Below are 72,089 nucleotides of genomic sequence, written 5' to 3'. Positions count from 1 at the left end.
GACGAAAATTGAGGAGGACGGGGAAACGTATATCACCCTCCGAGAGACTGTGCAAGACGAACAAGAAAGGAAAAAGAGTCCTCTCTTTTTCATTACTCAATTCGGGATCCATCATCTCCCCAAAATCATCCAGAGACATCAAGCCTTCGTTGAAAAGTATCAGAAAGAGGATGATGGTGATGGTGATGATGATGATGATGATGATGATCATGATGATGATGATGCGCTATGGTCTCCAGTTGCTTAAGGAAGGGGAAACGTTCTCCGCTTTCCCTATACCATAGACTGGAGAGTTGAATCAGGAGACCAAAAAAATGGGTCTTGGAAGGAATGAATGCATTTCAAAATGCATTCGATTCCTTCCGAGACCCATTTTTTTGGGCCACTCTCTCCTCCAATATTGGGAGAGAGAGAAAAGAAATTTATCATCTCCTGTCCACCCAAAAAGAAACTATGTATTTTTGTTTTTCTGGATGCGGCCGAATTTGTAGAGGAATCGTCCAGAAACCAGCCCTCAAGCCCATTTTCAGACTATTTCTATACATATTCGGTCATCAAGATGGTCCGGGGACGACTTTGTTTGGACATCATCTCTATATAGATGGTGAAATTTGTATAGCCATTTCTAAAGAATCTCAGAGAAAACTAAAAGCGAGATTGCAAAAAAAGAAATAGCCTCCAGTGAACACAATTCCAACGACAGTGGATAGGAAAAGTGAAGAGTTGAAAGTGAAAGTCGAAAAACGAAATGGGATCGGCTAGGAAAAATTTCTCAGAGCTCAGAAAAAAATTCTGAGATAAAAAGAAAAAAAAAAAAAACTTTTTGTTAATTTTTATCATGTCTTCTAGACATGATAAAAATTAACTCACCCCCCTTTTGTCTGGGAATGTTGTCTCCCACTTTCTAAAAATAGACCATGACTCATCCTTTTAAAGAATAGAATTCAAAGAAAAGAGGGGACGACTTTGTCCGGAGACGACTCTGTCCGGGGACGACTCTGTTTGGACTCAACCATAACGTCATTTTAATATAGTGGAATGTGTGTAGAAATCGTCGGAAAAAGGACTCGAACGCCCGTTTTCAGTATCTTCCAATACAAAATTGATTGTCCACAACATAAAAAAGACATTTTTTTCTTGGATAGAGCTCCATTTGTATTGGAATATACTGAAAACCGACTCGAACGCCCGTTTTCAGTATATTCCAATACAAAATACGGCAGTCCACAACATAAAAAAAAGACATCATTTTTTTCTTGGATGGAGCTCCATTTGTATTGAAATATACTGAAAACCAACGTGAACGCCCGTTTTCAGTATATTCCAATACAAAATTGGCTGTCCAGTAAATAAAAAAAAGACATCATTTTTTTCTTGGATGGAGCTCCACTTGTATTGAAATATACTGAAAACCAACGTGAACGCCCGTTTTCAGTATATTCCAATACAAAATTGGCAGTCCACAAAATAAAAAAAAGACATCATTTTTTTCTTGGATGGAGCTCCACTTGTATTGAAATATACTGAAAACCAACGTGAACGCCCGTTTTCAGTATATTCCAATACAAAATTGGCAGTCCACAAAATAAAAAAAAGACATCAATTTTTTTCTTGGATCGAGCTCCACTTGTATCGGAATATACTGAAAACCGACGTGAACGCCCGTTTTCAGTATATTCCAATACAAAATTGGCAGTCCACAAAATAAAAAAAAGACATCATTTTTTTCTTGGATCGAGCTCCATTTTATTGAAATATACTGAAAACCGACGTGAACGCCCGTTTTCAGTATATTCCAATACAAATTGGCAGTCCATAAAATAAAAAAAAGACATCATTTCTTTCTTGGATCGAGCTCTATTTGTATTGAAATATACTGAAAACCGAATCAAACACCCGTTTTCAGTATATTTCAATACAAATTGGCAGTCCACAAAATAAAAAAAAAAGACATCATTTCTTTCTTGGATCGAGCTCTATTTATATTGAAATATACTGAAAACCGACTCAAACACCCGTTTTCAGTATATTCCAATACAAATTGGCAGTCCACAAAATAAAAAAAAAGACATCATTGCTTTCTTGGATCGAGCTCTATTTGTATCGAAATATACTGAAAACCGACTCAAACACCCGTTTTCAGTATATTCCAATACAAATTGGCAGACCACAAAATAAAAAAAAGACATCATTTCTTTCTTGGATCGAGCTCCATTTGTATAGAAATAGCCTAGAAATCAGTTCGAACGCCCGTTTTCAGTATATTGTAATACAAATAAAATGACATGAAAAATGCAAAAAGAGGAAAAGTAGCCTACCTTGACGGAAATTCTATTCCAAAAGGGGAAAACTTGTATCCAGGTGGGCCCACAGCACGGCCGGAACTCAAGCGAAACTCGATAGGTTGAAATCGATCCATTAAATAACATTCTTAACAAACAGTAAAGTTTTATTCACATCGAGTCGGCTGGGAAAAGTTTCTGAAAAATAAATTACCCCCCTTTTTAGTCTGAAAATTTGAAAATTGAAGACATCAATTTTCAGACTAAAAGGGTTTTTTTTTTTTTTTAAATTTTTCCGCACTCGACTGGATGAATAAAACATCCCCGTTTCTTTAAGAATGGGCTCACTGTTAACTATTTCAGCATTCGACGTTTCGCGTCCAATAATAACTGCCGGGTGTTCAAGAATGCAGATGCACCTACTAGATTTTCTACAGAGAAGCTTGACTGGATGGAGAGTGGATGACGTTTTCCAAGATTCTCGACTTTGGACGTCAAGAGGTAAAGGATCTTTTTGTTTTTTTTTTCTTTTAAGAAAATTTATGGATAGATTCATTTCTTTTTGAATGGACCTAGAAAAATAGGACAAAGTTCTTTTCCAAGATTGGATGAGAGAGGGACCCAAAAAAATAGGTCTCGGAAGGAATCGAATGCATTTGCACTCATTCCTTCCAAGACCCATTTTTTTGGTCTCCTGATTCGTCTCTCTCTCTCTCTCTTCTCAGTCCATTTCCATAAATATAGGGAAAGCGGAGAACCTTTCCCTACTTATTTCTAAAAATCTTTTCTTTTTTTTTCTCCTGAGTTTATGTATATATCAATTCAAATACTTTTGAGAACGGTCATCCCAATTCTCTGTCGTCTTTTCGGTTTCATCGTCCCAACACTCAGTGGACATAGTCTCAGTAGATTTTGGAGCATGGGTCGTCAGTTCATTGTCCCAACACTCAGTGGACATAGTCTCAGTAGATTTTGGAGCATGAGTCGTCCGTTCATTGTCCCAACACTCAGTGGACATAGTCTTAGTGGATTTTGGAGCATGAGTCGTCCGTTCATCGTCCCAACACTCAGTGGATTTTGTCTTTGGATCCTCTGAAGATATTTTGGGGGTCTCATGAGAATCTTTGGAAGGTTCGTCCCAACAGGCTGCTGGATCGAATGGGGAATATTTTCAGGTATGTCTCCCCAACCCTCCGTCTTCCTCGAGTTATTGGAGGAAGTTGACGACAAAGAAGAAGAAGAAGAACCCATCAAGTTTAAAGGCGTATGCTCATCCGGATGTTCCATCACTTGGAAACAGGACAGATTATCCCATTTCTGGATGAGGTTATCGTACGCTTTTGGGGACGGATCCTTCTCTAACTGATCGTAGGCTTTATCAAATGCTTGCAGAGGATTGTCTGCTTCCTCCTGAATCCTCTCCTCTTTCTCCGTTCCGTCTGGATAGACGTGATTGATATGAAAATCTCCTTCCATAATATGCCATCGATAGTTGCGCACTTTGTTTTCGGCACAATGGAAATATTTCCTCCTTTGATGATGTCGGGCACATTTTTCCCGATACTTCCAAATGATTCCATCTGGCACATAAATTTCCGTCACGGGCTTTTGATAATCCAAGGCTTTAGCAAAGAATTTAGCTTTCTGGCATCCCACCACATAAATCGTGGAGAAGCTGTGAGTGAGCGATTGGAGAATGCGTCCTAAATGGTTGTAGGGAATATGACCCTCGTTCCAATGAAGTCCGTGCCGGTTTCTCGTCAGCCAGGCATTCGTCTTTTGGTTTTTTTCACTCAGTTGGTGGAAGGGGTGAGGAGGAGCAAACGTCAACGATCCCACGGTCAAAAAATCTTTTGTCGCATAGCCCAATTCTTTTAAAACGTAGGTAAATTCACCCTTCTTGTGGTTGTAGGACTGGAAACCCTCTAGATCGAGCACGATAAAGTTTTCTGAACACGCCATGGCGATGAATACGGTGATGTCTTCCACAAACAGGAGCAAAAAAAGAATCAAAAAGGTATATATGTATAACAGGGAAGATCTAGAAAGGAAAAAAACAATAAAACGTTTTAGAGTCGTCGTCTTGAAAGAGACATTTTTCTTTTCAAAGGGTTAAGAAGTTTCAAAGTTTCAAAGGTCTTTTTAAATGAAGTTATGATTAAACCATATTCATAGGACCAAAGGGACTTACCAGCTCAGTTCACGTCTTCTTCTGTTCTCTGAAGAAATCTCGCGGAGGATACACACTTTTATACTCGCGCGACATCTGTCGGGATCGCGACCCCATCTAAATGTCAGGGTCATTCCAACCTCTTAAAAGGATCGGGATGAAAGAAACACTTTGTTAAAAAATATATTTATGAAAAGATATCTGAGGGTCGTGAGAACATTTTCTCTCTCCCCCCGCCTATTTCAAAAAAAAAATAAAAAGTCTTTCTTGGATCGCGTCAAGATTACAAAACAACTCACAGGACTTGTTTATCTCGATCTCGTCAGGGTCACCGTTTCACATAAGAAGATGGATGGACCCTGAACTTTAGACATGATAAAAATTAACTCTACCCGCCTTTTGTCTGGTAATAGGGTCTCACGGTTTCTAAAAATAGACCAGATCCCATTCTTGGAATTCTATTCTTTAGGAAAGGAGGAGTGATGGTCTATTTTTAGAAAGTGTGAGACAACATTCCCAGACAAAAGGGGGGGTAGAGTTAATTTTTATCATATCTAAGACATGATAAAAATTAACCAAAAGTTTTTTTTTTTTTTTAAGGCTGAAAAATTTTTCTGAGAGAGCTGAGAAAGATTTTTCCTCCCAATCTTTTTCGACGATGAAAAGGGAAAAACTACTGATCCGATCTCCCTATGCTTTAGGGAAAAAAACAAAAAAAAATACTTATGAAATATTCATGTGTTGAAATTGGCTATTCAAATAAGTGACATTTTGTTTCTCATTGGAACTGTGCAACGGCGAGTCCATTCGTCTCATTCTTTGGGGTAGGGGATGAAAGTACAGCGGTTTGTTGAAATCGATGATAGTTTCCTCTTTAGTCGGCGGAACTGTAAATCTATCCCGTCTTAACTCTTCTAATCTCTTTGAAAGTCTTTCCACTTGCTCTGCTAAGGTTTCCTCGGTACTCATGATCTCTCTTAGTTTAGGGAAGTCTGGACGTATTGGCTAGAGAACAGAGGGTCTTTTTCTCTCTATACATATATCATGTGGGAGCGTGTAATTTATAAATCCTTGTGAAATCTTTCTACGTCTTGTGTAACTTGGAAGATTCGTCTTGTGTAACTTGGAAAATTCTTCTTCTTCTCGTCGATTGGGCTGGAGTTATGGAAATGAAATGGGATTGGAAAGAAATCAACATATTACAAAAAAAAAAGAACTTTTTTTTATTTTTTTTCCTCTAGGGATTTACATACCATTTTATTCATGAACATTCAAGGGTTCTCTCCAAGACCAAATTTTAGAAGAGGACCACAAAGAGTACACTTGAGGATCCTCTTTCAGGTCTAGGTGAGATAAGGGTTGAGACCAATATTCTTGGGTCTCTAAAGCATCCCAACTTAGACATTTATTATTATTATTATTAGAAAGTTCATCCTCCTCCTCCTCCTCCTCCTCATCGTCGCACGAGTTCTCCTGGGGAGATTCTTCCGCCTCCTCTTCGTCCTTGACTGCTTTGCTTTCGGAGGGGTAACAATGTAATTTCCGGAAAACGTAACTACCCTCCATCAAATGGTATCGAAAATTTCTCACCTTGTTCTGGGCACAATGAATCATCTTTTGGAAATATTGGTGTCGCGTGCATTTTGACTTGTTCCGCCACTCGGTTTTCCCTGGGATGTAAAACTCGTAAACGGATCGCTGGCAGAGCTTGCTGAAAAATTCGGCTTTATCGTATCCATTGACGTAGATCACCTCCACATTTTCGGTCAGTATTTTCAGGATCGTAGGAAGATGCTCGTAGGAAAGACGACCCTCGGTCCATTGCAGGCCGTGTCGGTTGTTTGTAGTCTGGTTGACCACAGCTTGATTGCGGGACGATAAGTCATCGTAATGGACAGGAGGGAGAAAAATCATGGATCCGCATAAGGTTAAATCGCAAGTGATGTAGCCCAGTTCTTTCAAGATGAAACATATATCTCCCGTCTTTGGATCATAACAGTGAAAGTATTCCATGTCCAGAACAATGTAGGAATCTTTGAGAGGTTTGGCACTCAAAATGTCCATCTTCTTCAATTGAGGAAAAAAAGAAAACAAAATTCTCTCTCTCTCTCTCGCTGTGCGTCCTGAAGGAAAAAATGGATAGCGTTCTCTCGCCGTCTCCTCTTTTATATATAGAGAGAGAAGGTTGCACGTGACAGGTCGTATGAATTCTGGGAAAGGTCACATTCGTATATATATTTGATTTTTGAATAATATCGTGCGTATCTCAATACACATCCATCATCATAATAATAAAGGTCACCTTGGAAAGAAAAAGAAATAAAAAACATGGAACTCGTGCTCGACTTTGAAGGTTTCTACGATTCTCAAGGAGCCTTTATTGTGAAAGAATTGGCTTACGTCACATTGGACGGTACTTCTCGAGGGGTATTTGTTTTTAAACCCCCGTTTCCATGGCAAATGCTCACCGAGAAAGAAAAACGAACCGCTGTGTGGGCGGGTGATTATTATCACGGCTTGTCGTGGTACGAAGGAGAAATTCCGTATAGTTATTTTCCATGGGTGTTAACGATGTTGACGGGACCCTTTTCCAAGATTTGGGTGCGAGGAGAAATGAAACGGCGGTTTTTAGAGAAATGGTTGCAAAGATCTATTTATTGCATTTCGGCATCGACGCAAGAGATTCTCAAATACAATGGGATCGAACACATGAATTGTCCTAACCATACAAAAGGTTTTTTCCATTGCGCTCTACAAAAAGCGGTTCGGTATCATTATTATTTAAAGACACAGAGAAGAAATTCGCAAGGTCGATCCTGCACAATTCAATCTTGACAGAACTCATTAAAAAAAATACATATATCACGTTACTTCTTCAACAGCACAGATGGTTCTGAAGCGAAACTTGGAGTTTTGAAATAATAGATCAGGGAGAAATCATTCTTAAAAACAAATGGTAAAGTCTCGAATCGGCTGGGAGAAAAAAAAAATTCTCAGAGCTGAAATAAAATTCTCTAATGAAAAAAAAAAAAAAAAAACTTTTGGTTAATTTTTATCATGTCTTAGACATGATAAAAATTAATGACCCTCCCTTTTTGTCTGGGAAGGATGTCTCACCCTTTCTAAAAATAGACCATGACTCATCCTTTCTCTAATAGCAATCATTCCATGAATGAATCACGATTTGTTTTTCAAAAGAGTGAGACAACATTCCCAGACGAAAAGGGAAGGGGGTCGTTAATTTTTATCATGTCTAAGACATGATAAAAATTAACAAAAAGTTTTTTTTTTTTTTTTTTTTGAGTTGAAGAATTTTTCTCAGCTCTGAAAATTTTTTTCTAGCCGACTCGAGACTTTACCATTTATATTTACGAATAGTCTTTGGATTATTTATTTATTTTCTTTTAAAAAGAAAAATTCTGAGCTAGACCTATCTATTGGCTTAACATTCTGGTCATAGAAACAGTCTAGAATCTCATTTTTTTTTCGAGGCTAATGCACGGGTTCTCCAATCAAAAGGGTTACTATAAAGGGATTGGTTTGAATGCATTTATCTTCAAATGTTGTAGGATTCTGTTGTTGAGAAGGGGGTATATTATTATTATGATGATGATGATGATGATTGTGGCAGATTCGTTTTCTACATGGAAGTCTAATCTCCTCCGAAGATCTTTTCTGGGGATCGTCGATAGATGGTTTTTCAATAGGAATCGTTTCCCTCGGATCCTCAAGAGATAGAGGGGGGTCCTGTCTTGAGACATGAAGCGGTCTCTCCTCCTCCTCCTCCTCGAGAAATCTTGAGAAAGGGAGAGGATTTTCGGTTCCCTTATTCTCGAGGGGTCTTGACAAATTGAGAGGTCCCTCCTCTTCGAAAGAGAGAGAAGTTTTTGTTCCCTTATCCTCGAGGGTTCTTGACAAATCGAGAGGTCCCTCATTTTCGAGGGGTCTTGATAAATGGAGAGGTTTTTCATCTTCGAGGGGGTTTGATAAAGGAAGAGGTCCCTCCTTCTCGAGGGGTCTTGAGAAAGGGAGAGGTTTTTCATCTTCAAGGAGGTTTGACAATGGGAGAGATCTCTCCTTCTCGAGGGGTCTCTCTTCCTCAAGGAGTCTTGAGGAAGGGAGAGGTTTTTCATCCTCGACGGGTTTTGATAAACGGAGAGGAATCTGAACAGGCTTCTCCTCATCCCCATCATTATCGAGGAGGATGAGGATAGGCTTTTGGAAAGGTTTTTTCTTTTTCTTCTGAACAGGCTTCTCTTGATGCTCGGGGAGAGGGATGGGGTAGTTGTTCCACCATTCTATTTTTTCTTGCTCGAGGATTTTTTCAAAAGTCGTAGCCTCTCTAAGATGAGACGAAGGAGGAGAGTCCTCGAGAAGAATATAATAGGTATTCTTCCCAGTCTTCTCGATCGAGAGAGGTTCGTGCAGACATTTATGCAACCATTCACTAAAATGAACGAGAATCCCTTTTGTCTTCTCAAGACGATCCATAATCCTATTCATTTGCGAGACGGTTAGAAAGTGGGACGTGTAAAAATATTTGGCTCGTTTCATTAACAAAATTTGTGCATCCAAAGGTGGAATGTCACGAGCCATCAACACGTTTTCGTCGGATAAAAATTCGTCCCGCATCTTTTGATAACTCCCCATGGTATGATAACCCGCACATTTTGAAAAATCGGAGGCTTTCAGGTAAACGACTCCTTGGATGATATAAAAGGAAAGATCAACATATTTATATTTGAAAGGAATACACGTAGTGAGCTGGGGATGCCTCCTCATGATTCACTTGGACAAAAATACGACTTTGGGGCTCTCCCCTTTTATTTATAGAGAGAAAGAGAGTGTGACCTTCCCTTCCCTCCTCCTCCTCTCTCCCTGCTTCCTCTATCTCTGGACGTCCTTGGATTGGAAAGGGTGACTTTGAAAAAAAAAAAAAGAAGGTCATGGTTGGATAATTTTTTGTTTATTAAATTATTACTTTCACTTCCTCATTCCCACACACATTCATGTTTTTAAGAAAAGAAAAAGAGGTCATGGAGATGAGATTTCTTGGAAAGAAGAGAGAGAGAGAGAAACCAAAAAAAAAACAAATAAAACGGCCGTCATAGAGCCTCTATGTGTGTCTGTGTGTGTCTATATATATAAAAAGACGAGAGTACTGGGCGAGATCATTTCTTTTCCATTGGGAGCCATGTCGCTATTAGATGTTTTTCCAGCTCAACGGATTTCGAACGGGGAGGATATGAAGACGCTAAAGTAAATCTCCAACTTGAAAATTTTTTTGGCCTGTCATTGTGCGACATTTATTCCGCATTTACCACCTCATCAAGCGATCGTTTCTTTCAACCAAGATGTCGAATCCTCCAACCTGCTCGTTCAGAATATATACAGAAATTTATTCGAATCGCAACAAACGAAAGAGGAATCTCCCTTCTCTTGGAATCGGATGGATCGAGCTTTGAGACGGCCCATTCAAACAGACCGGCGATATACGGATCCGCGCACGAGTTTTCGGTGGAAGAATATTTTTCTCACGAAACGATATTTTACGTTTGGAGTGAGAACGACGGCTGAGGACGAAGTTCATATTGTTCAGACCACAGCCGCTCCTCTCGCCTATTACGAATCATCGTCCCCCAATCTGAAGGAAAGAAGTTTTAAAGTCAGCGACAGGATGAAATATAAGAAATATATTCTAAGACCTTTTCAAAACTATGTCGTTCCCCCGAAAACGCAATATCTCATCGTCACAACCCAGAAGAGTCTCTTTCTCGTCGATCGGTGCTCGTACTCGCTTTGGAAACAATTGAAAGAGGAGATTTCTTTCCAATCGCCGATGATGTTTCAAGAAAAAGAAGAAGAAAACCCTCCGCCACCTTTACACATCCCTTCCTTAGATGATAAGAGGAGCTGGACCAAACCGTTATTTCCCGAAACAAAATCGACCCGGCAACGGAATGAAATTGAAGTCATCACAATTGAAGATGAGGAGGAAGAAAAAAAATTACCTCTTAAAAAACGGTCGACTTACCGGAACCTACCTGGCGTGCAAGATCCGCTTCAGAACCCAGAAGCTTCTTCTTCTTCTTCTTCCCCGACTTGTTCAAACAGGCAACCTCTTTTGGACTCCTCACAGACAGAACCTCTTCCAGTATCCTCTTCTTCTTCTCCTCCAACCTGTCCCGACATCGTAGAGGTAGAATGTCAGACGGGTCCACAAGCTTCAATAAGTCCCGACATCGTAGTAGAATGTCAGCCGGGTAAACAAGTTCCAACGGGTCCAGAAATCATGGAGGTAGAATCGCAGCCGGGTCCAGACATCCTAGATCCCTCCACTCATCCCAAAGAGACTCCAAGTGTTTCAAGACAGCCTTGTGAGGATCCAGCCCTTCCCGTATGGAATGATTATATGGACTTACAAAATTTGGTGCAACAGGAAGGAGAAGAAAATAATCATACGGATGGGTGGGTCAAAGACTGTTTAGATCATTTAACCTCGAATGAAATTGAACTGTTATGGAATTCCATTTCTGAAATCACATCGGAAATGGGATAAAAACCAAAACAAAAAAAAAAAAACAATTTTTTAATAACAAATTGGAGGAGGGTCATGATGTCAATTAAAAAAATTATTATATAGAGTCCAATCTTGGTGGTTCACTTCAGTTTTCCAGCATGAGGTGATCCACGTTTCCCGAAATATGGATCCCATTCCAAGAGAGATTGTGTAGAGCCTTCACTTCAGTTCTTTTTTTTCCTACCAAGAGGAGAGGGTCCCCAAAGGGCTACCCATGTCCAAAGAGAGAAAGTTTAGAGCGTTCATTTCAGTTTTTTTTTCCAAGTTTAGGGGAGGGAGGTCTCAAAATAACACCCCCCCATTTTGAAAGAGAGATGGTGTAGAGCGTTCATTTCTGTTTTTTTCCAAAGTTAGGGAGTTTTCAAATGACTACCCATTTCAGAGAAAGAGAGAGAAGGTGTAGAGCGTTCATTTCAGTTTTCCAAGGTTAGGATGGTGGTGGAGAATCCTCCAAAATGGCTACTCATGTCAAAGAGAGAGAGAGAAAAAGCGTAGAGCGTTCATTTCAGTTTTCCAACATTAGAAGGTTCCAAAATACTTTCTGAATTCAAAGAGAGATCGTGTAGAGCGTTCATTTCCAGTTCTCCAAGATCAGAAGAAGAGGGTCCGCTTTTCCCAAAAGGGCTTTCCGCATTCAGAGACAGCGAAATTCAGACTTCAGTTTTCTCCCTCCCCAAGAATAGAGGGTCCCAAAATGGCTTTCCATTTCAAAGAGAGAGGGAGAGGCGTTCATTTCCATTCTCCAAAATAGGGTCGTCTGCTTTTTCCCAAAATGGCTTCCCAATTCAAAGAGAGAGAGAGAGAGTGAAGGGGTGTGTAGAGCGGTCATGTTCATTCTCCAAGATAGGGTCGTCAGCTTTTTCTCAAAATGGCATCTCCCCATTCAAAAAGAGATCGTAACCAATTTTTTCCAGTTTTTTCCAAGATGGGGGGAGAAGAAAACCTAGGATGGAATAACACGACACACAGAGAGAAAGAGAAAAAAAAACGCCATCTTGTCATTTTCTGATAGGGTACCGGTGTTCGAATACTTTTGTGACCGACTGTACATGATTTGCCACTTAACCCAGATACCCCATCAAATGAGTTTTCATCTGATATCACCACTTCAGCACAGCCTGCAACAAAGGTGCAACCTAGGACTACACGTTCTGGGCGTCATGTTCATTTCCCTGTACGATATCGTTGACACTGGGAGGGGAGTATGCAGCAACCATGCAACGAACTTTTAAATTAAATGTTAACTTTGTTTTTTTCTTGTATAGTAGTGCTGCAACTAAACTCTGTACTTTTCTCTCAAGTGAAGTGAACTGATTTGTTGTAGTTAGTTCTTCCTCGTGCTTGTGCCGTTATCGCTAGCGTGCATATACGCTGCATGATATGTTTTTGTAGAATGTTCTTTTTTTTCACTATGTAAATTAAAAATAAATGTGATTGATTGAATAAGTAGCTTATTTGTGAATACACAGAACGCAACCTTGCCGTAAAGGCGTTAGTTTTATATCATTATGCACAATGGCAAATGGTATGAGAGCGACTAAATGGTTAGTAAATAAGACTGTGATTATTTCTAGTGCTTTTTATTAAATAAGATCTGTAGCTTTCATAAGTATAATAAAATCTGAGATAGAGTTAGTAATTCACCACGAATCAACTTGACTGCTTTATGTCAGGGATAAATAGAAGGGCTAGGTCATTCCTTTGTTCGACTCCTCGCCGACGTGAGCCTCATGGAGGGGGGGAACCAGAAGTAATCTGACGTGTCTCTGTTGCACCTGCTCTGATCTCGCGCCTTTAAAACTGTAGCTTCATTCATTTGCGAGACGATTTTCTGGAGATCGCATATCCCAAATTAATGTTAATCATACATATTTGTTTTCTAATAATGCAAATATTTAAAATAAATTGTGTTTGCATATATATATATATATAGTTTTAGTCAGTTTTCCTTTTAAATTCTATATTTAAAGTATCCTTTATGTAATATGGCTTTTTGTGCTGTAGCAACGTGCCGTAACACTTATAGAAATACGAAAGAAAGAGATATTGTATTTCATTCTTTCCCAAAGGATAATTTGCTTTTGACGAAAGAATGGATACATAAATGTCGAAGACAAGATTCTATTAACGTGAAAAACGCAAGAATTTGCAGCGAACATTTTCTGTGCAGTGATTATGAAGATGACATGAGAAATCGCTTGCTTGGATTGCCGCAAAAGAAACTGTTGAAATGCAATGCTGTGCCGAAAGTAAATTTATCGTGTGCAGTAAACGAAATAACACAAAGGAATCGGAGACATTTGAAAAGAAAACTAATGCAGAGTGCTTTTGAAAGACTACACGAATTAAGCCCAAAGAAAATTTATTTTGAGGCCGAGAACGAAATTGAAGCTGACAATAATAAATCAAATGTGAATGATTTTGAAATAAAACTCACAAGTGACAATGGCCTATGTGACAATATCCCTGAGTGCCCTAAGTGTAAAGATAAACAAGAATGTATTGATAATTTGAAGAACAAAATAATATCCTTAGAAAATTGTAATAAAATATTGAAAAATAGAGAAAAGAAAAATTTTAGAATGTTTGCTCAGCGACAAAGAAGGTGGACGACATCTAGAAAGAAATTTGTATCGGAAATTCAGAAATTAAAATCCCAAACAGCGAAATTTAGGAAAAAACAGAACAGATCGGAGAATTTGGAAAAACGTCTAAAGCATATTTTTACAAAGACGCAGATTAACGCATTGCTAGAAAAGAAGGAAAAAACAGGTGGACTAGTGAAGATATTTCACGTTGCATTGTCATAAGAGCTCTGTCATCTAAAAGCTACGATTTTTGGAAAGAAAAAATGGGAATTCCTTTACCTAGCACTAGCATATTAAAGAGATGGTGCGCTAAATTTTCATGTAGTCCAGGAATTCAGAGTGATGTTCTAGCTGTAATGAAGGAAAGATGCCAATATTTGAATTCTGTAGAAAAAATATGCGTTCTCAGTTTCGACGAAATGCACATAGATTCTAAACTCTGCTATGACTCTAAACTGGACCAAATTCTCGGTCCTTTTCAAAAAGTGCAGTTTGTTTTAATCAGAGGTCTCATTTCGCAGTGGAAACAACCAATATTTTTTTATTTTAACACTCCAATGAAGAAAGAACTTCTTTTTTCACTCATAAGACATATTCAATCATCTGGAGTAGAAGTGAAAGCAATAGTGTCTGATTTAAGAGGATCTACTACTTTGTGGAAAGAGTTACAGATTTCGATAAATAGTTCTCAGTTTCCAAATCCAGTATTCCAAACGAAAAAAATATGGGTTTTTTCAGATTTAGCGCACTGCCTCAAATTACTGAGAAACCACTTTTTAGATAAAGGATTTGTTTTAGAAGATGGAACTGTTTTAAATGTTGATATTATTAAAGAGGTTTTAAATAAAGATTCAGGAGAAATTAAATTGTGTCACAAACTAAAACCAAATTATTTAATGGTCAAGGGAAACGAGAGACAAAAAGTCGCTCTAGCTTTTATTGTATCCTCTGTTATTATTGATTCGATTTTGTGTTAGCTTAGCATTCTAGATAAAATATATATAAAGTATGATATTAAAGTAATTGGCATAAGAAGACCTGCCCCTAACCCCCACTTTTGAAAAATTAAATAATTATTTTAGGTACTGTGAGTAAAGTTGTTTTGTCTAAATTAAGATAAGAATCTTACATGTATTTATTTAAATGAAATATTGATGTAAGCCTAAGTTACAAAATTATTTAAAAAAAATATATGTTATTATATTTAATCGGGATAAAAATATGCCAATGTAAAATTTACAATTAGGCTGAAACTCAAACTTAGATTAGCAGAAATTTTGCCATATATAACCATACATGTTTAAAACTATGCCAATTTAAGGTTGTTTTTTGATTAATTTTAAAAAGCTGTTATTATAGTTATCTTAGAAGCAGTAGTACAGTTCTCTTAGTTAACATGCAGATAAAGAAATGATTAGAAACAAACAGGCATTTAAAGAAAAAAAAAATCCCTGCAAATAAAAACAGGAACTTTATGCTAAGAGTAGCGCACTTTATGTCTTATTTTAAAATTGAGTAAGTACTATTAAATTTTGTAATGTTCAGTGTAAAATGCATACTGCAGTAACATTTTCTCTTCCAAATTATAGCTATCTTTCACACACAGCTCATTTTAAACGCTGGTTCTTCAAATTTAAAACGCTAATTTCTATGTTGTCAATTGCATCTCCGCGCTCGGTGGCATCATTGCTACGTCATCACTCCTCACTGCATGTTTCAGGGGGAAACGCTCTATGAGCTAGCCCTTCTCTTTAGTCCTGGCTTTATGTAATCTTAAACAATGCCTGAGACCTATGGAAAAGCCACTTTAATAAGGAAGTGTACCAAGTGTCTTTCTAAATTTACAGCTGACATCACTCAAAACAGTTTTATGTATCTTATTATGCACATAAAGTATGTCATAATGCAAAATATTTTCCCCAACATTATGATAATGTAAGTCAAGCCTCCAGCTATGGACACTTAAGATATCCCTGCCACTATGATAATGAAAAACTGCAGTTGCTTATCATAGTGTCAAACTTAATTTTTCATGCGTTAAAATATTAATTTGATCCAAGACACTCTGATATTTATTAGTAACAAAGTGTCATGCACATATTATGCGAATATAATTGTTTTTGGCTTTGTATATATTGTTAATGTTTACTCCATGACAGTCTGTTGTAATTATAAGTCACTTTGTTTTTTATTTGCAATGTACTGGTGGATGGGAAAAGTATAAAAGAAAATCATCCATATGAATGTGTTGTCAATTCCATTGATAGCTGCATGAAGTCTTTAGGAGCTATCTATCCTGCATCAATAATTTTTTACACAGAAAAATGTAATAGTTTTATAAACTATGGAAAGTACTTACTCTTGAAGTCTCTTAGATAACTTACTCTTAACTCTTAGATAACTGTCAATCAATAATACACTAATAGCCATTAAAATTGCTACAGTATTAAAGAAAGCTAATAAAAAATATTTGTTGTACATAAATAGTATGACATGAAGACAAAATGATTAAATTTGTAAGCAGTTTGGGGGTTAACAAGGGTGCGAAATCAGTCGAAACAACTGCCCCACCTGTAAGCTAAAACGGCCCTTATTCAGCTAGACATTGAGTAGAATTTCGCTTGAATGACAGAAATCGGCATCTCATTCCCTTCTGATTCAAGTCTATGCCACACTTCATCAATCATATCAGGAGAGGATTGCTAGGCCAGTCCTCAGCAAACCATGAGCAGGTTTTTTTCAATGGGTGACAGATCTGGAGACCGTACAGGCCAGGGCAGCAATCAAATACACTGTGTATCGAGGAAGGTCAGAACATAATGTGCAACATGTGGTCTTGTATTATCCTGTTGGGATTGCGTTTGGCAGGCCTAAAGGATAGGGCACAACCAGCGATGTAAGATGTCAGAAATGTACCAATCTGGCATTCAAATTACTGTCGATCCGAACTAGAGATGTGTGTGCCATGTGCTCAGTGGCTGCCCATACCATCACACTAGGGTTCGTATGCCGATACTGAATGCAACCAGGCGATGTGCGGTCTCCTTGGAGCCTTTAGACACTTATACGGCCATCAGACTAATGCACACAGAAACGAGACTCGTCTGAAAAGATGACATTGTGCCCCTCCTATATCCTCCTATGTTGTTGGACACACCACAGTAGCCGTCTCTCTCTGTGCTGCATTGTCAGGGAAAGCTAAAGTTATGGACACCGTACCGATAGTCCATGCTGATGCAAACGTTGACACACCGTACGAGTAGATACTGGGCATGCTGCAAACATGCCCATTTTCTGACTAATGGTCTGTGATGTGGTTGTAAATTTTGCAGGGCTGACCTCACAATATGCCTGTCCTCTCGGGTATTAATCATAGGACAGCATTGAGATCCTATATGCCGCTCAGTACAATCCTCAGCATTCCGTACATGCCATATTTGCATAACAGTGGTTGGATGTCGACTAGTGCAACGGGCGATATCACAGAACGATAATCCACACTCTCTATAGGCAACAATCCTGGCTCTATCGAATTCTGACCCTTGCTGGTAAGCATTTCTTCTTATATTATTGAAGGCATACCATGATATTCTGAGCACATTCCAACCTTACAACGTGCTTTCCGAATGATAAATCCACTACACAACTTTTTGAAATTATCAATTCATCATGCCAAACTATGCCTAGAAATACCATAATGACTGTTTCCAAGTTTTTGAATGTTTATTTTTTTTCTTGTTATTCACATAACTTAGTAGTATGCAATTGAATACCCACATCCAAAACTCAAACAATGTTTTTTGGTAAATTATTGGTGACAATGACAAAGTAGTGTTCTAGTTTGCCTTTTTGTACCATTTTAAAAAACAGACATCATCAGAAGTTTCTCTATATTTTTAAATAATCGAAAACAATATTCTTTTTCAGAATATCGGTTATTACTGCGAATATTAACAGTCCTCCATTTTTTTAATTTTAGTTCCAGAAAATATTAACATACCAATGAAATATTAAAAGATTAAACTGTTCTTCTGTCAAAAATTTTCAAAAATACAAAACCAATCTTGTTTTATTGAAAAATAAATAAAAAATCCCTTCATGCCAAGCTCCAACTCCCTCAAAATTGAATCTCTAATGTTAAATCAAAATTCTCTTACATTATATCACAACCTCTGATATTTGAAAATCTAAAGTACAATAATAAATACTTTTATGCTCCGGTAACGAAATTTCTTTTGCATAATTATATATTTTGTTTGCCGAAATTTGTCTTCCTAGTAAACATATCTTATGCCGTCCAAATAAAATACTTCAAGCGTGTTGTCTGAAGAGGTTAGTGTTCTATATTCTTTACCAGCTGTACCTTTTAATGGTTTATTATTAATTCAGAATTGTATATGCATACAAAATTTATTACGTTTTATCCAGCAAACTACAAATTACATTTTACAGCGGTTCCACAACACTTCAGAATTCATGCAATCGGCTTGTCACGTGACCAAACAAGTGACGTCTTTACGCAGCAAGTCGATCAGCCAATAGTGATTCAGCATTTTCACAGCAGGGGGCACGGCGAGTACGTTTTAGGAACATGCGTGCTGCCGTAGGTCTCCGCGAAGTAGTAGATATCAAACACTGCTCCGCGTGCATGTTCCTAAAACGTTCTCGCCGTACCCCCTGCTGTGACAATGCTGAATGACTATTGGCTGACCGACTTGCTGCGTAAAAAACGTCACTTGTTTGGTCACGTGACAAGCCGATTGCATGGATTCTGAACTGTTGTGGAACCGCTGTAAAATGTAATTTGTAGTTTGCTGGATAAAACGTAATAAATTTTGTATGCATATACAATTCTGAATTAATAATAAACCATTAAAAGGTACAGCTGGTAAAGAATATAGAACACTAACCTCTTCAGACAACACGCTTGAAGTATTTTATTTGGACGGCATAAGATATGTTTACTAGGAAGACAAATTTCGGCAAACAAAATATATAATTATGCAAAAGAAATTTCGTTACCGGAGCATAAAAGTATTTATTATTGTACTTTAGATTTTCAAATATCAGAGGTTGTGATATAATGTAAGAGAATTTTGATTTAACATTAGAGATTCAATTTTGAGGGAGTTGGAGCTTGGCATGAAGGGATTTTTTATTTATTTTTCAATAAAACAAGATTGGTTTTGTATTTTTGAAAATTTTTGACAGAAGAACAGTTTAATCTTTTAATATTTCATTGGTATGTTAATATTTTCTGGAACTAAAATTAAAAAAATGGAGGACTGTTAATATTTGCAGTAATAACCGATATTCTGAAAAAGAATATTGTTTTCGATTATTTAAAAATATAGAGAAACTTCTGATGATGTCTGTCTTTTAAAAAGGTACAAAAAGGCAAACTAGAACACTACTTTGTCATTGTCACAAGTAATGTATCAAAAAACATTGTTTCAGTTTTGGATGTGGGTATTCAGTTGCATACTAATTTATGTGAATCACAGGAAAGAAATAAGCATTCCAAAACTTGGAAACAGTCATTATGGTATTTCTAGGCAAAGTTTGGCATGGTGAATTAATAATTTCAAAAAGTTGTGTAGTGGATTTGTCATTCGGAAAGCACTTTGCAAGGTTGTATATCATGGTATGCCTTGAATAATAAGAAGAAATGCTTACCAGCAAGGGTCAGAATTCAATAGAGCCAGGATTGTTGCCTATAGAGTGTGTGGATTATCGTTCTGTGATATCGCCCGTTGCACTAGTCGACATCCAACCACTGTTAAGCGAATATGGCATGTATGGAATGCTGAGGATTATACTGAACGGCATGCAGGACCTCATTGCCGTCCCATGATTAATACCCGAAAGGACAGGCATATTGTGAGGTCAGCCCTCCAAATTTACAACCACATCACAGACCATTAGTCAGAAAACGGGCATATTTGCAGCATGCCCAGTATCTGCTCGTACGGTGTGTCAACGTTTGCATCAGCATGGACTATCAGCACAGTGTCCATTACTTTAGCTTTCCTTAACAATGCAGCACAGAGAAAGATGGCTACTGTGGTGTGTCCAACAACAAAGCTGGATATAGGAGGGGTACAATGTCGTCTTTTCAGACGAGTCCCGTTTCTGTGTGCATTATTCTGATGGTCGTATAAGTGTCTAGAGGCTCCAATGAGACCGCAAATCGCCTGGTTGTATTCAGTATCAGCATAGGAAGGAACCCTAATGTGATGGTATAGGCAGCCACTGAGCACATGGCACACACATCTTTAGTTCGGATCGATGGTAATTTGAATGCCAGATCGGTACATTTGTGACATCTTACATCCAGGAGTTGTGCCCTATCTTTGAGGCCTGCCAAATGCAATCTTCCAACAGGATAATTCAAGACCACATGTTGCACATTGTGTTCTGACCTTCATCGGTATGCTGTGCATTTGATTGCTGCCCTGGCCTGTACGGTCTCCAGATCTGTCACCCATTGAAAATACCTGCTCGTGGTTTGCTGAGGACTGGCCTAGCAACCCTCTCCATCTCATATGATTGATGAAGTTTGGCATGGACTTGAATCAGAATGGAATGAGATGCCGATTTCTGTCATTCAAGTGAAATGTCTACGTAGACGATACTTTTACCCTGTTTGAAGGTAATAAAGATGATTTAAATAAAGTTCTTTCAACAATGAATTCTATTGATCCTGCTATTCAGTTCACTTTTGAACTTGAGACTTGCAATTCTCTTCCGTTTCTCAACATTCTGGTCACACGTAACACATCCAACTTCAGTACTACAGTTTACCGTAAACCTTCATCGGTTTGCCTTCCACCACACTTTAAATCATGTCATCCGACTAAACAAAAGTTAGCTTCATTTTATTCCTATTCATTTATTTCCGTGCTCTTCAAGTTTGCTCCTCCAAACTAGCCCTTGATGAAGAACTAAATTATTTAAAAGCAATAGCTATTGACAGGGGCTTTTCACCCAACATTATTAATCAAGCAGTTAAAAAATTTTCATCTCAACATACTAAAAGCCACACTCTTATTTTAGGAGATTATAAAAATTCTGTTGTCATTCCCTTCTTTCCATCAATTAGCTATAAAGTTGCACATATTTTGCAGAAATTTAACTTTCGGGTTGTTTATTCTCCCATCAATAAAATTCCAACTTCTATACTCAAGGACCCCATTCCGGATATGAATTCCTGGGGTATATATAGGATTCCTTGCTAGTGTGGTTTAATTTACATTGGCGAAACTAAGAGAGCCTTAAAATTTCGCGTCAAAGAACATGAGGCATATGTTAGAATAAAGGAAACACAGAAGTCTTCTGTTGCTCAACATTGTTGGTCCGAAAATCACACTTTCAATTTTTCTGCTGTCAACATTATTCAAAAAACATCTTCCATTGGAGAACTGGATTTTCTAGAAGCATTTCACATTCATAAAAATCTTTCTGTTCTAGTTAACGATCCTAATTCCAATCCAAATTTGCCTTCGGCTTTTAGAGAAATTATGTTTTAGTTCTGGTTTTGCCAACATATGGCGCCACTTGCTTATTCTTATCCAGGCTTTCTTATCTTATCTAATCATTATTTCCTATCTTGTTCATTTGCGGTTTTGCAGCTGAAGATGATGGTTCGGTAAAACCATCGAAACTAGTCCTGTGAAAATTTTGTAAATATAACGTTGATTTTTGTTGTTTGACTTCTGAATTAGTATTTATTCGGCGTGTTATTGTGTCTTAATCACTGTCTTATTGACTAGCCATTTAGTCGCTCGCATACCGTTTGCCATTGTGCATAATGATAGAAAACTAATGCCTTAGTAGCATTGCTCAGTCAACATCATGATATTAATGAAATTTTCTAAGGGATAAATCAAACAAAAATGTAAGCAAAAGTCTTCTAAAAGATTATCTTCCCTAGAAAATACCAGCCAGATTTAAGACAAAAATACAGCATGTCTTCTGAGAAGAAAATAATTACTTACAAAATCATGTTTCCAACACTAATAAAGCACCTAATTATATATTAAAATTTCAAAAGATCTACACAATTGATATTCAACTAAGTCTTGTATATCTATTATTTGGCTTCATAAAGTAATATGTTGTCTAAAATGAAGTAGTCATATAAAAACAATATATTTTTCTTAATGATGGTTATATAAAATTTCTTAATAGAATGGTTTTTCTGAGTAAATGAATTAGAGTTTAAAACAATAAATATAATAGTGCTATAATAAAGCTTCGTAGGACTGGATTTCCTTCGTAAGCTGGATTTCCTGCTAATTTATAATTTAGATTTTTTTTCTGCTTTGTGAAACTTTTCTCTTCTTCATAACATCATGCTTCTAATGTACCTTTAAAAGCTAATTAATTAATTTTGACAAGTATTTTGCTTGAGAGATGCTCTCATGGAAGCTACTAAATGATATTTGTCTCATACCTGCTTTTCTGATTAGAAAATACATGAAAGACCAAGCCAGCCATGACCTGCCTGAGATCAGTATACAAATGTTTTGTGTCTTTAAATATGAAGCTAGGTTAAGTGATGTATGTTTAGTAAAACTCTTAATCTTTATAATAAAATATATCATAAATATATTATACCTACATAAATATGTATCTCAGAACATTTGCTTAGATACAGCTAGGATAACTTCTCTTGTTAATGTTATTTTGCACAGATTTTTTAATCAAAATTGTCTCTAAAGTAATGTGCTATAGATTTGTTTTGAGATTTAGAATGACAAAATGTCAGACAAAACTGGACAAACTGTATATTTTCCTAGATCCAAATTTTCCAACTTAATGGAAATAATGCTTGAATAATACATGAAGGAAATAATACATGAATGGAATAATACATGAATGGAAATAATGCTTGAATAATAATACATGATGGAAATAATACATGAAGTAAAATTCTGAGAAGGAAAAAAAAAACTTCTGAAAGCATTTTAATGAAAAATTAATAACAAACAGCAATACCGGTTTCTAGGAAATGATGATTTAAGTGAAAGAAATATTAATTAGAAAATATGTAAACTGACGTTTAACATGTATGTTACAAAAGTGCATAAAAGATAAGTTAAGTAAAATGTGTTTCATCAAAGAGTAAAATCTTCTATTAATGATTTACTATGAATAAATTATTAGTAGTTATGTGTACATTTGAGAAAGAGTATGAAAATCATCAGTACAGCGAATATGTTCTACTGATATTATCACTTAACGCAGTTACCATTTGACTGTTAATAGACAAAAATATAAAAATTTCCTCAATTTATTTGCAGAATGAGTGTGGATGAATTTAAACAACATAGGAACATTTCTTTAGATCAGGGGTTTTCAACCATGGTATACAAAGAAGCAAAGTATTTTTAACTATTAAATTAAAAAATTAAAACCCAACATCCTGATTGAGTTTTTTTCTAACACTCATAAATTTATGTGATTTGAGCTTTGTTCAGGAGTGGTGGTGATATTAAAGGTTTTCAATTTTTGTTTAGATGGTACGCGTTAGTCAAAAGGTTGAGAACCGTTGCTTTAGATTAAATATTAGAAGAAAATGATAATTGCAGTTTGTCTAATTTGTAGATTTCCACAATGATTTAATATTTTGAGGGGTTAACATTAATATAAATAACTGTTGTAATCTTAAAACAGTGATGGCCCTTAAAAGCATAACATTATTGAAGACGGGAGATAAAGCCGTATTTATTATACAAATAAATTTTAATACATGGTTTAACTGTACATGTGTAAGCAAATCAATTAGACTTAAAGTACATGGTTTAAAAAACAGTTAAACTTGGAGTATACCACCTCGTACAGCCATTGCATGAAGATAAACAGATACTGGATGTGCACCTAGAATATGTGAGAAAAGTAGATTTCAGTTATTACCAGTTTTCAGCTGATGTAACCATGGGTAGACTGTGGTACGTTAGTTTTTTTATAATCATAGGCCTGATATATTCAGTAGATAACAGATCTGATGAAATCATAGATCAAGGGATTAATAGATCAATAAAAAAAATGGTGGGAATTTAGGATTTTTTCTCTGTTATGTGCCATACATTCCTTGTTAATCACTAGTTCTAGACAATCTCTAAAGATAGACAGCAGTGAGCTTCGAAAACCTCAGAGTAATAATAAATGATTCATCTGATTTTAAAAACACTGCCTTTTCATAAATGGTATACATACAATAATCAATTTTTGGAAATGAACTAGAAACTAAAAAATTACCTCGCATGCTACATACATTTTATGAACATTGATCACATAGCACACTTCCAAATGGCTATTGATTTCACATTTTTTGTACGAGTTTCCATACTGCATCATCTATCACATTTGAAGTCTTCGATTGGGCAAACATTAAGGAGTGCATTTTTATACATAATGTACTGTTAATATGTTATGTACAAAATGCACCTGGTGTTCACATGGTATTTTTGTACATAATGTAGCTGGTGCTCACATAACATACACAGCAAAACATTTGTTGTACGTAAAGAAAATTTGGATAATTTCTCATTCTTTACTTGGATTCAATTAATATGCATAATATTTTCGATATTAGAATTTTTAAATCTGATAAATCATTTACAGTAGCCCTAAACAATGGCGCCTGTTCAACTGCACATTAAACATGGAGGCTGTTTTTTGGGGGGGGCTGTTTAATTTATTTGATTACAGTATAGTAACTTGGCTAAGGGTAGAGGTACTTTCAAAGAGAAGTTAGCTTATACATATTTCATATATGCAAAAACTATGAAAACACACGTGCAGCCAACCTGTTCGCTAGAATGTAAACCGAGGTCGAATTATCAGTATTCAACTACTTTACTGCTTGGTTGATAGCGAAGCCAGAGCTAGATATTTTATCACCTAAACTATAGCTGTAGTCACTTATAATGATCTAACGAGGGTTTGGTTAGGTTACATGAACATGGCAAAACATCTAAGGGCTGCTTATTTTTTCTACCAAAGTTAGCTGAAACAGTGGTCACTTTAAAAAAAAAACTACTTTAACTTTTTGCTATGTAGCACTTACTTAGTTCTGAACTGAAGAATAATATAACTGTAACAGCCATACATACAGATTATGTTATCTTAATCAATGAGTCAAACTAGTGAGTTCATTCACCAGCTCAGGTAGGAAAACCAGATCAAGTAGGATAGTGCTTTTTTTTTAACATAATTAAATATAAAGTATAAAGCATATGTGCTTTAAAAATGATAATTCAAATTGTGACAAATGTATCTATTTATTATTAATACATGTCAGATTTTTAGAGGTAGTTATTTCCCAGCAATGATGTCTGTGAGTTTTCTTTGGTGGTAAAATAAAAATCTCATAGATTGAAATAATAATCATTCCAAAAACATATTGCAATAGTAAAGTTCTGATATATGCAAATAAATCATTATGTGGAAGAAAGGAAATTGGCTTGAGGAAAGCACAGCTTATTAATTTTTGTTCATCACAGTTCACAAAGTGTATAACTTACTCAAAATAATTCTAAAATGATGAATTTTGGTACTTTCTAATTTTCTGAACCTCACCAGAATGCTGTGAAAAAGTATTGATGGTCTAAACCATGATGCGAAGAAATATTTATGTGGCTACACATGTCACTAAAAATCATTTATATGGCAACCCAAGTATACACGTAGCATTCTCCCAGACAGCACTTCTCCAGATATTTTCACCAGTGTGGTTGCAGATTATGATCCCTCTTGTGGGAATTTCAGTACTTCAGCATTCAGGTGGACCACATACCACAGTTTCTATTGTCTCTGGTAAAATCTTTGACGATGTAGCTTTCTGCATGCATACAACATAAAAGGCATCTCTTTCCTTTCTAATTTTAGTATTCTGATGCCAAAATTTTGCAATTTTCTGTTTTTTTTTTATTTTTTAAAATTTTTATTAAAAAGATTTATAGGGAAAACAACGGTGAAAAAAAGGCTAGAATTGTGCGTGTCTTGTATTGAAGAAGAAAAATGTAAACCAATAGGTGGTGGTGGATGCATCGTTGAAATAAATTTAAAGATATGCAAACAAACATCCCTCTCCTAACTCACCAACAAGTTTGCAAATGCTCTTCAAAGTTGCCAATGAGTTCATGACTTACCACATCTGTGGTAAGAATTTAAATTCCATATATTTTATGGCTGTTGTTAAAGATGGAATTAAACACAGGAATTTTAATTTAATAACTTATATTATTATATTTGTTTCCCTTAATGGGAGAGCAAACATAAATATTGGTGCAAAATGTAGTTTAAAATATTAATGGTAAATTTAAAATACATTCAAAATGCAATTTGTCACACTAGATCATCCCCATCTTAAAAAAAAAAAAAAATAGGTAATGAAGTAGAAATAGATAATGGAAATGACACTGTGTATTTTAAAATATAAATGAAAATTTAGGATAATCCAAGCAATGTTTATGTGTCTAAAAAGTATATTCCTTACTACCTAATGCATCTAAAAGTTACTGATAAAATTAACTGACAAGTTACTTTTAAAACAAGAATATTAAGAGCGATTCAAAGGTTATATTTAATTTAATGGACAGTAGGCAATGTAGGCATATATATTTTGCTGTAAATTGACTGGCAAATGTTATTCAGTAAAGGCAAAGATCCCACGTGTGCTTTCTCTATATGACTACTTTGATCTAGTCCATCATTAACAATACTTTTCCTGGGATTCCATCTCAGAGTGAAAACTGAGATAAATTTAGGTGTATAATTGTAAACTTTGTAATCTTGTTCTTAAAAATGTGGTTGTATCACGATAAAAGATTAATAAACTATGTTAAATATTGTTTTTCCAACATTCCATTAGCAAAATGCTATATGGATATAACCCTCTCAAGCAAATAACCCATTTTCCTTCCTTTGTAATGATTCGGTATTTCTCAAGTGTGTATTGCATAAAGTGAAAATATATATTAACATATGAATTAATTCAGTTGTACATAAAATCACCTCTGACTTAACTGATTTTTTAAAGGATTAAAACATAACCGCTCTAATCCGAACAAGTATGGCTGGAGTACGAGAAGCTTTACCACGTGACAAAACAAATGACGTCGAAAGCTCTATGTTACGTCTAAATTCTTCTAACCAATAGCAGCGAAGCAGCTCTCACAGCAGGAGGTACAGCGAGTACGTTTTAGGAACATGCGCTCCGCGTAGCACTGCTATCACTGCTCTACGGTTAATAGGAGGTCAGTTTCCCAACATAGAGATCGTTTAACGAAATCGTGACCTCTCGATATGGCTCGTACTAAGCAGACTCCCCGTAGTGAAGCGGTTCCACCCGATAAAGATATGGATCCTGTTTTGGACACCTCGAATACGACGGACACTGATATGGACCAGGGCAATGCTGATCACGCTCTCACGGAGCACGAAATAGCTACGTTTCGAAAGGAAATCACTGGATTGGAAATTAATATTTCTACCGTCAGCGAACTCATTCGGGATTTATCGGCCAATAGACCAGTTACGGACAAGGATTATCATTCGGACATTCTGAAAAAGGAGTTAGAAAAGAAGAAGATGCTGCTGGACAAGCTGAGGGGTAAGTTGAATATTGCTCTTTCTCATGCAAGCATTACACAGCCAGTCACACAAATGAAACGTAAACCACACGACAATTCAGATAACGAGGACGATTCAGATGGATTCCGGAAACCGGCTAAACCTGCTAAGGTTCCTAAAAACATACCACCCAGCACTATTCCCACCCAGAACAGTTTCATTGCACTCTCGCAACCAAACACTCATTCCACTCAACCCACACAACAAATTAATAGCTCCCAATCACCTGACACAAGACTTCCCAACTACAGCACACCTACACCAATTATGGTTAAGCCGATAGATGGCGCCACACACAACCAGTACATCAAGAAACTCACTACACTTACTCAAGCCACATTTTACGCCAAAATAAGTGGTGAATACCTCAAATTACTACCTTCAACAACAGATGATCACAGACAACTCACCATAGACCTACAAAACACAACATCGAACACTATATCATCACACCCAAGCACAAACGCCCTGTTAAAGTAGTCATCCGAGGCCTACCCATTACCACTGACACACATGAAATCTCCACTGAACTCACTAACCTCGGATACACAGTACACAAAGTAGTTCAACTCACCAGATTCAAGACCAAACAACCTATGCCACTATTTCAGATACAACTCATGCAAACACCAAACATTGACAAAATCTACAGTGAAACACACCTAGGTATGTTCATCATCACAATCGAAAAATATATCAACAAAAACATTACACTACAATGCCACAACTGCCAACGTTTTAATCACTCATCAGACAATTGTTTCTTCCTACCTAGGTGTGTTAAATGTGCGCAACAACATAAAACAACAGACTGCCCAACACAAGGTAAATTAGATAACCCCACATGCGCAAATTGCCAAAAAAATCATCCAGCTTCATACCGCGGTTGCGAGAAATTCCCCAAAAACAGAAATACAAATAATTCACCAAATTACACTTTTACTCCAAGCAATAGCACCCCTACTATTACCCAAGGCAGAACATATGCACAAGTTACTTCCAACAATACACAAGACACTAGAAATCAGACCACCAACACTACATCTAACGCGAACATTTTCACCGACATTCTCTCTACACTAAAAGAACTCAATAATATTTTCGGCCACAATAACATATTTAAATTCTTTTCTACTCTCAAAAATAACTTACACCAATTAAAAGCAGCAGATACACTCATGGAAAAACTATTAATTCTATTTACAATATGTGAGGAAGCTAACATCTTTAACTAAATAATAATAATAAAAAAAAAAAAAAAAAAAAAAAAAGAACTCCTAAAATATATCTCTGACCTGCGAACATAATACACTTGCTTGCATGAGACCCCTCAGCTCTATTTCCTAATTCCACCTTTTTCTCCCATTGGACATTATCACCCACATGACCTAAAGATTTCAAGACTTCTCTCCGCCCATCGACGCCGCCTTCTATGCCTCAGCGCAGCGACTTCCAACCTAGGAGTTAGCCTCCGAATACTTCTCCCCAAGTGCAGGTATCATCAAATCATCTTTCAACTGGACTGCATGTCATCCACATTGCTTATCATCCACATGGCTTATGGACATGCCATAATCACTCTGCCGAACAACACGTATGCTCACAAAGTTCGCAAAGTGACGCACCTTCGATCGGGATAGGACTCTTCCGTCCAGGCGCCCGTTGAAATGAACCTGCCGGTTCGAGGATGATACTGCCATATAATCGGGATAAGAAAGCGGTGACCACCTAAGCTTTTTTAAAAAAGGATTATTCCGGCATTCTAACCTCCTTACTTAAATTTTATCCTTTCTTGTTTGAGGAAATTACTTCAATACTGCTTAAATTGTCATTAGCTTTTAGCGAGGAATATAACTTTTGCAGTAACTTACTTTTGCTGCTGTTTCTGTTGTCAAGAGATATAATGATGACATTTATATTTCTTACATACCTCTTTGACTATGCCCCCTTTTCTATCGTTACGTTAGTTATATTTCTTTCTAATTAACTTTTCCATCAAGTTAAAAGTTTTACAGCAACGTGCAAAACGTGACATCCGTGTGTCTTGTTTTTTACTGTGCACCACTGTAAAGATTTAAGTAACACTTTTATAGTAATATCCTTTAAATATTTAAAGGAAAGTAATGGATTAATCGATTGTTACAACTTGATTATATTTTATACATATCTTAGTCATGAGTTCGTGTTTGGTGTGGTTTTGAACAGTTAAATTTAATAAACAAGTAAATTTCATTTTCCCTGTTAGATCGAGTATTAATCTAGAAAATGAAAAGTGATACAACATAGCTTTGTATCAAAAAATTAAACTTTCATTTTATTGTAAGCATTTACATTTCATAAGAAAATATGAATATATTCTACACAGTTATGTTCTATGAAGCTTTCATATCTTTAGAACTTAGTTTCTGTTGTTCATATATGCTAATTAATTATTAAATTAACGCAGTGCTGATTAAGTGTAATTTTTTTTATTTTACTTTTAAATTGTTAACAGCCAGCTATTTAAATTGAGCTTAAAGCATTTGCTTGGTGTATTTTTCGAATTCTTTTTTTATAGTGGAGATTTCGTGCAGGCTGAATATAGTTTTGTGTCTCTGATTAAGCGTATATTAATTATTTGTCAAAAAGTACGTGTTTTACTTTAATTAGGCAATTTATTTATTAGATATAAAATTAAAGTTCTTTTATTTTCGAGTTGAAGATCTATAATTTTTTTTAGTAACCAAAATTTTGATTAGTGAGATTAGTTTTCTAATTTCACAACTGTTGCAAATATATGTTGTCATAGTATGCAAAATAGGCATTATCTATTCGAGACAAAATGAGGACGGAAGAGGAATCTTCATTATTCTTTCTAGATTTGTAAAGTTCTGTCGTATTTAATCAAAAGTAAAAATTGGTATAATCTTAATACTATAACAAGCTTTTGAATTAATTATCAAAATGAACTGTGTGTCACATGCCATGAACGTCATATGAATAATTGACTGTGGTTAAAGGTTTTATTTTTCATTTTGAATAGATGAATATCATATTATATGTGTTAATTTTTGCAGATAAATTGATTTTATTCATTGGATGTTTGTAAAATATGTATGACTCTGATATTGAGGAATTGTCTAAATCTTCTTGAGTTTTAATTATTTTTTATGAAAATAATTTTACTTTTGGTTTTGCTTTTGTGAAATATTCATGAAGTAGCTAAAGTTGTGTTTCTTTGTGAGTAAGAGCATATATGTGATGATTTAAGATGATGATGTGAACCTGATAAGTGTTGATGCAGAGAGATACTAACTGTAATCAAGGTCAACTGAATATATTTTATTTCTTGAGAAGCGCATGCATTGTTAACTTGAATTTCAAAGTGCAATAGATCCAACTTTGGATGCCTACTTTTTATCACATTTGTGCCTTTTATACTTTATTATATTGATATATTTGCTGGAAAAGAGGTGAGTACTAGCATGGGCTAATCTTTGGAATATGGTAACAGGTAGTTTGCCGACATTTTGGTAAGGTGATAAAGGTTACTAGCTAGGACTTTAGCAGTGTACAAGTCAAGAGTGTGCGCAATGTCATTTTTGTGCAATTCTAGGATGTTTTTTAAGTGAAAATAGGTCAACGTGTACATGGATACCGTGTATGTGCAATTGTTAAAAACGCGGCAAGCAGTTTGCGATTCTGCACTTTCTCCCAATTTCGCACCTAATATTTGTCATGATTAAGCACTTTTGTTCCATAAAAGTTCTAGCATAAGCTTAATTCGGCTAGCAAATTGTTGGAAAAAAATGTACAGTTAAAAAAAAAAAAAAAAAAAGCATTTACTTCCTGAAAACAAAATGGCGTCCAAACAAAAACTAGCAGGGTTGGTTGCCAAAAAATCGCCAAGCTACCATAATCCAAAGATTAACCCTAGCATGAATGCAGTGTGTCCAAATGAAAGTTTAGTGCAGAATTATTAAGTTTCAATTCAGATTTTCCCCACAGGTTGAAAATAAATTTCAGCTTTAAATTTGAAATGACTATTGACTGAAATTTTATGTAAGTGCCTACGTTATTATAGTTATTCATTAATTACATGACATGGGTTGATTTTGAAATGATGCAGATCTGAGAGATTTATATAGTTACTATTTTTATGGCAGACAGGAAATAACAAAATTAAAGTAGAAAACCAAGGGTTGAAGTTTATAAATATTATATGCCTGTAAACGAGCCCCTGCTGAAATATATTTGATATAAATTTAATTTCAGATTTTCATATAATTTTTTAAAATTGGTACTTAAAATATTACCTGATATCTTATTTCCATTGACCCATTAGTGTTAACTTATCGGTAAATAATCTGTCTTGCTATTATTTCTCTGTATAATAATATGGGCATTAATTGCAAACAAATTGCATGGCAATCAAATGTGATCATCTTCCTCTGTCCTGGTTTCTGCTTAATCTTAGTATTTATCTAGATTTATCAGTGCTGCTTTTTTCACATTATGCTTCTTTGAGTTATGTATAATTTGACTGTATGAGAATTAGGCAGATATATATTTCCATTAAACATAAGAGTTAAAAATCAACAGAACAAAATTAAATAGATAATGGCTATAATTGCACATTGTTTTAACAGTTAGTCATATATTCTTGGTGGTTTATTACTAAAGCAGGACCGTCTTCTGAAAATATGTGTTCAGAAGAAACATACGAGGCCAATCCCAAAAAAAGGTCTCCTATTTTTTGGGGGCGTAGAGAAAGTTTTAATACGGTTGTTGGCAACACTGTTGTGAGTGGTGCCTTCTCCGCTACCACATAAGCACGCAGGCGCTTCGCTCGGATGCTCACTCTTGGCTTGGCAGCCATTCGAAATGGAGCTCCCGATAAACGTTACCGCCAAGTGCGAAGTGCGCACAGTTATTCAATTTTTGAACGCAAAAGGCGTTAAAGCATTTGATATTCACCGCCTATTGACAGAAGTGTATGGACAGTCGTGCTTGGATGTCAAAAACGTTCGCAAGTGGTGTAGAGAGTTTACAGCCGGTCGTACTGAAATTCATGCCGAAGAAAGGAGCGGGAGGCCGTCAATTGCCGACGAGACAATCGCGAAAATTTAGGAACTAACTCAACTTTCGTGATTGTTGAGTTCATATTCGTTGAGTTTCGCGATTGTTGAGTTCGTAAAATGCATAAAGATCAGAGGATCATCTGGATGCTCCTGAAGCTCCTCAACGCTTCCTGAAGGGCATGGCGGTAAGCTGGTATGACATAGGCATTGTAAAACTGCCACAGCGTCTACAAAAATGCATCGACCGAAATGGCGATTATGTTGAAAAATAAAGCATTCTGCAACCTTTAAAGTGATGTAGCAATTATAGAAAATGAACGGTTCTTTGTATATCTAAAAATCTAGGAGACCTTTTTTTTTGGATTGCCCTCGTATTAATGTAAATTGTTTCTTTACTTTGTATTAGTAAAAGTATATTTACAGGTACCCCTTTGCGATTTTTGGCGATAAATCGTCACTACACGACAAAATAGCAATTCGAAGAATTGCATAACTTGGTATCCATATGCGCATTGACCTATTTTCACTTTAGAAAAAAAAAAATCACAGAATTGCACAAACTCGGTATCCATGTGCACAATGACCTATTTTCACTTAAAAAAAATCACAGAATTGTACAAAATAGGCATTGTGCACTCACTTGACTTTATCCATGTGTACGTCCACCTATTTTCGCTTAAAAAAAAAAATCAGAGAATTGCACAAACTTGGCACTGTGCACTCCCTTGACTTGGCAATAAATGAAACAACAACTTCGCAAGCCCACCAGCAGCCGAGCAGTAACGTCACTGAACACTGGTAGTTCGGTCTGAGGTTCAAATCCCGTGAACGTGCTGGCTGCATGAGTATTTTTGTGGTTTTCCCCATGTGTAATGTGTACACGAGCCAGTTTCCCTTAAAATGTCCTCCACGAAGGCATCCCTCCCTTAAGGCAGATAGCCCTCGAGTGCTTTGCCATAATCTAATAAACCAAACCAAAACAACTTCGCAGTAATACAAGGAGTACTTTCTGATTATTTACATTCCTGCTGAAAAGTCATGAACTTGGTGGTGACTTTAAAGAGCATTTGGGAATTTGTTGGTGATTAAGTTGTTGCCAGGCTAATGCATGAAAGACAACAGCCATTTTTCAAAATGGTGGTGTGCTAAGAATTCTGTGCAACAGCAATCAATCAATAAAATTTAAAAGGAGCAAACATTGGTAATAAAACATTTACCTTTTCTGAGAAATCTTTCTTTTTTGTGCTGTTGTTCTCCCGATGTATACAGTGATATATTTTCACTTAAAAAATAAATAAAATAAAATCAGCTAATTCTTTTAATTCAGAATCCATATAACTTGGGCATAGTGCATCAGCCAAAACAGACATGCTGTTCTCATACCTGTATTGCCACATAAATAGTAAAAACCAGTTATGTAGTACTTTTTGTTGTCTGCACCCTTGGTTTTAATGCTTGATAAAATTGCAATATTTTGTTTTCTATTTTCAAGTACCGTATTTACGTACCGGCATACATATATCAAGTACCGGCATATAAAATGCACCCCCTATTTTATATACATTTTTGAAGGAGGAAACTTTATAACTGATCATTATAATGAATTTACAGTATTTTAAATATAAAGTAATACTTTCTGCAAATATCCAATCTATCTGGGAAATACCTTTTAATGTTCTTTATCAAAACCCAGACACTTTTCTCCAGAGCTAGATGAAGAGTCACTTGAAAATCTCTTCTAAATCAGCATCTGAGTCCTCATACAACGAATTGTGCTCTGTACCATCCAGTGCATTACTTAATGCCTCACTTCTTAAATGATTTGACTACTGTCTGTTTTTACAGCATCCCATGAAGCTTTGACCTGTTCACAAACTTGCAAAATGCTAGGTCTCTTTCGTCTTCCTGATGGTGTAACCTCAAAATTTGAAGACTGCATCTAGGTGTTCCAATTCTCCTTCGTAAATCCCTTAAATGGCTTAATGCAGATGTCTACAGGTTGAAGCTGACTACTTAGGCCTCCTGAAATTTCAGCTAAGTTTTCAATTCTTTGAGTTTTTTTTAGGATCTTCTGAAGAAATCTTTATTGTTAACATCTTCTATGAGAATGAAACTGATCCCCTACTACTGGGCAGGTTTCTTCAACAGTCCATCAGGGCATCTCGACCATATTTTATCTATCCACAACTTCATTCCTCCTCCATCCATCCAGCTTTGTGCATGAACATGTATAAACACACCTTTAGGCAATTTTTCTTTGGGTAGTGTCTTCCTTTTAAAAATCAGTAGTGGGGGCAATTTTGTCCTATCAGCACAGCAAGCTAAAATAACCGTGTGGTGAGTTTTTTTGTGTCCTGAAGTTTCACCAGTAACACTTTACTTTTAGAATCTATAGTTTTGTCTGATGGCACAACAAAAGTCAGAGGACCCTCGTCCATGTTTCCTATTTGTGTAAGCTCAAAATTTTCTCTTTTTCGTGCATTAAGAATGAATTGATGAATTTCAAGAATTTTTTCTTCATATTCATCTGGCATCTTTTGCGATATTTTTGTTTTAGTCCACATACATAGTGGGTTTCTCTTCATGAAACTTGAACACCATTATGTTGATCCAGTAAAATCAGCAATCTATCTCTCAGTTGCTTGATGAATAATCATTTTTGTAGAGACTGAAAGCCCCACATTTCTGTGGTCTAAAATCCAAGTATTCAACTCTGCCTCAAGTTCAGGTCATTGTGCAGTTCCCCTTTGTAGGTTATGTTTACTATGAGTTGCTTTTTTTTAGATCCTCTTTCTGATTCTGCCAAGCTCTTACCATTTTCTCAGTTGGGGTGGCCCAAAATGCCTCTCTGCTGTCCTGTTTTCATGTTCTTTAGCATACACAGTCACACTTAGCTTCTATGTTATGTTATAGCAATACCAATGTTGTTTTTGAGCCATAACTTTTCAATAAATTTAAGAAAATTGAACAGTAGAAATTGGCAGTAGAAATCCAGCGGCGCGCAATGAATTGGAAGTTGATCCGTCAGCACTATCCTTATCTTCAGGGCAGATGTTTTTATTTTATTTGGCTTATAATTTCTTACTAAATGTAGTATTTCATCTCAATGTACTCCGTCTTTGATATGATTTAAATCAAGTTCCTTGTCGTTATAATTCGCTTCCGATAGTGAAGAAAGTGACACAGAGGTTATTGAAAACGAAAATATTTCGATTGACAAATTAGTCAGTATTCTCGACACAGCAATTATAGGACTTGAACAGCGGAACTTCGTAACTAAACAAGAAATATGTCTGTTTAATAGAATTAAAGAGAAAGTATTATCACATGAAACAAAGCAACTTAAACAACTTACATTGAAAGAAATGTTTAATAAAGTAAACAAATAAATATTAAGCTTTTTCTTTTTGTAAATTTTGATACCCTTTAGATCATAATTGTTCATTATTTCATAAATTACGGTTTCATATTTTTAATTTTATAATTTCTGCATGCCATCTTACCAGATTTAAACTGATGATCTATAATCCGGAAAAATCGATAATCTGGAATCGCTGAAGTCCCGACGAGTCCGGATTAACGACTGTTGACTGTATTATTTGCAGACAGAACAGTATCTGTTATCCATAAACATGGTTCGTTCAGTCCTTAAACATCCTTAAGTTTTTTGTAATCAATTTTTGGTCCTTAAAAGTCCTTAATTTCGGCCAAAATCAACAGAAGGTCCTTAATTTTAAACATCTGAAATTTCTGTTTGTTTTTACAACTCTCATTTTGAGCGTGAATTACCATTTTGGAGGAACATTTTTGGCGATTCGCTCACAGTATCTTTTTAGTGGGTGAATGCCTTCGTCGGGTTATAATTTGTTCCTATTTCTAATATAAATGGTGGGATAGAATTTCTGAGCAAGAAGTGAAACATAAGCATTTTAAAATTGTTTCAATATTTCTAATGAAGAGCTCTTAAACAACTTTTCGCTTTTGGAGATGCGAATTCTTTGATTAAACGGTTCTAAATTTGGCTACTTATCAACATAGTATCAATTTTAAGATCAGTTTCTAAAGAAAATTTTTAATTCCGAGATCTGGGAATTTTTCGACTATTTTTCTTTTTAGAACATTGTAACATTGATAAATTTCATTAAAATAATAGTAATATATTGTAATTCTATTCAAGAAGTAACATTAAAATAAAGAATTTTTATTTTTTGCTGTAATATTACCAAGTTCCATTTTAGCCACTTATACAATATTTTGAATCTGAAAAATAAGCTAAGTATAATGCTATAAAGCACAATTTACGAAACAGTTCTTAGCAATAGCAAAATAGCTATGTAAATAATTAAAATGTCTTTTTAATTTTTTCATGGTAAGAGTTTTTCCACGTAATTGTCTCAGAATTCTCAGAATATGCACGAGTTTTCTCTTCAAAATCAATTTTACAGATTTTCCTCTGATTTTTTTAAAAAAATTATTTTTGGCTTTTTGCTGTTACAGAAATGATAGGGCTAATTTTTCTTTAGGATTTTAAATATTGCAGCTTGAAAAGTTTAGAAAGATTTGAAGGCAAGATTATAGACCCACAATTCTAGAAGATTCCTGAAAAATGTCTCAATGGTATTAACACGTAATTTCATACTTTTTGGAGAACGCCTGGAAGAAGACTGAAAACATAATACAGTCAAAAGTCGTTAATTCGGACACCCATAATCCGGAATGATCTATAATCCAAACCTCAAAGCTAAAATTCTGCGCATGCGCCGCGTTGGCACATGCGCACAGGCGTTTTATGCGTGCGCTTAAGACCTTGACTACTGCGCATATGCGTGTGTGCAAGTGCAGAATACGTTTTCGCCTGCGCATTTAATGTATAACAGACAGTGTAAGCTAAAATTATCTAATTATCTATTTCAGTTAATGTTAATGATTGCGTTGTTCCTTAATCTTCGAATTGGAGCCCGCTTATTATTTTTTACAGACTGTAAGAGCAATTTTATAAAAGTAAACTTGAACTTTCGATTATGTCAAATAGAATTTCCGATGCTGGAACTTCCAAAGGATCTACAAAACGAAAGTATGTTTCGATGTCCAACAAACAAAAAGTGGAATTGCTGCAAAAAATGGATAAAGACGTGAAGAATGTGACAGAGAGGTTAGTGAAAACGAAAAAATTTCGATTGACAAGTTAGTCGGTATTCTCGGCACAGCAATTAACGGGACTTGAACAGCGGAACTTCGTAACTGAACAAGAAATTATGTCTGTTTATAGAATTAAAGAGAAAGTATTATCACATAAAACGAAGCAACTTAAACAACTTACATTGAAAGAAATGTTTAATAAAGTAAACGAATAAATATTAAGCTTTTTTTTTTTTTTTTTTTTTTTTTTTGTAAATTTTGATACCCTTTAGATCATAATTGTTCTTTATTTCATACATTACGGTTTCATATTTTTAATTTTAGAATTTTTGCATGCCATCTTACGAGATTTAAACTGATGATCTATAATCCGGAAAAATCAATAATCCGGAATTGCCGAAGTCCCGACGAGTTCGGATTAACAACTTTTGATTGTAGTTGAATGTTTAACTTCTGATACTAGAATCTTTTCCTTAGGATTTTTTATCTTCCTTTTATTTTCTCTACTTTTCACTAGAGACAAGCGTGGAAAATATAAAAAATGCTTCTAATCTTATCATATGTACAGGCAAGTATAGAAAAGAATTTTTATTAATAAAGAAATTGAAAACTTACAATTTAAAAGATTCATCTAATATGTCTTAATCCATCACACACAGGGTTGCCATTAGGCATTTTCCCACATGATGCCTCTGTGGATCCTAAATTATGCTGCCTGGGCCTTTCTAAATTCTGCTTCTAATGCTTGTTCTAAATTCTAAAAGCTTTGCCATTTCTAGATTTTGTTGCTCTTTTTGTCACTAAATTCTAAAAATTCTGCCATATATATTCCATATTTCTTCTGAATGTTCATATTACTAAAGAAATAAAATTAGCCACTTTTTGTATAAATTCCAAATGCATTTAGTGTTTTTTAGAATAACAGAAATCTTTAATTAAATCCAAAAATTCTAAAATGAAAAGGAAATGTAGACAAAAGAAACTGAATACAGTCAAAAGTCTTTAATCTCTTTAATCTGGACTCGTCAGGACTTCGGCGATTCCAGATTATTGATTTTTCTGGATTATAGATCATCAGTTTAAATCTGGTAAAATGGCATGTAGAAATTATAAAATTAAAAATGTGAAACCGTAATTTATGAAATAAAGAGCAATTATGATCTAAAGGGTATCAAAATTTACAAAAAAAAAAAAAGCTTAATATTTATTTGTTTACTTTATTAAACATTTCTTTCAATGCGCGCATGCATAAAGCATGCATTACGCATAGTCGAAATTAGAAAATTGCAACCAGAAAACTATTTGATTTGTATTCCTGATATTTATAATGACAAGAAATTTGATTTAAATCATATCAAAGACGGAGTACATCGTGATGAAATACTACATGATAAGCCGAATAAAATAAAAACATCTGCCCTGAAGATCAGGGTAGTGCTGACAGATCAACTTCCAGTTCATTGCGTGCCGTGTTGTCCCCACCCCCCGCGCGGAAAGCAGGGTGAAATTGATAAACAGATTTCGGAATGGTTAGAGAAACAAAGTGCATTAGTTCCTTTATCCATTTTTTGCAGCAATTCTACTTTTTGTTTGATGGACATCGAAACATGCTTTCCCTTTGTAGATCCAGCATCGGAAATTCTGTTTGACATAAACGAAAGTTCCAACTTACTTTTATAAAATTGCTCTAACAGTCTGCAAAAAATAATAAGCCGGTTCCAATTCGAAGATTAAGGAACAACACAATCTGCAGCATTAACTGAAATAATTAGATAATTTGAGCTTAACTTATACCGTCCGTTATACATTAAACGTGCATGCATAAACGTATTATGTGCATACGCAGAAAGTTTGTAGCTTTGAGGTCCGGATTAACGACTTTTGACTGTATATAAAATTATTCTTCAAAAATATGTACAGTTATTATTATGTAAATTACCCAGTTGTTTACAATTTCAGCTTTTACTATAATCTCCCATTTCTATTTTTTCCCCAGAATGGGAATCACCTAGACATTCTTTAAACTGAGGTGTTTGGTGTGTATGACGAGTGTGTTTGCTCCTTACATTAGTTCCTGCCAGCTCTGATAATTTCTAATTATTTGTCTTTGCATTACTGCTGCCGACATTTGAATTTGTTATGACAGTAGAGTTACTGAGCCAGCTTAAAATTAAATTAAATTGACCACTAGTCCATATTTTTAGTTTGAATTTGACTCTTCTTGTTTAATTACATCACCATGAGCTGTAATTGATTTTGTTAGGATAAGAACATGCGTTTATGTTGCAAGTTTAGTATAAGAACATACATTTATGTTCTAAGTTCTTTTTAAATAAGAAGATTATTTAAACTTTTGTCGGACATTGTAGTTACTTTCAGACAGCGATAATTTGCTTCATATCTGTTAATGTGTTTTGGACTATTTAACTTTTACCAGATCAAATAAACCCTCATAGGTACATTGTGGACAGGTTGACAGGTTAGGATATAAAAAACACACAAAAACTAGTGAAAACGTTCTTTTGTGGATTGAGACAAATTTCTAATTGTTAGAAAAGGTGCTTAGAGAGAAGGAAATCGATATAAATTAGCCAAAATGTCTGGGAAGGCTTCAAATTAAAAAGACGCATAAATATTTTGTTGAGTATTGTTGCTATAAAACATAAATGTTTTGTAGCTTTTAATTTGTAATTATCCAAATATCGTTTAAGAATCAATGTCATAAATTACATGTATTTTAAACTGTGAAATTTTATTAGATTGGGATCTTAATAGGACCTTTGTTAACAATTATTGTTAAAAAATAAATGAAATTTAATGGTGGCCATGTAAATCCATAATGACTAAGGTTATCTTATACCTAATTTAATTATTTATAACTAACTGTTTGCCCTTAAAAATTATCTCTGCATATTAAAGCAAGTTATTGCATTTCATTGACCCTTATCGTAATCACAAGATAAAACAAAAAAAATGTAAAAAATAATTTAAAACTTATTCTTTGCATCTAGTGAGACTTAATGCAAAACAACTTATCACCTCTGGTGCTTTAGTGGATTATTAGAACCTTAAAGTATTTTAACCGAGTTACAACCCCTGGAACTCTACACAAAACTACAACACTAACTGCGTCAGAGCCCAACTAACTTTCAAAACTTGCCAATCGTGCTTATATAAGGCCTTTCAGGTTTGTTCGGATCAGCATGTCTCTCTCTAGGCAAGCAAGAGCGGTGACATCAGCCAGTCTTTTGTTTCGAATCATGCTGATTATGATTTTACTTCTCATTTTAACCTATGACGCTTGACATAAAATCTACTTACTATTTACTAAACCTCTAGACTGTGCAAGTATGTGACAAAATGCAACATTAAAAAGAAATCATAAAGCTAATTGTTGGTAAATCATAAAGCTAAATAAAATGTCACTTATCTTCTTTCAAATATGTTGAATTATTATAAGTATAAAATCTTTAAGGCTACTTGATAAATTTCATAAAGTTTATTTTATTCTCAAACTTATTAATAATTATGTTAATTAAGTTATATATAATAATAACGCCTCCCACTTATGGATCTATTTTAGGATTGCATTACAAAGTAAAGTTCAGGCACATATAATATTTTTAATTATTCAGTTCTCATTTGCTCATGGGCCCTTAATATTTCCATTAAAAGTTCTTAAAAGTACTTAAATGTTTTTACCTAATCCACAAAGTTGCCAGTGAGTTGGAAACTTTTCATGGGTGTGGGAATAGTAATATGGTACCAGGCATATATACTTATAATTTTATAGCATGGGTATATTAAGTATTGAATATAATTATTGTTTCTTTATATTTTGACTTCAAAATATGAAAAAAAATTAGTTTTGGATAAATTCATAAAAGGATTACTTTCACACATATTAGTATGCAAACTTGCAAGCTTTTCAGTGTAATTTTATTAAATATAATTTTTTTATTGAGGGAGTAGAATTGTAAGATAATACTGGTCTGGTTTATTAAATTAGTATACAGGAGAATCTCGCTCATCTGACATGAAAGGTAGAAACATTTCGGATAAGCAAAAATATTGGGTAATAGTGTTCAAAATAGGCCTATTAAACATCAAACTGTGTTTTTCACATTATGAGCCCAATAACATGTTTTACGACTAAACAGGAAAAATTAACTGAAAAAGTCACAGAATTGTCAGAGGTATTATGCTTATGTATAGATGCATTATACAGTCAAAAGTCTTTAATCTGGACTCGTCGGGACTTCGACGATTCCGGATTATAGATCATCAGTTTAAATTTGGTAAGATGGCATGCAGAAATTATAAAATTAAAAATATGAAACCGTAATTTATTAAATAAAGAAAAATTATGATCTAAAGGGTATCAAAATTTAATTAAAAAAAGCTTAATATTTATTTGTTTACTTTATTAAACATTTCTTTAAACGTGCGCATGCGTAAAGTATACATTACACATAGTCGAAATTAGATAATTCCAACCAGAAAACTATTTGTTGTGTATTCGTGATATTTATAATGAATTTAATTTAAATCATATCAAAGGCAGAGTACATCAAAATGAAATACTACATTTAGTAATGAATTATAAGCCGAATAAAATAAAAACATCTGCCCTTAAGATAAGGATAGTGCTGACAGATCAACTTCCAGTTCATTGCATGCTGCGACGTTCCCCTCCCCTGCAGAGCAGCATGAAATTGATAAGCAGATTTTGGAATGGTTAGAGAAACAAAGGATATGCCTTTATCCATTTTTTGCAGCAATTCCACTTTTTGTTTGATGGACATCGAAATATGCTTTCGCTTTGTAGATCCTTTGGCAGCTCCAGCATCGGAAATTCTATTTGACATAATTGAAAGTTCAAGTTTACTTTTATAAACTTGCTTTAACAGTCTGTAAAAAATAATAAGCCGGATCCAATTCGAAGGTTAACCCTTTAACTGTCAAGTTATTTTGATGATTTATTGAGCGCACATTAACTTTTCCCGAGATACAGTCGGGTTTGACAAAGAGATGAAGCCGAAATAAACGTCTCCCGATATATATTCGGGTATAACAATACGATGCACTCAGAAAAAAATTACCCCGAGAAATACTCGGACATGACATTTTCGAACACCAGTACAATCTCGGGCATGACAGTTAAAAGGTTAAAAAACAACGCAATCTGCAACATTAACTGAAATAGATAATTAGATAATTTTAGCTTAGCTTATATCGTCCGTTATACATTAAACACGCATGCATAAAAGTATTACGCGCATGCGTGAATGCATTATGCATTGACGCATGTGCAGAAAGTTTGTAGCTTTGAGATCCGGATTATAGATCATTCTGGATTATGAGTGTCTGGATTAACGACTTTTGACTGTATACGGTACTTTAAATGTTCAGTCCTGTGATAATTGAAAGAAATTATTTTTATGATAGTCTACTTTCTTGACAAGTGCTATTTCTTCACTTTCAAGTCTTTCTATTTTAGCACCTCATTATTTATCATTATTCCTGTAGCTTCTTTTTGTTGCTTAGTAGATTTAATTGCAGTTTCTAGAGTCCTAATTCAATCATTATATAAAATTCTGTGAAACTCAACAGCTGATGTTTGATTTTGATCTTCAATTTTATTTTCGTCACAGTCGACAAGAGCGACAGTTTCGTCATTAGTTATTTCGTACTGATCATTACTCTTTATCCAAGTTTTGATTTTTTTTTTTTATTTCTTTCAAAGATACATCTTCACATCCAAAGATTAGAGATGTTTTTTGTTTGTTTGCTTCATTGCCGCTTTCTATTTTTATACTTTCTTCCATCATTGCCTAGCAGTTTCTTTCATGTTTTGGCAATTGTTGTAGCCCTTATACAGCCCAACCCTGTGCAACCCAATAAACAACATTCTTTGCATTGATACTTTAAAATTTTTCATTTGTGTCTTGTTTGTCAGTCTCTTCTATCATTGTGGACGGTAGCTCTTGTGCTAGTTCCGAAACCCGATCCATAGATGAGTACATTGGAGGACGGGGAAGAAACATTACCTTAATATTGCTTTCTTTAAGTTTCTGTGCACCAGGGTGCTTTTTGGCAATGAAACAAATTTTTAGGGTTAATTTTTTTTCTTTCAAAAAATTCGTATGAATTCCTTAAAGTACCAACCTTTGAAATTTTCATTGCTCATCCACATAATTTTCTGACTGCAGTATTTCATAGGAAACATTTTAAAACTGTTTTAAAGGTTTTGGGAATTTGGAACTTTCCAATTATTATCAGGTCCATTTTGAGGTTTGTTGTAGGATTGCTGCATGCTAAACTTGTGAGCCTTTCCTTACTGTGCTTATAGCCAGGGCCTACTGCTTCAATTCTGGCAGAAAAATTCGTATTATAGGTAGCATTTTGTAATTAAGACTTTACTTATCACAGTTTAAATATCTGATTATCCAGTAGGCTTTCAACTTCAATTAACCCTCTAAGTGGCACGAGTTTTGGGATTTGTCATGAAGACTTGTGTTACGTAATGCCGTCAATAAACTTCTGAAGATATCCACAAGACTGTTTTATGAATAACTTTATTGAATGAACACAAGACTTTTAAAGTATTAATGTTTTAATGATGCGAGTTTTATGCATCCTTTTTTTGTGGATGGCATCAGTTTCTGGCGTTGCCATGCACATTCTGATCCGTGTTTGCTTAGTGATAGAAGTGTTCTATGAATTTAATGTTGATATGAATTGAATTAAATTATTATATTGTATTTTTGTGCTGTTTATTGAATAATATCCTAGTTCCTGCTTTACTTCAAAGAAACTGTTTTAATGCTGATTTCAAGTATTAATAAAAGTGTTTATTCATCAAGAAGCATGTGGAGAATTCAAGTAGATAAGTTTTATTTCTTTTTCTATAAATATTGAAATTGTAAACAGATATTCTAATAGTAGACTCACTGTGTCTAATTATTATTAAGATTTATATACGTATATTAAGAACCTGTGCAGAACAACCGTTGACGGGTAGTCTCGGCGTAGTTCTGATATTTTTTTGTATTTTCGTTACATGTGGCGTCCGCAATAGGACGCGGAAAGGTTTCTGTTAGAATTATTTTGTTGAATGGTATTTTGTGAATTAAAGCTGGTTTAATTAATCGTTTTATTATGAATCCTTTAACTGCAAAACGCGGAGGATTTTTCCTTTACCAAGACTGTTAATGTTTTGAAAAGCAAAATTGGTAAGGATGATGAATTTGGATTTAAATATCCAATTCTACTTCTTTCAAAGCATTATATTGTGCAAAGTCTAGTGCTCGAATACCATAAAAGGAATTCTCATGCCGGTGTTCAAATGCTCATGTCAATGATTAGAGAAGGATACTGGATTATTTCAGCTAGACAAACAATTAGATCAATAATCAAGAAATACATTGACTGCAAGAGATTCACAACAAAGTCACCTTAAACCATACCTATTCATTTACCTTTAGACAGAGTATGGGACGCTCGAACTTTCGAAGTCACCAGAATTGACTTGTGTGGTCCCCTTATTCTTAGGAAAGGGACTAAAGCTTGGGTGTTGCTGTTTACCTGCGCAGTCTGCAGAGCAATACATTTGGAGATCGTGACATCCTTAAGTGCTGTGCACTCGCACTTAAGGGTATTCATATTGCTGTGCACTCGCGTTGAGAAGATTCATCGCTCGACGAGGCCGTCCGACGGTAATCTAAAGTGACAATGGCACGAACTTTATCCGTGTCTCTGGTGCATTGAACCAAATTGTGTGGCAAAAGATAGCTGCTCTTGAAACTCTAAATCCAATTAACTGGAAATTCATTCCCCCAACCACAGCATGATGGGTCGGTTGGGGGAGAGACTAATTCGCATAGTGAAAAATGTACTTGTTCAAGTTCTTGGTAAGTCGTCTGTTGTGTATGAGGAACTGCTCACAGTTCTTTGCGATGCAGAAGCCACCGTTAACAGTCGCCCATTAACATACATCTCCAACGATGCAGATTAGTTGAGGCCTCTAACACCATCCAACTTTCTTCAAGATGTAAAAGAGATTGGAACGGCTGATCTTGATCATTTGGATAGGAACAAACTGGTAAAGAGAGAATGCTATTGCCAAGAACTGCGTGAACAATTCACACTACGATCTCGGAAAGAATATTTAGGTCAGTTGGTGCAAAAAGTTGGCACATCTGACAAAATTTTCAAAGTTGGAGAAGTGGTCCTTGTTGGTTCTGAAAACCAGAAGAGACTTAATTGGCCACTTGCAGTGATTGAAGAACTGCATCCAGGGAGAGACGGCCATGTGAGTGTCGTCAAAGTCAAAACTCCACTTGGTCATCTCGTTCGTCCAGTCCAAAAGATTTACCCTCTAGAAGTTAATTCTTCTGGGGATCCCATTATACCAGATCAACATCCTACTAATGACGCAACTGCAACATCACGGAATGACATTCCAATTCAGAAGGATGTTTCAGCAGCTAATCAGACGTCAAGAAGCGGCAGGGTAATCAAGATATCTAAGAGATACCTGTTGAACTTTCGAACTTTGTTGATTTACCTTGAAGGTGGCAAATCAAGGTGGGAGAATGTTACGTAATGCCGTCAATAAACTTTGGAAGATATCCACGAGACTGTTTTATGAATAACTTTATTGAATAAACACAAGACTTTTAATGTATTAATGTTTTAATGACGCAAGTTTTATGCATCCTTTTTTTTTTTTTGTGGATGGCATCAGTTTCTGGCGTTGCCATGCACGTACTGATCCGTGTTTGCTTAGTGATAGAAGTGTTCTATGAATTTAATGTTGATATGAATGGAATTGAATTATTATATTGTATTTTTGTGCTGTTTATTGAATAATATCCTAGTTCCTGCTTTACTTCAAAGAAACTGTTTTAATGCTGATGTCAAGTATTAATAAAAGTGTTTATTTGTCAAGAAGCATGTGCAGAATTCAAGTAGATAAGTTTTATTTCTTTTTCTATAAATATTGAAATTGTAAACAGATATTCTAATAGTAGACTCACTGTGTCTAATTATTATTAAGGTTTATCTACGTATATTAAGAACCTGTGCAGAACAACCGTTGACGGGTAGTCTCTTAGTTCTGATATTTTTTTGTATTTTCTTTGCAACCTGTATTTATGCAATATTAATTAGCTAAATTTATATAATTACTTATTTTAGCCTCTATTTTTATAAACTTACATTCATTAACATTACATTTACATTAAAGAAAATAAGAAAGCAAAATATCCTAGTTCCTGCTTTACTTCAAAGAAACTGTTTTAATGCTGATGTCAAGTATTAATAAAAGTGTTTATTCGTCAAGAAGAATGTGCAGAATTCAAGTAGATAAGTTTTATTTCTTTTTCTATAAAGATTGAAATTATAAACAGATATTCTAATAGACTCACTGTGTCTAATTATTATTAAGATTTATATACGTATACTAAGAACCTGTGCAGAACAACCGTTGACGTGTAGTCTCTTAGTTCTGATATTTTTTGTATTTTTGTTACAACCTGCATTTATGCAATATTAATTAGCTAAATTTATATAATTACTTATTTTAGCCTCTATTTTCATAAACTTACATTCATTAAAATTACATTTACATTAAAGAAAGTAAGAAAGCAAAATATGTAAAGTTATTAGCTAATATGTATCAAGTGACAAAAATTCTCATGATCAGATAGAGCCGGTCATTCTGCTCAGAGGGTTAATTCCTGGCAATGTTTTCTTGAATGCTTTCTTTTCTTCAAAATTTTCACCGCAAACACATAACTGACGGATATCTTTGCTTTTTTTCCAACAAACTGACAGACCCTTGCTGTTAAATATAGGTTCCCTCAGTAGCGTAGCGAAGGGGGGGCAAGGGGGTGTATGATGCCCTGGGCCCCAAATGGTCTCCAAAGAAGATTTTCCAGAAAATTTCAGTTTTTATTTCGATCGATTTCTGGAAAATATATTTAAAATTAATAATTATTGCAATATAAAATTATTACTTATTTTCTTGATTTGTCTGACAAAATATGTAATAAAATGTTTGCAGTACATCAACCAAATATCTTCGCATACAAAACATTCTTTCTGACCACTTTATTTCTCTAAAACAGAGATATATTTTTATTTTTTTTAAAACAAAATGCATGTATAACTCACGTTTTTTTTTAATTTTAAAATGATAACATGACCTTGTCCCGAATTTCTCAAACATATCCAGTTTCCAAAAATTGATTCCATAGTCTGGAAATGACATTTTGGGAAACTCGTAACACTTCCGCTACAATGGATTGCGTTTGACTATCCTGGAAACGACTGATATTTTTCCTGGTTACCAATTCAACTAAGTCATCTTGCTGAGAGATTGTATATTCACTGCTACAAAGCATTCAACGCGTGTCAGTAGTTTTTAGTTTCCTACTAAAAAGGACTGCTGCAGGTCGCTCCTTACTCCCTATCTAAAACACATAGTTTTCAACGTCACAGACTAAATTTGCATATTCCCAACTTTGTAAACGTTATAATTTTTCTTTATAATCTCTTCTATTTCCTTTTGTTTAAAAGGTTGTCGATTATATGGTTATTTAATACTGAACTCGCAATGTCCCCTAATTCTTTTGAGCAGTGAATGTCTGCAAGATGTGTTTTCTGCAGTAGAAAAGAAACTAACTTAAAACTCCATTACAGATCTATGCAGAAAATGCTTTTCCAAACCAAAGAGTAGCTCTTCAAATACTCCTTACTATTTCATTATCAAATGCTATGAAAGTTTTTCAGCAAATTAAAATAAATTTTTACATATTTACAATCAGCGATAGGACAAGATCCCCAAAGCCATCTAGCATTTTTAAATGTGGAGAGAGAAAAATTTTAAATGACCAACTTTGATGAGGTAATTGATAAATTTGCTTCATACAAGACAAGAAAAATGTATACATAGTAATTAATTATATTAATGTATACTATATTGTTATAATTAAATATATCTGCTTATCTATAATATATATTAAACTTTTAATTGTTTAAAAAATGTACTTTTTTAAAACAGTTATCTAAATAAGTAAAATAAATAATACCTTTTTAACTAATTCTAGATCATCGTATGTCTGATTTTTCTGCCGACACATATACATTTCCGAATCCAATGCTAGTGTAGTTAGGTAGTGACTGTTCTTAATACATTTTAGAGTATTTTATGGCAGATTCAGCATTTTATAATTATTTGCATTATTTTCTTATTATGAATATATTCTATACATTATATTACTGTAAGTGTGTTTTTTTTTGGGGGGGGTGCCAAAAAGGTATTTTGCCCCGGGTGCCAGTTATGCTCGCTACGCCACTGGGTTCCCTTCATTTAAATTATTATGAAAATGCAAGGCCTTTTTCTGTAAAATAGGCCCTGAAGTAGGTTGCATCATTTTTTTATTTCCATTCATTTTCCTTTTCATTCACCTTCCTGTCCAATGTCAAAATCGTCAACTACTTTTTACATTGTCTCAACCTTGTCCAGTTTTCTGACTGCCTTAAGTTTTACTACACCAATAAACAGCTGTCTTTTCATTACCATTCTTTCTGTACTTGTGTAAATTTCAACTTTTAAATGCCACACTGATTTCAGATTTTAAATTACGTCCAAAGGTGTTTTTTTTTATTAACATTTTGTCTGTTACCTTTATTTATTAAAAATCATATTCTTTGCACTTAAGCCACAAAATTCAGTTCAGAAGCAATGTCCAATGCTATGTTAGCAAAGCTATGCTTTTCCACACGTCACTACACACAGGATGTGGCTTTCTCAGCCTAGGAGCCTGTTGAACGTGCTTCGCACCTGAGCCTTCAAGAGCAATATTGCAAAATAGTTTTAAATTGAGCATATCTTTAGAATTTCCGATACAGAGTCTCACGCGCTGGAGATAAAAATGTTTTTTCTGTACAACGTTGTCATTGCTTGATTTGAAATTCTTGAGTTTAATCAGAAATTCGTTAAAGCTTTACAAAATATGAAATCGCTATTAAAACAAATTCCAAATTTCAAATTTGGTGCAGTATGATTACACCATTCAAAATTCGATGGCTCTATGTACCATTGTTTTATAACAATGCGAGAAATATGCATACATTTATGCAGATTTTTCATTATTTAATTTCTGCAAATATAATGCAGGACTCTTAACATTTGGTGGCAACAGTTTGAAAGGTGAAACGGACATTTATAGTGAACCAATGCAAAACGAAAACAATAGTCCTTTAGGGACAAAGCCTCTTTGGACTAAAAAAAAACAACCTTGGAGTCTTTTTTTGGGGGGGTGGAGGATACTGGTGGATAGTATATCAGATGAGTGAGAAGTTTTTTTTTTTTTTTTTTTTTTTGAGTGAAAGGAATGTGGGCTATTGAATTACATTTTGAGAATTATTACATTTAATCTGAATCTCATTTTGCAATATTACTGGACTTTATTTTTTGACATAACAGTAGTTATGCATTGTATTTCAGATGCTGTTGGAATATGGGTTGTTGTTTTAGTTGTTTCAATAGTGGTGATAATAAATCACAGGTAAGAGTTAATTTTCTTACTCAAACTGAGATTTTTCATTTGCATATCTGATTGTTTAATTCAAAGGAAAATAAAATTTAATTGTCAGTAAATACAATGTATAGTGATCTCATAAATTACAGTTCCGATTATAATTTATCAGATTAAATACGGAATTCCAAGTCACGTTATGAAAATCTTGAAGGATTTCTTGAACTGGGTTTTAATATTGCTGAGCTAAACTGTTTATTAGGTTTAATTTATTTTTGATACAGTCTTTGTATCAGATTATTAAAACTAAATATACATTGTCTATGAATAAAAACATATTGTCCATGAAAGAAATTGAGTGAGCAATAATGTTCAGAGGTGTGAATCAAATTTTGTTTATTTCCAGTAAAAGTGTTCAGTTGTTTAATTTACAGTTTAATAAAGTACAACCGCTTTTTATTTTATGTTATAGACAGAAACATATGGATAGAAAAAATTATAAGCTGCAAGTACAGAAAAGTTCATTTAGAAGTTTGGATTAATGGGCTGTTGTTGTTATTAAGAAACAAGCAGTTTTATAAGTATTTATTCTTGTTAGACTACTATACATGATATTTTAAGCAAATCACCTTGAGATATTCCTCAAGTCATGCATAAATCAAATGAAAAAAACATTAAATTATCATCATGTGTAGCAGTGTGATAAAAGATTTTCCCTTCTAATTAGCTATTAATTCAGAAGTTGTAATAGGTGCCATAAAAAAAAAAGTTTGGCTAAAATGATTCTAAATGTTTCCTTCTGTTTATGCTGAAAAGCATTAACGAGGTATTGCACTGTGTTACCAATTAGGAACTCATTATGTTATCAAATGTATTTGTGTGGCTACATAAAATAGGACATTCATAATTTTTCTCATTAGTGTTTGTTTTTGCATTCACTACATTTTTTTTTTTCCTTGTAAGGAATTATAATGGGACTGTGGAGAACTTACTAGCTGATTAAAAAAAGTGTTACATTTTTCAGAGAATGCAAAAATTAGCATTCCATGAAGTTGTACTTTTTTTTTTTTTTTAATGAAAACAAATCAGCATTTTTAATGCTGGGGTAACAACAGTAAAAGATTTATTGAAAAATGTATTTTATTAGGGCTATTTCTTGCTTTAAAAAATTTTATTGATTCATTGCTCTTTTATGAAATTCTTAGTGTGCACTCATTTTTAAAATGGTTTTTTCGTTTTGTATATTAACTTTGTGAAAAAATAGCCACAAACAAATTGACAACTTTTCGGAGAGGGTTGTGGATAATCAGAAAGCTCATTACAAATTTATTTAGTTTTCCATAAAATTTTTAGGCAGGTATATTTCTAATGAAGTCCTAGTTTCTGAGCCTTCTATCTCACATAAAAAGTGAGTTAAAATTTTAATTCTACCTTTTACATCACTATGAATCAGTCAAGAAAAAACATATAATAGACATTGCATATAATAATTAAAAACTCGCAATATTTTAACATACGTAATAAATTTCTGATGTATAATCACATTAGTGATATTCTGTATTAGGATATTCTAGTAGAGTTATAACAGTGCTTTTCAAAACTATTCTGAAATGTTTTTCCTGCCCTGTTATTTAAATTTGTTGTTGTACTTTGAACTCTTATTTATAATTACCCTCTGCTGTTACCTAATTAATTCCACATTTTTTTATTATTTACCTCCTCCCTGAAAATAGATATACTCACAGCATAGAGGAATGTAGAATTTTCCCGGTTTTAAAAATGTCTTCATTGAAACCCTACTAATCATTGTTAACCTATTGTCAACTCTACCTTTGTCATTGCTCTGTTCAACTTTCACCTCAAAATAATGTATCTTAAGATATTTTTTATGCTGTAATAGAACTTCATTAAGTTAAAATGCTGCTGTGGCCTGGGAGAGAGTTGTTGATTAATTTTTCACTCTGCTTTCAATGAGCTGCTGCAGCTAGCTCATAGCAGCATCTAGAGACCTGTGTCTTTGTGAAGCTAGAGACCTGTGTCTTTGGGAAGCAAGTTTCTGTGGGGGCCAGAATTTGAGGTTATGTCATTTGAGTGAAATGCTTTATTACATCCCAAAAGAACAGTTTCTAGATTTCAACTCTTTTCAATTATGAGTGTTTTGAGTGGCTCTCATGCACTCTTCTCCAGCATCATTATGCACTATCAGGAGGTATGATTTGAGTTTGTGTCGCGTGGGCGAGGTTACGAGCCTTGTATTTTGATGTGTTTCTTTGTTGCACTAATGAGCTTAAGTTCCTGTCTTCCCATGTGTGGGCATGACTAGTTGGGCGTGATTAAACACTTTGGAGCAAGGCATCATGATGCAAGTGACACAGCTTGTCATTTTCTCAGGTGGGCAGGTTGAGGTGCATGTTCTTGTCACATTCAAGGACTGCAAGTGGGCTGTTGATTGATTGCTCACTGTGATTTCAGTGTTCTACTGCTGCTAGCATGTAACAACATCTATGCATTGAATAGAAGTGTAATGTCCTGTATTCTTTGGAAAGAAGTTTCTGCCAGGACCAGATCTTGAGGCTATGTCATGTGAGTGAAATGCTTTATTACTGTCCCAAAAGAACTTCCATGTGACTGCTTCAAGAATTTCATTTCTTTCAAACTGCGAATCTTTTGAGTGGCTCTCAAGTTCACCACACATCCTTCCCCAGCATCATTATGCTGAATGAGGATATGCGACTTGTCATGATTAGAGCTTGTGTGTTCTAGGCAGGGTTGCAGGCTCCGTGTTGTGCATTGATGTGTTTGATCGTTACAATGGTGGGCTATTGTTGCTGTGCTTCCATCCATAGGCATAATTAGTTGAGCCTACCATGGACACAAGTGATGCAGTTTATCATTTTCTCAGGTAGGTGGGTGAAGGAGCATGATTCCATCATGTTCAAATTCTACCATTGTGGTGGACCATAAGAGGTTTGTTGATTGATTGCTTGCTGTGCTATGTTCTACATCTGCTAGCTTGTGGTGACATCTCTGGACAGTGAATTGAAGTGCAAAGCCCAGAGATGTAGACCTATGTCCTTTGGAAGTAAGTTTCTATTAGAACCAGAACTTAAGGCCATGTCGTGTAAGTAAAATGCTTTACGGCCATCACAAAAGAGCTTCTATCTGATGGACTCAAGAATTTCAACTCTTTCAAATTGTGTGTGTGAGTGACTGCCAGGATATCCACGTACACTTCCATAGCATCATTATGCAATATGAGGAGGTAAGATTAGTTGTTACGATTTGATGACAAATCTTATATAATAAAAAATGTATTTTAGGCATGGTTGCGATCTGCTGCATTGATATGTTCAATCATTGCATTGGTGGCCTGTTGCTCTGCTTTCATGCGTGGGCATGGCTAATTGGGCCCATTTGAACATTATTGAATGAGGCACCATGGGCATGAGTGACGTAATTCATCATTTTCTCAGTTGGGCTGGTGGAGATGTGAGTTTCCTTCACATTCAAAATCTACCATTGTGGTGGACCACGAGAGGGTTGCTGATTGATTGCTCATTAGGCTTTTGGTATTCTACTGCAGTTATATTGTGGCAACATCTGTGGACATTGAATAGAAGTGCAATGACAGAATCTCATGTCCTTGGCAAGGAAGTTTCTGCCAGGGCCAGAACTTAAGGCCATAAGGTGTGACAAATGCTTTAACACTATCACAAAAGAGTTCTTATTTGACAAATTCAAAAAATTTTAACTCTTTCAAATTGCCAATATTTTGGGTGGCTTTCAATGCTGCGACAGTGTAAACTTCAATATCAATGAAAGTTTCTTTTGATAAGTTTAATTTTTACAAGTTTCAACATATCAGAGTTTAACTATTTGTAGTCAGCATCGTGCTAGAAATATGAATCAACATTTCTGCTATTTTTTTTAAATAAATTAATTTTTAAATTTTAATTGTTTGGGGAAAGTTATAAGATAGAATATCTTTTTGAACAAAATTAGATCTTAAATATTTTTCAAAGCTGAGGTTTATGCTGCTGAACTAACAAAATAAATGCATTATAACTTTATGGTAAAATACATTTTACTTTTATTCCAAGATAAAACTCAGGATGCTGTTTGCTGATATCTTATTCTCATTAACTGTATAATAATCTTGATGAAATATTAAATTGTAATATAATGTCTTAATTGTTAATTATGTAAATATCATGTATGTGATTAATCATATGTTATTTTGATTGCTTATTGAGTAACTTTTTAATTGCAGTCAGGAGAACCAAATGAACGTACAACTCTTTTGAGCAATCCTGTAAGCAACAGTATAAGCAGACCATTATTCAGGTTCATTTTTTTATTTATTTTAGATTTTAGATATAGAACATGTATTAAAGATTGTCAAATTATAAGAATTATTTGAATGAAAAGGTACTGAGTTACATAGTTGTCATATTTTCATAATAAGAAATTTTGGAATGTTCTTACCAATTGCGCTTCTTGTGTGTAAGAAATATTGTTGCCAGCTGTAGAAGCTTGGTTAGAAGGCAAAAAATGCCCTTCCAAATATTAAAATAGTATTGAGAGGTTTACTAAAATTCATGTGTACTTAAAGGGAATAACTTGTGAGAATCCTTAAAAGACTTACATTTTTTACTGATAGCTATCAAAGTATGAGATCAGGAATGTTGGGCAAACAAACTGCATGACGATGCTTGTCCCCATCCTTGTGGATAGTTTCTAGACCTGAGCACAATAGTGTGACGCAACAGCAGAGACCGGTTCCTGATTCCTCACTTGTTTTGGGTGTTTATTTATAGCAAAAGCATGATTAAAGGTTTCATCACCATATGCATGTTATATAGTGCATCAAATACTTCACCATGGCTCTTGTCAAGCTTAAAAAAAATTAAGTGCATCTTTGCTATGTAGCTATAAAGACAACTTTCCAGCAAAATGTAGTAAGTACTTTCACTCTCTGTAATAAAATATTGATGGCCATTGCTATCTAGCCACATGTTCAAACATCATATCAGTGTGTGAACCTTTTGCAAATCCCAGCATAGACTTGCCACATCTAATACTAGAAACAGAGACTGTTTCAAAAATTTTCAGTCAGCCTTTGTGTATAGCTGACTTTAATAAATTATGTATTTTTCAGATTTCTGTGCAGCATTCAGGGCAATACTTATGTCTTTATCAAAAGTATCAGTTTCATCGTGATTTGTAACATTTGAGTCAGTGTGTGTGTGTGATTATAGCAAAGCCTCGATGGCTATTTGCCTAAGAGGAGGGATGCCTTCGTGGAGAACTTTCTAAGGGAAACTGGTTCGTATACACGTTACACATGGGAAAAACCATAAAAACGCCCATGCAGCCAGCCTGTTCGCGGGATTCGAACCTCGGACCGAACTACCAGTGTTCAGCGACTTTACCGCTCGGCCGCTGGTGGGCTAACATTTGAGTCAAAGTACTGTCAATCACTACCATTTCAGGTTAGTTTTTATTTCTTATTATTAAAAATGAAATGTTGGTCTTCAAACACAGAATGTTGTTTTGGTTCAAAATATTTCTGTGATTCCCCCCCCCCCAATGTAAAGTGGATGGATGGATTTATGAATTTTCTTTACATTTGAAAAATATAATCAATATTTTACCAACTTGAGTTTCTTCCGTATGATGATTATATAAAAAGTCAGTTTTTCACTTAAAAAACCTCTCCTGTCTTCTGAGATTTTTTTTTCCCATAAAATTTTCTATTTTATTTTGAGAAATTCTGTAGTTGGAAGTAAATGTCAAGAGTTAGCATCTAAGGGAATAAACCTTGCAGCCATCTTTTTCTAACTTTCTATATCTGCTGAAAGTTCAAAACTTAATATCTTTTGTGCATAATAGAGCATAGAAACTTTTTTAAAATAATACTAGTTATATTACATTAATTATATTATTTAGAAGCATATAGAGAGGGTGTTCACACATTTTTGTAATGATTTTATGAAGATTTATATATAAATAAACCTTAGAATTTTATTTTCGGATATATCCAATCTGATAGCATTTTTATTAAATTATCATATTACATCTTGATTTCTAAGATTAAAGTCCTTTTCTTAAAACATCAAGGTTGATTTTATTCTGCTCCTCCTTCACAATCTTCCAGAGTCCATCCATTTTTGGGATGCCACTTATAAAGAGTTTGTTTGAATAGACCTTATATATAGTAATCCATTGGAGACACATCAGGGGACTTGGATGGAACGCATTTAAAAGGGAGTAGCTTCAACTGCAGTTTCATTTCTCATTTTTTCAAAAAACAGAGCAGTAGATTTAGAGGTATGGCTTGAAGCCTTATCCCGATGGAACTTAACTCAGTGAAGATTGTTTGGATAAAGTGATGGAATTTTTTCTTTAAAAACAGGTGTTAAAACATATTTCCGATAGTAATCTGAATTAATTTTGACATTTTAGTTTTCTGTTATAAGAAAATCCAGTAATAACCATAAAACCTTCAGAAAATTTTTCCTTGTTTTCTGTGAATCAACATATTAACTTTTTCGATAGTAAATCAACCTTTTTCTATTGCAATCAGATAGGTATATCTAAGCCTGATCAGCTATATATTTCTATTTTTCACCTGCCAGATAATTTTCATACATGTTTTGGCATTGATGAATATCATTATTATTTCTAGCTTTAAATCAGATTTTGTACTTTTTCACATTTCCTACAGAGATATTTAAAGATTTTGCAACAGCTTTTTTTTTTTTTTTTTTTTTTTTTTTTTTTTTTTTGTAGGGGGCACTTAGATTTTCCTTAAAAACATGAGATGCAACTTTAGATTTAATAAGAGCTCTAGGTACCTTTATTGGGTATGCATTTTTTGCCTTTTTCCAAGTCGGATGTAAACTTTGACGTTTCTTTCCTTTCATATTAATTACATCAATTATTTTACATGCTTTTCACATTTTTTTTAATAATTGAGTAAGAGTATTTCTCTTTGGACAGCTCAAAAATAAAGCCTTTGATCCATTGTTTAATTTTCAATGACATTTAAAAAAAGGAATATTTTAATGCTTTCAGATGATAATTAAACCTTATTCCAATTTGATGCCAGTCATGATTGTATATTAAAATTAATATTTAAGTTCATGGAGAAAATCAAAATCGTTTCAAAAATGTGTAAACACACTCTGTATATATATATATATATATATTAAAGTTGTTTAATTTGTTGTAATACTGTGTTATAATTTAAACATTAATTTTAGAATGTTATATTGTGTTACATGAAAAAAAGTCTCTTGCATATGTATACATTTATAGTTATGAAATTTATCATGATTTATACTACAAATGAATGGTGCATTCTCACATTTGAATAAAATACAAAATAAAGTGTAATTTCCTACATCTGTGATTAGATATCTTTATTATTAACTCATCCCCCTCCCATCAATTACAAAACACCCTGTTTGGCAAATTGAAAGCATTTGCTATTAAGATACTTTTAGAAACATACTTGAATTTTACTTTTGTCAAAAAACTGTCTGTTGAATGTTAGTATTTTTATTTCTTTTCTATATAGTCAAGACTTTTCTGATACAGTACCTGGTCAGTTTGGAGATGAGCAAGCAGCATTTAGTAAGATATTGCACAAAACTGCAGTGTAAGTTTATTTAAAAAATTTCTTATATTTAATTTTCAAGGTAAGTTCACATCTGAAAGTTTCCTGTATACTATTAAACTCTATGTGATTAAAATTTTCCTTCACATCTGAAAGTTTCCTGTATAATATTAAACTCTTTGTGAAAAGGAACTGCTTTTTTTTGTTTACTGAATTTTTTTGTTTATATCTCTGATCCAATTTTTTTTAAGAATATTTTTGCAAAAATCATAAAAATTGACTATTGAATCGTTTTTAAAAAAACTGATTAGTAGTAGTATATTATTACTTATGTCATGAAACATAAGTAATAATTCTGATCTGAAAGAAGATATATTTTTTAAGTTGGTTTCAATTAAGTAGTTAAAAATCTTTTCCCATTCTTTTTCAGTTAAAATACTTAGCATTAGACTCATCCCTCCATGTATTATCTCCCTCTGAAATACTTGTTTATGTATCTATTGATAAAAAAACACATGAAAAAAGTTTTTGTAAATTTACCTTTAAGTGACATTTGAGAATGTAAATAATCTGTAATGTTCTGTTGCCATAATGCTGAATTCAAGAAAGTTTTGTAATATGAAGAATACAAAGTTTTATGTAGCGAAGTAATCTTAAATATTTAAATTTACATGACAAATTTACTTGTGTTGTATGTAGCAGATATTAATCCAGTTTAAGAACCATTGCTTCTGTGAAAAGTGATGGCGAAGTGTCTCTATCAAAGCTATCAGGAAAGAGATGCATGAAAATGCATAACCCAAAAAAATCAGTAAATCATGCAAAACACTTGATGTGATCATGTTTGTCCTCAGTTCATTTGATAACATGCACCAAATTAAATGATGAAGAAACAATGCCTTCAAAATAGCAAAGGAATTTAGCAAATTTAATAAAAATAACTGGAAACATAAAACTTTCGCAGCATTTAAGAAAAAGAACATTACTAGTAAAATGTTAACAAATGTCATTACTAGTGAAATGTTTACAAATGTTACACAAAAGTTTATTTCTGTACTGTTTATAATCTTTCAGGAAATTATTTGATGAAGCAGCATTTCATTTGTACCTTTTATTTAATAATTGGAAGGTATACCTCATATCGGGATTTTTAGAAATTCGCCGATTTCATCCTGATTACCTTAAGAAAATTTAAAGTTTATCACATGATGCACATAGATTTGTTTCAGAAAGTATTTAAAGATATTGTCTTCTACCATCAGTGTTGTAACTTGAATTTTTTTCATCATTAATCGTTCATGTATTAAATTCCTCATGATTCATGTTAGTTGAATGTTTTCTTCAACTTCCATTTTTCAACTTTTAAAAAAAAAATTGGTTTGATTCAAAGAGTTCTTTATTGTCTTTTTCTGCCATGAAAGTTAATATTTGCAGTTCGAAGGTATGTTCACTAAATACAGCACATCAAGAAAGTTAGTTTTTCTTACTAATTCATTTTCACTTACACATCCATATCATCCATGTTAAAAGACTTTAAATATTCATCTCATGGCAATAATATTCTTTTATCATTGTATTAATCCATTAATAATATGGTTGAACTATGGTTATAATATTTGTTTATAAATATGCAGTTTAAATATGCTTAAGCGAGACATTTACATTATGCACTGTGCACTTATCAGTAAGAAGAAATATATCATTCTTCAGTTCATTATCTCATCTCAATAGCCATTCTTTAAAAATTAATAGATGTCACCCATGCCTTGAATTATATCTATAGTCCATGGGTAAATTCTGTACTCCTTTAAAGCAGCCATTTTCTTTTAATGATTACTAATAGTTTTCTTTCTTTTTTTTTTAAATATATATATTAACAGCATATATATATTAACTGCGTGACCATATGCTGTTAATATATATATAACAGCATATGTTATATATATATATATTAACAGCATATAGTCATGCAGTCTTTCGGTATTCTACAAACTTTAGGGCTATTTTTTTTTTAGATAAATATGTATCCATTTTTTGGGGGGAGGGGGGAATCAAAAGAAATGTTTTTGTCATAACAAGATGGTCCTATTTCTGATTGCACTCAAAATCAATACAGTTGTTCAAAATTTACAGCAAACTAAGGTTGCTTTTTTATCGAATTTGAAATCACCATCTAAAATCAAAAGCAAGCTGTTGGGCAATGTTTCTGTGTCATTTGGCAACTTTACTTTTGTTTAAAAAATTTGTTTATTAATATTTTGATCATATTAACTGAAATGTTGATCACAATTTGTGATATATATCCCATGTTTTTAAATGGGCAGAACTTTGGAAGTTTGATAACATTAACTGCAATCACATTAAGCAGCATTTGCTGTAGCCATAAACATGGTATTTCACAATCAACCGTTTCTAAAATTTTGTAGTAGCCACGTGCTATTGAAAAGAGTATATAATTTGCATATATTGCAGCATTTTGAGCCAGGTAATTATATCAAGAAAAGCAAACTTTCTAATTTCATATAAGAAACACTGGTAAGATGATAATTTATTGCCCACCAAATCGTCAGTGATGAAGCAGCATTTCATTTACATGGAATGGTAATTATTACCTAAATAATGGACTTTCATATTATTAAATTGCTTGGCCCTGCCAGTGGCCAAGCAATTAAAGATTGCTGAATGCTGGTAGTTTGTCTTAGTTTGAATCTAGGCAAGCAGGCTGGCTACGTGGCAGATTTTCATGTACACATGAATGTGAGCTACTTTCCCTTAGAAAGTCCTCCAAGAAGCTCTTTACGGACTTTGCCATTGCCATACTTAAATTACGAACTATTTGAATCAACATGGCAAAGTCACCAAAATTCCCAGTGTTTTTAGGGGGTATGTTAAAGACAATATTTATGTGCCTTCACTATCAGCAACATAGAGGAGTTCCAAGATTACTATATAGCTGCTTTGATGACCATCAGTGTGAAAATGTAATGCATGTAGACGGAATTCCAAGTTTCATTTGAATATGAATAAAAAGAGCACTATCAAGTATTTATAGTGCTATGAATAAAATTTGAGAATAATTTATTTTCTGTTGCACACATTTTTTTTTTATTTGCAATACTGTGCAAAATTTATCATTTTGTAACCATTAAGTCAGTTATAATAACCTTATATTTACAGCATTCTAATTATTGTTCCATTAAAATTTGTTTTATATGTCAGTTCTGCAGACCAGGAAGTTGGTAAAAATCATTTTCTTTTTTTCCTTTGAATAGTGATATAATAGATGTCTCTGCTGTTCCTCATATGAAAGTAGAAGATTATGGTGAGCGTAGTATGCTGTACAAAAAAAGACTTCTTACATTACAGTGGAAGTTTATAAAAAATGAAAGGCTTTTATTAAAAGACTTCCCTCTCACTGATGCAGTTTTATCTGAAAATCCACTTCATTTAGCTGACATGCGAATGGTAATTTTCTTTTTTTATACATATTTTTAAGATATTCGTTTTTTGCAGGTTTACTCCTGAGTATTTTTACTTGTTTATGTTTTACAGTCATATGTAAAATTCTTAGCATTTGATTGACTTTTTGGGTGGAGGGAAGAGATTAAAGAGAAGTATGCATTCTATGTGATGCATATTAAAACAATGAAAACTACATTGATAATGAAAAAGTTCATCTGCGCAGATAATATCAATTTAAATCCTATTTTAAAGAAAACATATGCTGACTTCTAGAAGTGAAGCATGTAATGGCTAATTAGCAGTTTTTGTAGGCATAGTTGAACTGAAAGTACATAGTAGGCTGAAAATCACTGTAGACACAGACTGCAGTTTACCAAATATCTCGTTTTACAGACAATCATGATTGATTGTCTGACTATATGCTAATTAGGCAGTTATTGAAAACCACCAGCATTCTGGTATGTTTGAAGAGATTCATTTAAATGCTTACACAGTGTGTTTATAATTACCATAGATAAATTTTGTTGAAACCTGTGTTTCAGTGGCTGAAAAATGACTAACATGAAATGCTTTCAGGCACATTGAAGCAAAACAGTCAATCATCTTTTTTGATTATTCACAAGATATCATCTTTTTTGATTTTCAGTAATTTGTCAAATGTGGAAACGATTGCAAACAAGGTAAATAGTTGTCCAGAGACATATGCACAATCAACCAAACTTTACAGTCCTCCTGAAGATCTAATATTGTTGCAGTAGCCAAATGGAATCAATGTAGTACCTTCATATCTGTTACATCCATTGTTGCAACATCATTTGGCCAGACTACATCCGCTGAATTGTGCACTGAAGGCTTCACATGAAAGAACTTTATACCTGAGTACCAAATATTTTTGTTCAACTAACCGTGTAATCCAGAGAGGCAAGATTAAGGGGGTATAGTTCAACATCTCAATTGGCGATCTAGGATTGGCACAACATTCTGTTCATGGCTGAGTCTAGATTTGTCTTGGAATCAAATGATAAGTGTGTAAGGATCTGAAGAAAACGAAGCACACCGAATCAGGCCCAGTATATCATCGAGTATCACACATTGAGAAGTGGCAGTGATGTGATGTGGGTTGGAATTGCGATCTATAGTCCTACGAAAAAGCAATATTGGGACTCTCTGGACTCATTCCATCTGCAAACCTGGTGTCTTGTACCGGGAGTGTGAATCAAATGATGGAAAATTTCTCTGGTAGCTTATACTCCCCGGATCCAGGATGTCCTGAAAAATTACGTAGCAGTCCAACAGGAGGACATTTCAGAATAATGAAGACTGCATAGAGTTTGAGAGTGCTTCTACTTGAGTAATGCAAAGGATAAAAGGGGGATCAGAAAGGACCAAAGAAATGCAGCTGCATTGTATGTAGGTATACCTTTTGAACACATCATCTCTGACATCCTGGAATCTCAACCATGAACTGCTGAGTGCAACAAATACATCCTCATTGTCATTGATTACTTCACCAAATGGCCTGCAGCTTATCTTTTTCCTGATCAAGAGGCTGTCATGGTAGCAGAGGTAATTAGATTTCCAGCTTCGGAGTGCCTCTTTAGGTACATTCCGATCAAGGAAGAAATTTTACCTTGGCTATAAAAGAAGTGTGCAAGCTACTCGACATCAACAAAACCCAAATGACGCCTTTACATCCGCAGTCAGACAACATGGTAAAGAGATTTAATTGAACCATCCGTAAAAACCCCTCGTTGGCGGTTCCAGGAACCAACAGGAAACAGGCAAGAATTTACCGCTGTTTTTACTGGCCTGCTGAAGTACTGTCCACGAGACTACCAGCTATTCTCCATCCCAGGTGCTCTTCAGTCATGACCTTCTGCCTTGTGTACTGTTATGTCTCCAGATATACCTTCATCATGTGAGGAGTACATTCAAGATCTCCAAGCATGGTTTGACATGATGCACAATTTTGCAAGAAAGTGAGTCAACTTGGTGATGGAGAAGATGGAGACCTGATTCAGCACAAGAGATACAGGATATTGATTCAACGAAGGTGACAAAGACCTTTCCATCGAATCAGATTCCTTAAACTATAGTCACCTTGGAACAGACCTTACACAATCCTAAGCAGACTGAACAATGTCGTAGTTCGGATCCAGAAGTCATCCAGATCTAAGCCTAAAGTTTTTAATTACGACAGGCTAGCCCCTTACTAAGGCCATAGTGCGTAGTCCCCATAATGCATATAATGTAAATAGTATACTAAGATTATAGTCATATTTGTATATAAATTTGTAAATTTATGAATTTATTTGTTGGTTTAGCATTTGATTTGCGTTATGTCTATAGTTTGAGTATTTCACTGGTTTTGCATGGTTGTAATTATTAGCTTACTGTCCAGGAATTGTATTGTCTGGGATGTGCAGTCCTTGGGAAGAGGGCAATGTTATGAATTTTATACGTAGTTATATTATTTTAGTGCATGAAATTGTTGAATTTTCTGTATAACACCAAATTTCTAAATAACTAATGGACAGATTTTAATGAAATTTTAACGTTAAACTATATTACATAATGTAACATGAAAATCTAGAGGAATCTGAACATTTTAACATGTTGTATGCTGTAACATGAATATTTAGAGGTGGGATGCTTTGCCAGAAAAATAAGAATACAGGGGCAAGTCTCTTTATCATTGCGTAAATGGCTATCTCACTAAATTGGGAGGATATCACCAAGCTAGCAACTGTTTGAGTGACTTAATTTTTATTGCCAAATTTGGTGAGAAATCACCAAACATCGCTAAAATTGGCGATCATTTGGCAACATTTTGGTTGGTTCCCTGTATCTCCGTAATAGGTATTATAACTGAATAAATATAATTGGTCACTATATTAGCTGTAACTGTACCTTGCCCTCATATGCCTTCCAATAATTTCGAGAAGCAGAAAGTATTAAAAATTTCTCAACAACCAGGTGAAAACTGTATAAGGCCAGAGAGAGCATCTGCTGTCAGTTGTTGTTGTGAGTTGCAGTTGTTAGCTCAGAAATCGACTTACGAGAGCTTCCCTTTTTAGATGCACTATACATTCTCTTGTTTTTAACGTTTCTAGTAGTTTCAAGTGTAACACCTGATTGTGCTCTGTAATACTGTGAAGAGTTGTACCAGTATTTTTGTGGAAAGTTCCAGAACTCTGAAATCTTTTTTAGATAAAATAAATTTTATTAACCCATCATCGGACCTGCGTGCATTCAGTCTATTACAAACCCATATGTGCACAATATATATATATGTTACATTTTAATTAGGTATTTTTCTTAAAAATCAATCAGTAAACTTCTAAGCAGATTTGAGTTTCTATTGATATGATGGAGATCTCATGGCTTTTGATTTTAAAGTAAAATACAGCACAAAGTCTGTAATCCGGATTCGTCGGGTCTTCAGCAATTTCAAATTAGCAGTTTTTCCAGATTATAGATCATCAATTTAAATCTGGTAAGATGGCATGCATAAATTATACAATTAAAAATATAAAACCGTAATTTATGAAATAAAGAGTAATTATGATCTAAAGGGTATCAAATTTTACAAAAAAAAACTTAATATTTATTAGTTTACTTTATTAAACATTTCTTTCAATGCACGCTTGCGTAATGTATGCACATTCTTTACGCGCATGTGTAAAGAATCATTCCGGATAATGGGCGTCCGGATTACGGACTTTTTACTGTACAGCATTTCTGCAGAAATTTTACTGCTATTTCTTTCATACAAGTGTATGTTTGAAAATTGAGTTTAAGACAAATAAAAACATAATTTATCTCTAACTTGAAATCTCTGACTTGTTCAAACTTGAAATATAATGGAAAGGAATGCATATGAAAGTGGCTGGGAACAGTGGAAGAATTGTTATATGCATGGTTACCAGAGTTTAGTGCGTCGAAAATTTAGCGACTTTCAGCGCCAATTCTAGAATGCCTGCCGCCATTTTTTACAGAAATATAATATGTTTGATAATCATTTGGCCACCCTTAAATTTTGCCGCCCACATGCCACCATCTTGCTCCCTGCTAGTATTAGCCTTGCCAACTTGTACTAATACTTCTAGTAGGCCTTAAACTCTAGGTTCTTTGACAATGCACAACTTTAGAATATTTTTGCTTAATGTTAATCTACAGAGTGATTTAAAAATCACTAAACTTACAAAAATTACATTTTATCAAATTTTTAAGTACTTAACTGAGAAATTGAAATCCATTAGTTTTCTCCTTAAAGAGTTTTATTATGCAAATTTTTAATAACCACATGTTTTCACCAAATGATACTTAATCTGTAAATGAATGCAAAATACCCTAAAATAATTTATGAATATGATAGCCATCATTATTGAGCATTACTTGAAAATAAACAAGAACAATACTAATAATAATAATTTAGAAGTCAAACAACAAAAATCAGCGTTATATTTGCAATTTTTCACAGGAGTCATTAGTTTTACTGAACCATCACCTCAGCTGCCGAAGAGCAAATGAATAAGAAAAGATATAGTGATAAGATAAGAATGGCTGGACAGGAGTTAAGCTACTGGCACCATCTATTGATGAAACAAGAAATCTAAAACGTAATTTCCTTAAAGGCTGAAGGTAAAGATTGATTGGAATTGTGTTGTTAACTAGAACAGAGAGTCTTTTTAAATGTGAAACGCATCTAGAAAATCTAATTTACCAATGAAAGATGTCTTTAAATAATTTTGGCTGCAGAAAAATGGAAAGTGTGATTTTCGGACCAAGAATGCTGGGCAACAGAGGACATTTCTTTTTCCCTAACATATGCCTTATGCTCTTTAATGCAAAATTTTAAGTCTTAGTTTGACCAATGTAAATTAAACTACACTGGCAAGGTATCCTGTAGATACCCCAGGAATTCATATCCGGAATGGGATCCTTAACTATGGAACTCGGAATTTTATTGATAGGGAGAATAGACGACCCGAAAGTTAAATTTCTGTAAAATACATTCAATTTTATAGCTAATTGATGGAAAGAAAGGAATGACAACAGAATTCTTATAATCTCCTAAAACAAGAGTGTGCTTTTTGGTGTGTTGAGACGAGAGTTTTTTAACTGTTTGGTTAATAATGTTGGGTGAAAAGCCCCTATCAGTAGCTACTGCTTTTAAATAATTTAGTTCTTGATCAAGAGCCAGTTTGGAGCAGCAAGCTTGAAGTGCATGGAAAACAAAGGAATAAAATGAAGCTAACTTTTGTTTAGTCGGATGACATGATTTGAAGTTTGGTGGAAGGCAAACCAATGAAGGTTTGCTGTAAGCAGTAGTACTGTTAGTTGGATGTGTTACCTGGGGCTCCATGCAACTACATCATCTTATCTCAAAGCTATAAAAAATAAAAAATAAGGAGAATATTGTTTAGAATCCGTGTCTTATTAAATACTATAAATATATCTATAAAATTAGAGAGTATATCTATAAAATTAGAGAATCATTTTCAAGAATTTTCATTCCTTTATTAAAGGTATTTAATTTCTAATTCAGTGCATTTTTCTTTGTAGATGAATGATGCTTTTATTGATGTCCAGCAAGCTCTAAGAAGTGTAGAAGTGGAACCTCATGGAGATCTTGTCACTAAATTTGGTGTATCATAAATTTTCTGTAAAAGAATTTTAATTATTGACATACATTTCTATTTTGTGCAAATTATTTTATTTGAAGTTATGCATTTGTCTTTTTTTCCCCCTCTTTCTCTGTCTCTTCTTTCAAGTTAAAAAAAGTCTTAAAGCATTTGTTGTGATTTCTTTTGAGTAAAATCTAATTGGTGTTGGTTTAATAGTTTAGTATGAAAGTCTAATTTAAAAGTGATCACACATTTAGTACAAAAGTGAAATCTTTTGTCTCGAAGAATTTCTCAGTGTTGAGTATTTTTACCATTGCTACTTAATATGTATGAAAGAAATCATATTTAAAAAGTTAAGTCAGCATTGTATATTATATAATATATGAATTACTATTTTTTTGCAAGCATCTATTTACATTTGTTCCTACCATACAAATTATATACTGTTCAAAAATACAAGAGCTTTAAGCATTAATTTTTTTGAATGGAGGTATTTTTTAAATTTTAATGTTGTACTTGTAAAGCTATAGTGACTATTTAATTTTTTTAAATTTCATTTGTAGAACTTAAGTTTGATGCTAATAATCAAACCATTATTAAATTAGCTTCCATGGTGACAAAATGTTATTGCATAAAATTGTTTATTTGAATAACAGAAATCTTAGAAATCAAAACTGTATATTGTAAAGTTTGTCATTTTATGACCTTTAAAAATAAACTATATTTTATAGACTGATTTCATGTCTTCTTTTTCCGCCTTATTTAAAATTATATAGGGTCTGTTTTCTAAGGTATGATATTCCGTTTGCATTACCATATTTAAAGGTTATGAAATATTTTAGAGTATTCATAATTTAAAAAAATGTATTTAGTTATAAAAGAGCTTATTTTTCTGATTTATTTCAAAAGTATATCTACTTTAATATATTAGATTTGTCAAAAATTGTTTTTTTTATTCTGCTCATAGGTTGAGTTGAATTTTTTTAAATTCATGATTGAAAAATTATAGCTACGAAATAATTTTTTTAAAATTTAAATGAATATTTGTAATAAGAAAATATGATGTATCATTGTGCAGTGTTCATAAAAATACACTTGTTTGCAGAATAAAGAAAATTTGCACATTATGTCAAATTTCTAAAAAACTAATGGACAGATTTGAACGAAATTTTGTATGAATATACATTTATGGCAGAGAAAGTGATGCACCTTTAAAAAGTCACTTTACATGTGAATAATTATCAGTAAAGCTTACAGTGTAGGGACGCCCAAGCTTCGCATTTTGATATCGAACTGAAAATGAGCTTGATATAGGATGTGGCCCCTTCTCACAGTCAGACAGATTGTGTAGCAGGACAGCATATTAGATGGGAGGCAGTTATAGAGTCCCGTGACAGTCAATCCCATTCCTACAGCAAAGTACTTTTCAACTCCATAGTAGGGATGGTTCTCTGAGGGAATAGCAAGATGAAATGGGATAGCTCTTCCATAAGCGTCACAGATATATTCTTTAGGATTAAGGTTGGGAGATTTGGCTGGCTAATCCATACAGCAAATATCTTCATTTTCCAGGTAATTGTTCACCAGCTGAGCCAATATGTGTACAAGTGTTGTCATCTATTAATAGAAACTTGGGACCAAGTGTGCCCTGAAAAGTCAAATGTAGGCCTCTCTGATCTCCTCTCTATACCTCATAGCAGTCACAGAGCTATTGTAAAACACAAGCAGGGGTGTGCGGCCGTCCAACATAATGCTTGCCCAAACCTTTACTTCTCCATCACCGTAATAACCCTTTTCTCTACTGAGAGAGGGATGGTGTTGTTTTCCAGGCTCTCTCCAGATACTGGTATGTCGAGAATCAGTGTCCAGGCTGAATCTTGACTCATCTGTTAAAGGCATGGTGCTCCACTGAAGTCTGGTCCAAGGCATGTTGTCTGCACCATGCTAAACATACTGTCTTGCGTGCTGCAGTGTGCGGGGCTTCGGCTTCCTTATCTCATAAAGCTTTTGGAAACTGTAGGCCATGTAACTCAGGTTCTGGTGGCAGCATACAGCTCACATGAGAGCTTTGAAGCTGTAATCCTGTATCATCACTCTGAAAGTACTTTCAACATAAATTCTTTTTCATCATAGATCTTGGTTGACCTTGTCCAGGTCTTCTCGATATAGATCCAGTGTCTTCTAACATTCTTCACTTACTACAGACAATGTTGGGCATTATACTGAGCTCTGTAGGCACGTATGCTTTTGACTGGCCTGTCTTCAATCTACTGATAGTTATCCAACTCATTTTGTCATCCACACACAAATGTGACTGCTCCATTTTATCTGATACCCTATTTACCCAACTCTTGTGAGAAATAGGTGATCATCATGAAGGAATATGAAAACAGAAATCGTAGAAAACCCTGCCACAATCACGGTGCCACAGACATGCGCATGTATATTTACATATTAAACTCAGAATATTTGCATAATTCTTCAGCAGCATAATTACTACCTTTGGTTATTTGCAGATTTTCTTAATTTTGCACTCTAATTGTATAATTGTTATGTTACCATTTGTATTAGAGGGCTCAAATTCAAAAGTTTAGCTAAAGATAAACTCAAACATCTTCTGGAAAAAATACAGAAATTATTTTGTATTTTACAGTGAATTCTTAGGTATGTATATTTTTTAAATTATTAAGTCTGCATAAATTTTTTTTTTTTTTTTTTTTTTTTTTTTTTTTTTTTGTAGTTAGTATTTGCCATCAGCATGAGTGGAGTTCATAAAAAGTGTTGATATCACAGTTTATAACTAATTTGTGGAGAAAACTGTGCAAGGGAAACTCATTTGGGTCACATTTCACAATAGGGAAATAGCTTGAAATCAGCACATTTTCTTTTAAGAGTACAACTAGGTTATACCAGTTTCACTTCATTTTTATTATTTGTTCATTGACAGACATTTTTAAGTTTGTATGATTGCATTTACAATAATTAAAATATGTAGAAATTTAATTTCATCAAATAATTTCATTTTTGATTGAATTTAATTCTACACTTGTTTATTTTGCATTCACATTTTAACTAATTTGCATACAGTAATTGTTTTAAATTTTAATTAAGTTCTCCATTATTATTGAATATTTAAAATTTTATCTAATCATTAATATTATGCCCCCTCCCCCAAAAAATTCTGTTAGATACTGATTTTAATGCTTCTTAGATTGTTAATAATATTCCCATTGTATTTATAATTAATCCTCCCCAAAATACAGGGAATCCCAGTTAACTGGGCATCACTGATTTGGAATCAGTTTTTTTAAAAAATCAACATTATACAAGTAATATTAAACTGCTTTTGTGGTGCAGTGCAAAGTATGAGATTTGGATTTGTTGGGGCAATTTTGGATTTGTGATTTTTCTCTATATTAGATTATCAGGTTATATCTAGTAAAATGACATATATAAATTAAAAATACAATGTAATACTTCATGAAATAATGGAGCATTTATGGCCTTAAAAGAATCCAAATTTTGAAAAAAGAGGGGGGAAAAAAAAAAAAAAAAGCAGCTCAATATTTATTTGTTTATTTTGTTGAACATTTCTTTCAATGTAAGCTATTTATGCCGTTTTGTTTTATGTGCTAATACTGTCTTTTTAATTCTATAAATAATTTCCTGTTCATTTATAAAATTCCTGCAATTACTGTGTTGAAAATTCCCACTAAATTTTCAAACAAAATTTTTCATCTTGAACACTTACTTCACTGTCGGTAACGAATTTTTCTAGCTTTAGAACTATACTACAGATTTCACTGTCCATTAGTTGATTGGTGATTAGGGCATTGTCATTGCGATGAAAAACTTCTGAATGTCATTTTATTTATTACCACTTCTCCATATTTCCTCACAAATTCCATTAAATGAAAAATTTTGCTCTTTGCTTGCAATTGGAAAACCTCCAAATTCATGGCTATTATCATAAAATTTAGGTAGCATCTGCTGTACACTATTAGGAATGTATCATGAGACTGCTAACTAAAGATGTGTTGTTCCAACACATTTTGTTTTCCTTCTATCACATGAAGATAAGCCTTAATTATATTAGTTTTGTATTTATTTTACTTATGCCTATTTCTCCTGCATGCTTAAGGCTTATCCAAGACCTAAATAAATAAATTCCTTCATATACTTAAGGTCCGACCAGGTACCACAGGTCTACCAAGGTCACTATATACGACCAGGGTCTTATCCCTGGTTGGTTCAAGATATTTTGTAGCCGAGTACAGTCTCTGCATGTTTGAAATTCTAAAAATTTTGCTAGCTGCAACTGCTGTGGCACCAGCTCTCAGCTTAACTGAATAACAAATCAGTTATTCTCTACTCAAACAGCATTAAATGTGATCTTTTACTATGAGTATCATTTACAAAATTTATTTTTTACATCTGGAAAGAAATTTCTCCTTGTCCAAATTATAGATCATTACAGATTTTTGCTGCTAAATGATTTTCTTTAGTATGGAGGTATTTTATTTAGTTCCAAAAAGAAATTAAGAATCAAAACTTTACACATATTTTTTATGAAAAGAAAAAATATGAAATGTGCTTGCATTAAGCACAAAAAAAACCTCCTGGCAGTCCTTGAAACTGCTGCCTCTCTTGATATAGTAGAGAATGACAAAAAAGTATCAAAATGACATACAGGAAATAAATCAAACTTTATATTTATTTTTAAAGAAAAATTTTAGTTCTGTGTTTTAAAATCATAATGTTATTTTGCTTGGTTTTTTTGTTCGCAGAACCATTAACCCTTTGACGTGCGCTATATTATTTTAAAAGTTTTTTTAACTAAAAATACTAGAAATCGAATATTATAATCCTAGAGACAAATAATATATGAATTAAAAAAAATCTACTCCCGCCCATTAATCTGTGGGTGGTGATTTCGCTGTGAAACCAGCACGCGTCTAGTACTTTGAAACTTACTGAGTTAGCAGGAAAAAACAACTTACCTTTTTCCGTATGCATTTCCAATGAATGACGAAATTTGCGAATAAAAAAAAACTGCATTTAAAAATTGCATCAAATATAAATTTTTTACTTTATTTTACAAAGTATATCATCAGAAAAAAAATTATAATTTATGTCATTTTTTTGCAGCAGTGAAAACATAAGAACGTACATAATAAGGAAATTGGGATAAATAGATAAAAAGAACTCAATAGAATATTAAAAAGCACAGTAATTTTTTTAATGTCAAAGAACTAAGTTATTTTTTATGGAACTGTTCAAAGCATGTTTTATCTTTTTGGTACATGCACAAGCCAACACTGCACGATTTCACTACATTCTGCATTTTATTCCATGTTACATCTGCAAT

At 34.0% G+C, this 72,089-nt stretch overlaps 1 protein-coding gene across 2 annotated transcripts; it reads left to right on the top strand.

Moving 5' to 3' along the window:
• Positions 1–29,280: 29,280 nt before the first annotated feature.
• LOC118190157 (ragulator complex protein LAMTOR1-like) lies at positions 29,281–67,457 on the top strand. 2 transcript variants are annotated; one of them, XM_035360842.2, is made up of 6 exons: positions 29,281–29,483; positions 49,978–50,038; positions 54,279–54,352; positions 57,591–57,671; positions 60,902–61,094; positions 66,660–67,457. In XM_035360842.2, exons 2-6 carry the CDS (start codon positions 49,991–49,993, stop codon positions 66,750–66,752), a joined length of 489 nt encoding a protein of 162 aa, XP_035216733.1. In that variant the 5' UTR covers positions 29,281–29,483; positions 49,978–49,990; the 3' UTR covers positions 66,753–67,457. The 2 variants fall into 2 exon arrangements, with proteins under 2 accessions (XP_035216733.1, XP_035216739.1); XM_035360848.2 differs by having other exon boundaries at positions 29,281–29,580.
• The last annotated feature ends 4,632 nt before the right edge of the window (positions 67,458–72,089 follow it).

The sequence above is a fragment of the Stegodyphus dumicola genome, chromosome 3 (assembly GCF_044657685.1).
Source record: "Stegodyphus dumicola isolate Sdum_Otavi_A_Nest chromosome 3, ASM4465768v1".
Taxonomy (NCBI): domain Eukaryota; kingdom Metazoa; phylum Arthropoda; class Arachnida; order Araneae; family Eresidae; genus Stegodyphus; species Stegodyphus dumicola.
This window is presented reverse-complemented; position numbering and strand designations above follow the sequence as displayed.

Bases quoted from the DNA above. Each gene is read 5' to 3' on its own strand.
- LOC118190157 (XM_035360842.2), top strand. From the start codon at position 49,991: ATGGGTTGTTGTTTTAGTTGTTTCAATAGTGGTGATAATAAATCACAG. The intron at 54,353-57,590 runs GTTCATTTTTTT...TTTTCTATATAG, and splicing joins ATAAGCAGACCATTATTCAG to TCAAGACTTTTCTGATACAG. The intron at 61,095-66,659 runs GTAATTTTCTTT...TTTTCTTTGTAG, and splicing joins ATTTAGCTGACATGCGAATG to ATGAATGATGCTTTTATTGA.